The sequence below is a fragment of the Suncus etruscus genome, chromosome 11, assembly GCF_024139225.1.
Source record: "Suncus etruscus isolate mSunEtr1 chromosome 11, mSunEtr1.pri.cur, whole genome shotgun sequence".
Classification (NCBI taxonomy): Eukaryota; Metazoa; Chordata; class Mammalia; order Eulipotyphla; family Soricidae; genus Suncus; species Suncus etruscus.
In genome coordinates this window covers 17059303-17131391 of record NC_064858.1, presented here as the reverse complement: position 1 = coordinate 17131391, position 72089 = coordinate 17059303, and the positions used below count along the sequence as shown (strand labels likewise).

At 33.1% G+C, this 72089-nt stretch overlaps 1 protein-coding gene and 1 non-coding gene across 2 annotated transcripts; both read left to right on the top strand.

Moving 5' to 3' along the window:
* The first annotated feature begins 9134 nt into the window (after positions 1-9134).
* On the top strand, positions 9135-9241 carry LOC126023396 (U6 spliceosomal RNA). The gene has a single exon (XR_007500522.1). It is a non-coding gene; the product is annotated as a U6 spliceosomal RNA (small nuclear RNA).
* Positions 9242-16534: 7293 nt separating this feature from the next.
* SLC38A4 (solute carrier family 38 member 4) lies at positions 16535-64988 on the top strand. Its single transcript, XM_049783890.1, has 16 exons — positions 16535-16597; positions 33887-34116; positions 38003-38093; positions 38616-38731; positions 43985-44058; positions 44706-44798; positions 49010-49091; positions 49182-49264; positions 49365-49423; positions 50435-50710; positions 50819-50898; positions 52384-52484; positions 55095-55219; positions 61572-61716; positions 62592-62689; positions 64557-64988. Exons 2-16 carry the CDS (start codon positions 33998-34000, stop codon positions 64659-64661), a joined length of 1647 nt encoding a protein of 548 aa, XP_049639847.1. The 5' UTR covers positions 16535-16597; positions 33887-33997; the 3' UTR covers positions 64662-64988.
* Positions 64989-72089: the final 7101 nt, after the last annotated feature.

The following is a 72089-nucleotide window of genomic DNA, read 5'->3' as shown; positions in this document are numbered from 1 at the left end:
AGAACTTACTTTAGACTTCATACTTAGGAGATATTTCTGGTGGAATTTGAAAGGTCATATTTTGTGCCAGAAATTGATATGGAGTTGGCAGCACACAAGGCAAGTTTTAAGTGCTTAATCCCTATATTATTTCTCTGGCTCCATATGATTCATTGATAAAGAAATGACAAGCTACCATATTTTTGACTAACTTCTTTTCTTGTAATTTCTATGCATTCAAATACATTATGCCTAATGTTGTTCTGTGAAATATAAGTATTTCAATGGATATATAGATGTGTTTTTATAAAATCTTTATCCTACTCTGTATAGCTAGCATATTTTTGTATGTTGTATATTAAAAACTTACTGTAAAAACAGGTTAGTTTTGTGATGCTGTGGTTATCATGGCAAATATGTGTACTGTTTAATTTACCAGACTAGATTAAGTACATATTGTGAAAAGCAAGATAGTGCTGATGAATAATGACGGTGTCATTTCTTTATAATTTCTTTATCAAGAAAATGTGTCAAAGTTTCTGTTGTAAATACATGTTGGTGGTTTTTATCAGGAGTTCGTGTATGTGAAATGTGAATCCCATACAAGTTAACATTAGGCAATAAATATGAAGGTCCAAATAATAGATTATTTGAACAGGCTTTCAAATGTATGTCATTTCTTCTGGGAATATGTAGATCTTATAGTCAAAGCTATCAACAGTTTCTGAAATGTTTATCAGTAGTTCTTGATTTTAAACTTGTTAAAGAGTTTTTGCCAAGAATATAAAATCTTTTTTTAAACTGGTGTTTATTTCTATTTAAATTTATAAATATTTTTACATATATTTAACCATTATTTTTATGAGTTAAAAAATAAACAATTCAAGAGTAAGTTCTCATCAAGTATTTAGTATCATGACTATATTATATGAATCACTAATTAAAAAATATTCAACCAACAATAAGACCTGAAAGGTTTACTACACCTTCTAGAGAATATGCTCTATGTAAATGGGTTGGTGGAGGAGTACAGAATACCTTTAATATGGTGCCAAGGTGTTGACTCAAAACTAATAGCTTTCTAGACAATCCAAAAGAAATAAATCTGGAAGATCAAAAAAAAAAAAGAATGTTTATTTTGTTTTTCCTACATCTTAGGAAATGCTCTGAGTTTTAATTAATTAATTAATTTTGGTGTTGAGTTAAATCACGAGGGGCTCAGGGATTAATAATAATAAATATTAGTGTACTGTAAGTAAATATGAAAAATATTTAAGATTTATTTTAAGATTATCTTATTTAGATCCCACTTCATAGGATCCAAAATATGGCCATAAAATCTTTTATAAGGGTTTGGGCATCTTTAAGAACTCACGACATCCTCATCTTATCTTTTCCTTATATTGTTATTTTTTCTGTAGTTCCTCTTGATAAGAAATAATAATATTGTTTGTATGATAGTATCTCTAGGAAGTCTAGTTGAGATGATTACAATTTGAGTAATAAATAATTAGGTAATAAATTATAATTAATTTAGCAGATTTATTAGTCGTCTTACCACCAAAAAGCAAGACAGATATTTTTAAACAAGCTAAATGTATCTTAAATATTAATTAATTAATTAATTAACTGAAAGCATGAATCTCTATCATCTCTATGGGTACTAAACACAAAAAAAATCTTTATTTATATAACAAATGTTTCAGTATTGTTGTTTAGAAGAAAATATTAGGGACTTCATGCCAGGATATTTACATGTGAGTTTAAGGTCATAGCAAATGAAGAGAGAAAACAGAAAGAGTGGAATACTAACTTTGTTATTAGAAACACCACTAGCATTACATTTAATCCTATTTATTAGCCATTACTACACAACAGGTGAGCTAGAATGTCTCCCAAATTGTGTAATAGCTGACTCAGGAGGGACCTCATTTTTATCCCTGGCTTCTCATATGGTCCCCTAAGACAGGAGCGATTTTTGAGCGCAGAGTCAGGAGTAACCCCTGAGGGTCACCAGTAGTGGCCCCAAAACAAAACAAAAACGAAACAAGTGAACAAAAACAAAAAGTCCCCATTAAAGTCTAACATTTGTTGCTTTAAATTTAGATAGGACTTCCTGTTTGAAATTACTTGCAAATATATTTACTAATTTCTAACTCTCAAAGAAAGAACTAAGCATGAGTAATAAAGTATTTGACATCATAGATTTTTAAACTTAGATTCTAAGAAAACATCTACTGTTGTATCTTCACTACATAAGTAACATACATACGTCTTGTACTAATACCCTCTATTTAGAGGTAAAGATGGAAGTTTTAGTAAGAAGTTTCTTTAGTAAGAAACTTCAGATGTAAAATTTTAGTAAGAAGCTGCTTCTCAAAGCAAATCCATCCATACACTATCAGGGGTCCTCAAAGCAAATCTATCCATACACTATCAGGGGTCCTCAAAGCAAATCCATCAATACACTATCAGGGGTCCTCAAACCTTTTAAACAGGGGGCCAGTTCACTGTCCCTCAGACCATTGGAGGGTCTGACTATAGTAAAAATAAAACTTATGAACGAATTCTTATGCACACTGCATATATCTTATTTTGCAATGAATAAACAAAACAGATACAAATACAATATGTGGCCCGCGGGCCATAGTTTGAGGACCACTGCATCATAATGATTAAAATTATTATGTATTAAAATGAACTCATTATTATTAGATTAAAACTATGTGACTGGTCAATGGGAAAATTAAAGTTGACATATTAGTGACTTCAAATCCTAGAATTTAAGCAAAATATAAAACTTTTACTTTGGCACTTAAAAATTTTTTATTGAATCTCCATGAATTATAAAATTACAACTATATTTATGATTAAATTTCAGCCATACAATGTTCCAACACGTTTCCTTTCACCAGTACCTATAACCCTCCACCAAAGTCCCCAGTTTTCCTTCCATACACCCCCTTCACCTGCCTCTGTGACAGGCACATTTCCCCTCAACTATAGTCCTGATGTCCTTTCCCCATTCTAGTAGCAAGCTTTCTACTAGACACCAATTAGAAAACTTGTCTTGCACCAATCCTTTCATATATTGTCAATATATGAAAAGAAAAAGAAAAAAAAGAAAAAAAGATAGCAAAGCCAAATCAACTCTCCCCAATCTCTCAGTATATTTGGATGTTTAAACACTGACTCTAAGGACAGGTTCAGGAGTTAATATGAACCATGGTACTGTTGAGCTTCACAGGTTGATCAATGTTAAACAAACACATATTGCAAACTGAGTCTTATTACGAGTTTGTTTTCTGAAATTCCATGGGTCAGGGTCAAAATGTGCTGTTTTCTAGCTTTTCAGTGGTGCTGATGTACTTTAACAATGAAGAATGTGATAAAACACTTTCTGAAAACATATCAAAACGAACACCCAATGCTATTAAAATTTATTTAATTTCATGATAAAATTATTCTGTCAGACTTATAAGTAACAGTAATAAAAATATAATTTTATATTGCATAATTATTTTGTTGAATCCTTACAGTAGCCTCAATTTTTTTCCTATAGAGAAAATTGAGTTCTAGAATATTTATATGTCTTTTGTTTGTTTAATAGAAAACTTTAAAAGTTTTTTAAACCGCTAAAATATAACAAAACTTAAAAATTTGCTATTTTATTCAAACACTGTGGTTTACAAAATTGCTCAGAATAGAGTTGTTTCTGGCATTTAGTGTTCCAACACCTCTCATAATACAAAATTGTTAATAATACAAAAATTGTTTCTGGCACTTAGTGTAACATTCACTCCACCATTATTTCCCACCATTCCCTAAGCCCACATTCTTGGCAGGTATGAATGTTTATTTAATATTGCTTGTTGAAAGTAAATGGTAACGGACTTATTAGAAAATATTTCACTAAAAGAAAAATTGTAAAAAAATTGTCATATCTCACAATAGGACATTAAGTCACTGAAGGTTGGCTAAGCTATTTGTTGCAAGTTGAACATTCTGTGTGTGTTATTAGTTTATTGAGTTTAGGTGACTTCTATGATAGTTTGGTGCATTTCTACCAAGATGCCAGTTTTGAAAAATTTGGAGGTGTTGCATGGTTTGTGCTCCAGGAATTTCTAGATTTGTGGAGCTGGGTTGAGGAACTGACATGGTGGTGGCATGGATATTGGGCTTCTGAAAGTACAGCAGCATGGGAGGCAGACCAATCTGACTCCACAAATATTTCAGAATTCTCAGTCCCCAAACTGGCATACCCAGAGTTTGGGGCAATCAGTTGTTTCTTTAGAGGTCAGTGGAAAAGGGGTGAAGTTAAGCCATTGGCATGGTATGGTTGCGGTAAGTGTACACTCCTGAGACTTCAGTTCAGGGAAATTGCTCCATGCCCTTCCCCAAGGCACTCCAGAATTATCAGCTGTGAGACTGAAACCAGTCTATATAGGAGTTCAGACATTCTGGCTTGCCTCTCTTTCAAGAGTAAAAGAAGTCTATAGAACTGGAACAAGTTAGCTGACTTAGTGGTGGCTATGGGCTATGGATGGGTGTGGCTCAGTAGCAAATATTTCAATTTTACAAAAATTTCTAACAGTTTTGAAGTTAGAAACACTTCTTTAAATAGTCTTCCAATAGTCAGATGTATTTAACAAAAGTATAAAGATTTAATATTTGCCAGAAATAACCTGAATGCTAAATAGATAGATACACATAAAAACTTGTGATGTGAATAAGATTATTATCTTATTTTTATAGATAAGGAAACTGAGGCTCAAAAGTGGCAAGTGACTTGCCAAATTTACTGATAGGAATGAGATTTAAAATGAGACAATGATGCTCCACAACCTGTCCTCATTAGATAATGAATTAATCTGCATGCTGTTATGGTCTGTTCCAGAGAACTTTAGTCTAAACAGGGCAGACATACAGACAAATGGGTTAGTACATGGGTAAGCACAACAGTAACACTAGCAGCTAGCAGAGGTTGGAGGGAATAACTCTACCTTGTCTAAAGTTTCTCTGCTAATAGGCAGTAAAACAGGAATCAGATCTTAATTTTTAAATTTGGACTCAATTTTCCCCTGTTTCCAAATATAACTTTATATTTGACAAAAGAGTGATTTTTTTCCCTAGGAATATAGCCTACAAACTGAAGGATAAAAGCCGAGTTTCTTTGAATAGGAAGAAAAAGACTATGGCTTGTAATGATTTAGAATGTAAACATAGGGGCCGGAATGATAGCACAGTGGATAAGGTCTTTGCCTTGCATGTGATCAACCCGGGTATTTTCCCTGGCAACCCCCTGGTTCCCAGAGCCTGCCAGAAGTGATTTCTGAGCATAGAATCAGAAGTAACCCCTGAGCATGGCACATAATACTTAATTTATGATATAGTAGATTATGTGTCAAATAGAGGCACCGATGAGCCTACTCAGAGCATAAAATATTCAGTTACTACTCCTTGTTAGAATGATTGCTTGATGGAAAACTGGAAAAGGAAAGAAATGAAACTAAAAGGAATTTATTTCATTGTTCACGTCTTAACTTTGTGAATGTTTTGATAAACATAATTAGATAAAAATTTTAAACTTTTAAATTAAAATAATCAGAATAGGATTTATATTTAACTCATATTGGAACACAATTGCTGATTTCTTGAACCAATGTGTAAAGTGTAGCTATCTGTATTTCATTCCTAAGTTTTGTAGTACTAATAATGACTAAAGAGGAAGGAAGGAAGGAAGGAAGGAAGGAAGGAAGGAAGGAAGGAAGGAAGGAAGGAAGGAAGGAAGGAAGGAAGGAAGGAAGGAAGGAAGGAAGGAAGGAAGGAAGGAAGGAAGGAAAAAAGAGTAGGAACAAAGGAAAGATGGAAAGAAAATTTTAACCAGTTTCAAAGGTTAACTATACTTTAGATTATAATTTTTTAATTTTAGATTATTAAAATAGTGCCTGTTATATAGTAGATTATCAATGAATGAATGATTGAGTTAATTTCTCTTCTAAAGTGTCTAGTGTCATGTAACTCAAGGAAGTAAAACACTTCTTTTTGTTCTTTATGTGTATGTGATCTCATTTCTTTTTTCTTTCTTTTTTTGGGCCACACCCGTTTGACGCTCAGGGGTTACTCCTGGATATGTGCTCAGAAATCGCCCCTGGCTTGGGGGGACCATATGGGATGCCTGGGGATCGAACTGCTGTCTGTCCTACGCTAGCACTTGCAAGGCAGACACCTTACCTCTAGCGCCACCTTCCCGGCCCCAATTTCTTTTATTTTTTCACATTCACAAAGTTGTTCATCACTGAGTTTCAGTCATACAATATACAACACCCTTCATTAGTGCACGTTTCCCACCACCAATGTCCCCATTTTCCCTCCTGCCTTCCCCACTACCCTCTCCATGCCAGGCTCTTCAATGTACTTCCTATAAAGAAGTAAAGGCTCAGAGTTTACCTATTTCATAGTTCTACTGTTAGAATATTAAACCAGGTCTTTTGAATCAAAATCCTATGCTAACTGTTACCAATGTGCACAGTTCACATCCAACGACCGACCCAGTCTTCTTAGCAGGCAGATTTTTAGAATTAATATTGTATTTTGAGTCTAATGCTGCAGTACTGTTGGCTCTGTGGTACACACACACTTCACCTCACATCTATTTACTGATAGTTTCAAGTACTGATGCCCCTATTATTTTATACCTGCTTCTTCTTATCCTCCCCTCATTTACTAACCATTTTATCACTGTAACTTAGGACCAATTATGTACCTCTATATTGGTGCCTTATGTTCTCTTGACAAGTTTTCTTACATACTACTAAGTTTAATTCTTGACTTTCTTTTCCTACTTCTTACTTTACATACAACAGTATACTCCAATTCCATTTAAGTTGTTATAAGTTGCATGTTATTTAAGAAAGAAAGAAAAAGGGACTTCAGAAAATGCAAAAATATTACTTGTTCATCAAATGGAAGAATCAATATTGTCACAATGACTATCTTACCTGAATGATCTAGATTCAATGCAATCCCTTTCAACATTTCAGACATTTTTCAAATACTTAGAATTTGTATGTAACCATGAACTACTCTGATTAGTCAAGGAGATACTGAGAAATAAAACGAGAGGTATGCCATTATCACACCTGAAACTATGTTATAAAGTTATAGTAATCAAAACAGCATGATACAGCAAGGCTAGACTCTGTTAAATGGGTTATAATCATGAACCAAAAGACCATATCCATAACCAATTATTTTCGAACAAAAGAGCTGGGTACCTGAAGTGAATAAAGATAGTCTCTATGACAAACTATGTTAGAAAAATACCACAGCATTTCTAACCATAAGTAGATTTCTATCTGATACTTTGCACAAAAGACAATTCAAAGTGTATTAAAGACTTTGATATTAGATTAGGATCCATAAAATGTACTGTGAACGCATAGGTAGAATGGTCCAACATTGAGCTCTCAACTGTGTTGTAAATAGTAGAATTCCATTGGCAAAGATAGTAAAAACAATAATAAACAAATGGGACTACTTTAAGTTTAAAATATTTTTGCATGACAAAAGAAACACAGGTTATGAGGAGAAAAGTTTATATATCTTAATCAGATAAAGGGTTAGTAATGCTTTAAATTGTTTACATAGTGAAAGTAATAAATACACACATATATGTAAAAAATATATATATATATATTTGCTTTTGGGGGCCAAATCCTGTGATGCTCTCAGAAATTGTTCCTGGCTTAGGGAACCATATGATGAGATGTCAGGGATTGAATTGTGGTTCTTCCTAGGTCAGCTGTGTGCAAAGCAAACACCCTACCACTATCTCTCTGGCCCCAATAATACATACTTTTTATTGTTCTTGATTTAATGTCACACCTGGTAACACAAATAAATTCAGGACTTACTCCTGGCTTACTCAAGGCTTGCTCAGAGACAATGTGTTGCTAAGGATTGAATCAGACCAGTCACAACCAAGGCAAGCACTTTTACTCCTATACTGTCTCTCTTGATCTGATACATGACTTTTAAAAATTAGTTGACATATATAAATGGGAAAAATATTACATTTTACAAAATTTGAAAATAATTTATTCATATTTTTCTTTCACAACTTTTTCTTATCATTTGTGAATGTCTACATATGTGTGATTTTTAAAAATTAACTTATAAAATATGTACACATGATTGCACACATAAAACCAATCAGTCTATAAGAATAAGTAGCATTTACAGATGAAAAAAGAGAAGGTGTGTAGGAAAATTGGATAAACGGGGTCAAATCTATGATAATTAGTGGACGTTAAACTTTTGGTAATGAGGATAATTCAGTATGCAGATGCTAATATTTCAGTATGTACAACTGAAACCTATATTACATTAAAACCAAAGTAACTCAAATTTGATAAATAAAAACTAAAATAGGCTTTTTATCACAATTGGATATTTACTTTCTTTTAAAAAACATTTTAATTTTCTACACCCTTATTATTCTTTTACTATCTTTAAATATATGATTGTAAGCAATAGCCTAATATTCTATAAAGTCAGTTCTCTATAAAGGGACTAATGATTCCATGAAAATATTATTAACATTCACTATCATTTTACAATGACTGTCAGCCTAAGGAGTTATAAGGAGCTACTGCATTTTTAATATATTACAAAAATCCATCAATAGAAAAATTATTAGTATTACTAATTGCAACCTTATAAATAAGTTCTAAAGAAAGGTTCTGGTTACATATATTGAATAAATGTCTTTCAGAAATATTTTAGTTTATTAAAAATTTTTATTATATGAACTATAAGCCAGGAATTATCTAATAGTAGTCATGAAGTAAAAATAAAACAAAAATAGGTACTGGAGAGATGTGTTTATGTGCATGGCCAACTCAGGTTTGTTCCCCAACCTTCCAATAGGTCCTGAGCCCCTCAAAGAGTGACTCGCTAACTGCAGAGCCAGAAATATGATCTGAGCAATGCTGGGTGTGGTCCAAAAACAAGCACAAACAAAACAAAAACAGGAAAAAATACTTACAATTTGTCTCAATTGAAGGGGTCTAACCATGTATCCTCAAAACTAAATACCTGCCCAAATGTCCTTAATCTTCTGTTGTCCTTAATAAGTTAAGAATAGTTATTCTGTGCTCGCTTCGGCAGCACATATACTAAAATTGGAACGATACAGAGAAGATTAGCATGGCCCCTGCGCAAGGATGACACTCAAATTCGTGAAGCGTTCCATATTTTTAAATTGGTGGTGGGAATGTTGCACCGCTGAAGGGGGGTGTTCTTTACATGACTGTAATCATACAACTATAATCATGTTTGTAATCACGGTGTTTAAATAAAGATAAAAAAAAAAGCATTTTCAAGTATGAAACACCACTGATGAAGCAAGTGAAAGCAAAGATGAACACATGAGAGTACATTAAATTAAAAAGCTTCTGCACCTCAAATGAAATAATGACTGGAATACAAATACTGTCCACAGAATGGGAAAAATTATTCAGCAAATGCCCATCTGAAAAAAAAAAAAGAATAGTTATTCTTTTTTTCTGCTAGTGTTCTTACATTTAATGAAAACCTGGCAGGCCAAAGTAGGGCATTTGCCTTGCATGCTTCTGACCCAGGACAGACCCGGGTTTGATTTCAGTATGGTCCTCTGAGTCTGCCAGGAGCAATTTCTGAGCTCAGTGCCAGGAGTAACCCCTGAGTGCAGCTGGGTGTGCCCCCCCCAAAAGAAAGAAAGAACAAGAAAGAAAGAAGAAAGCAAGGAAGGAAGGAAGGAAGGAAGAAAGAACGAAAGAAAGAAAGAGAGAGAAAGAAGAAAAAAGAGAAAGGAGGAAGAAATAGAAAGAAGAAAGAAATAAGAAAGAAAGAAGAAAGAAAGGAAGAAATAGAAGAAAGAAATAAAGAGAAGAGAAAGAAAGAAAAAGAAAAGGAAAGAAAGAAAGAAAGAAAGAAAGAAAGAAAGAAAGAAAGAAAGAAAGAAAGAAAGAAAGAAAGAAAGAAAGAAAGAAAGAAAGAAAGAAAGAAAAAGAAAGGAAGAAAGGAAGAAAGAGAAAGGAAGAAAGAGGAAGAAAGAGAAAGGAAGGAAGGAAGGAAGGAAGGAAAGAAAGAAGGAAGGAAGGAGTGAGGGAAGGAAGGAAGGAAGGAAGGAAGGAAGGAAGGAAAGAAGGAAGGAAGGAAGGAAGGAAGGAAGGAAGGAAGGAAGGAAGGAAGGAAGGAAGGAAGGAAGGAAGGAAGGAAGGAAGGAAAATTGGTGCTATCAACATTATATTCAACATTTCAGGGACTGTAATTCCTAACTCAAAGAACCAATTAAATATAAAAAGCTCAGTTAATCTTGCTGTGTTTGGTCTGGCTAACTTTTACAAAGACCAGGTCATCAGTTATTGATAATCCCAGATTATTCTATGGCCATTTCTAGTGTTTTCAAGCAGAAATCTTCTGTCTCAATAACTGAGGAGACTAATTCTGGAAATCCTTCCCTACACTTACTGATAAGTACATTAGGAAACGTTAGCATTTGTACTATGCATTTCCTTCTATTCAACTTTCTATGAAGTAGACTTTATTTCCTTTGTTGTTGTTTTTGTTTTTGTTTTTGGATCACACCCTGTGATGTGCGAGGGTTACTCCTGGCTCTGCGCTCAGAAATAGCTCCTGGCTTGGGGGACTGTATGGGATGCCAGGGGATCGAATCACTGTCCTTCTTAAATCAGCCACATGCAAGGCAAATGCCCTACTGCTGCGCCACTGCTCCGGACCCCTAGACTTGTATTTCTATTTCAACTTTCTGTACAGGATACTGAAAAGGCCTAGGTGTTATCCAGCACAGAATTTTTTATAGCATAATTTGACCTATCTACTTTTTTATTTTTAAATTTTTGTAAATAATCTTTGTCTCCTTTGACCTCTGTCTCTTCCCAGTCTAGCCACAGGGCCTATTGAGTCACAGTATGAGAAGCAACTGGGAGTCCAAATTCAAGCTTGATGACACCAGAATTACAAAGTCCAATCATTGATCAAATTGCAAAATCAAAATGCATAGAAAATATTCTGGAAAAGGAATTTGCTTTTAAAGGATATAAAAAAAGAATAATGAAATTTAATATTAATAAATATTAAATTAATATAATGCTATTAATGTGCTATAATAAAAATTAATGTTTTAAATCAACATATGCTATTCATTAAAAAGGCAGCCGACTCAGCCTAGCAATATATTCATATTGTATTTTGTATGAATAGCTTCAAGAAAATTATTTAATTAAGAAGTGTTCCAGTAATTATCATTACAATTGTATAACTCCCAATAGTGCTGTTTTCCCAAGCTGGCATAAGGATAGAAAATCATTTTTCCCCTTTATTTATATTTATTTTGGTGATGGACCTAATGGTGCTATTTTCCCAAGCTGAAGTGACAAGGATAAAAATTATTCTCTTTCTTTTCTTTATTTGTTTTTATTTTGGTCACTGACCTGGCAGTATCAGGACATTTTTCTGGTTTTGCACTTAAGGATCACTCTTGGGGACTTTCAGGGACCATATGGATTGCAGTAATCTAACCCAGTTGGCTGCATGCAAGGCAAATGACAACTTTACTCAACTCCCACTCTGGTTACTTTTTCTTATTTGTTGGGGGTGGGCAGATTCAGAAATACTCAGGGGTTACTTCTGGCTCTGCCTTAAGGAATTTCTCCTGGCAGTGGTTCAGGGATGCCAATAATCAAACCAGGGTTGGTCGGCCTCATGCAAGACACTCACTTTGTCCCCTGTACTATCTCTTTAGCCACAAAAGGTTTCGGCTGAGTTTTTGGTTTATTTGTTTTGTTCTTGGCTTTGGTCTCAGTAATCACCCTTGGCAAGCTGGGGTGACCATATGGAACACAGGGGATCATACCTGGGTTAGCTCTGTGCAAGGCAAGTGCCCTCCCCATGTACTAGCACTATGGCCCCGAGGATAAAAATTATTCTTTAAATTAAGTCCTAAAAACCTCTAATTTAATATTGAATATTTTAAAACATTAAAACATTATTTAGGGCCCGGAGAGATAGCACAGCAGCGTTTGCCTTGCAAGCAGCCGATCCAGAACCAAAGGTGGTTGATTCGAATCCCGGTGTCCCATATGGTCCCCCGTGCCTGCCAGGAGCTATTTCTGAGCAGACAGCCAGGAGAAACCCCTGAGCAATGCCGGGTGTGGCCCAACCCCCCCCCAATTATTTAATTTTCAGCAGTTATTAGCTTCACAGACATGTTTCTTTGCATGATATGTTTGTTTAGGCAGAAGCAAAAAATAAATTTGTGATGCCCTCTCTTCTGTAGCATTTTATTTTTGGATCAAGATGAAAATGTGTCCAAAAGGATTTGATTTGCTTGAAAGGTTAAAGGCAGAGATCAGAATGAGCTTTTTCTAACTAGTTGTAGTTTTTTTTTTTAACTGAGGCTGAAAGAATTTTTAAATTTAGTTATATGACTATGTTAGTAAATATGTCAGTTTGTACTAAATTTGTTTGTTCATTGTGCAACGTGACATTTAACTATTTAAACATTTCCAAAATTGTCATTGTATAACTATGAAAGTGATTTAGCCTGGATTGAAACAATTTCTTAAGAAGACGAGTCATAGCTTTTCTTCTGGTCAGGGACATTTATGCAACAAAAAAGAAAGTCTGGGAAGTCCTTTCATAGACTCATTTTGAGAAGGGTCCTCAATATTGGGGGGGTCCCAAATTTAGATTTTTTTGAAGGTATCATCAGATTAGACTGTTCGTAATATGTTGCATGTGTTAAAGAGCTAACCAAAAACAGTGGCAAAACTACTACAATTTCATAATCTTGCCATGGATTATGGAAATGTAGGTACTTGGAAGATTGGACACTGATTGTGGAATGGGAACAATGCATGGTTTGAGAACTTTGTCTATGTTATTAGGTTTTACATTTATCTATCTGGAAATGTCAAAAGGCAACTATTTTCTTGGAAAAGAGACACACACAAAAGGTAGGATACAAAATGCAAAAGAAACAACAACAAAAAAAAGTAAGACAGGTGACCAAAAAGAAAAAGAAATGGCAGCAAAGAGAAACAAGTGAATACTGATGAAAAGACACAAAATGGTTAAGAACTAGGTAATATTGGCTTTGAACTTACAGTTGAAGGTAAAAGCTTTAAGCAAGATAACAGTTTAAAAGGATATTAGATCAAAACATAGGTACTATCTGAGGTTTTTCTCCCCTGACTGTTTGTTTGTTTTATGGGGGGGGGGGGCATTGACTAGGATTTACTCCTGGATCTGAGCCAGGGAAAATTCCTGGCAGGGGTCAGGGAATCATATGGGGTAAACCCTTGAATTGGGGTTGGCCATTCATGCAAGGCAAAGCACATTACCTGCTGTAATATCTCTCCAGACATTGCTTTTTGTTGCATCATGTTAAATCACAATTTTGTGTTTTCAGCAGATAACAATGTACATGTATATGTGTGTATATATATATTTAACTGTATATGTTTATATTTAGGAACTTCAATGTACTAGTTGAAAGTAGTAGCTACAAATTGATGTAAGGGCATTTATATGAATAAATTATCAACTCATATTCATTTCCTCTATGTAAAGAATAATAAAGATTTTATTGCAAATTTCTAGTTCCAAATATATACAGGATTTATAGCATGCATTATGAATTAATGACTGATAAATAGAATCAATGATATAAAATTATTAGTATTGCATTGACCCCAATTTAAATGTTTCCTTCTATCATTCATTTTACCATAATGCTCAGACAGGCAAACACTGCCAGTCAAATTATTATTCAGCCGCTTCACTACTCCTCTTGTATTTATTTCAACTTTACTAGATCATCCCACTTGCATTTATTTCTTGCTGAATTTATCATTAACTTATAAACTGTTAAGAGATTATCAATTAAATACTGAGCTCTCCAAGTTCCTGAATTAAGACTCTGATTATTATTTTTAAGATTGTTTTTTCAAATCACACCTGATGGTTATTATAATTATTCCTGACTTTGTGCCCATCAATCACTCCTAGTGGAGTTTGGAGAACAATATTGCATGTAAGAGGCCTAAATGATGTTAGTATGTATGAGATAAATAGCTCTATGCACTATATAACTGCACACACCCCCCCCCCCGCTGCATTTATATCCTGGACTATCTAATTTTCTGTTTTGCTTGATAAAATCTCCTCTACAACGTAAATGGTTTTCACTGTCATTATAGTGCAGAATTTAGCATGTCTACATTTTTCATCCAAGATGTGTTTCCCTTTTTTCTCTTGAAATTCTACCTGTACCTAAATGTTCTACTAATCTCCTCATAATCTATTTGCTTTCCTGACACCTTCTTTGATTGCCTCAGACCTTAGAGACTCTTCAGCTAGAGTTTGGGAGGATATTGTGCATTAATCACTCTATTTACTATTCAATAATCTGGCTATCCCATTATGTAGGTATATTTTATATTCATCACACACAGCAAAGACTATATATATCATAAATTTATTGGTGACACATACATGAATTATTATGTGAATATGTTGCATTTTTTAAGAACAGAAGAGCAGACATGTTAGCTAATGTATATGAAGTTATAACATAGTATGGTTTTCATAAATAATGAAAACAATGAAGTACAATACTTATGTTTTCTTATGAAAGAAAAGTTACCAGACTAATCATTTTCCATGAACATGGTATGCCTAAACATGTCAAATATTTAGAAAAAATAAAAATTTCCTATCTCAATTCATTTAGTTTTTGTAAAATTAGATTTTATGTGAACATTTTTTGGTCTTTGAATACTTTCTTGAAAATGTTTTTAGTGTCTTTCTAAGCAGAGATCAAAGATCCAGGAGCTCATTTTCCAAATCATTTCACTAACTAGGTTTGATGTTAGGGCCTGAGGGCAAAGCTGCTCCACAGGAAAAGAATGGCTGACCCTTGTGTTAGCTCCTTGGTTCCAATCTAAGGAAAGTTTTGTGAGAAAATTTTTGTAGTTTGAATAAGTTCCAAAGAAATATGATGAGACACTTCATAGAAGTCTTTTATATGTGCTTTCTATTTTAATAACACATGCTATTTTTTGAAATTGCTTAATATACATGAATCAATTAGAATTATAGGAAAGTCAAAGCTGAAAATATTAATGGAACCGAAGCTCCAGGCACTTGTAAATGTAGCTCAACCGTATTTTGAAATGTCAGATAACATTTATACGCTAAGTATGTTTCGTGTCAGTTTACTTTTAATTGAGAAATTTACTAGAGAATAGGTGTTTAATTTCTAATAATTGTTGGAGATTTTGCTTGCTTGGTCTTATATGCATGTGTTAACTTTACAAACAGAAAGTTATCTTAAATTGGATATATAAAATTAAATCATGAAACTAATTTGAAAATATTCAAACCTCTAAAATTGAAACACGCTATTTATTATCACTTTTCCTATATCCTAATGATTTTCATCTAATGAAAGACAAAATAATAGGGATTTGAAGAATAGGGATAACCAAAGATCAGTACAATCAGTATCCCATATTAATATTGTTAAACAAATGGGAACATTTAAAAGAGAAACAAGAAATGAATAACTGCACTTTTTGTTTAATGTCTTGCATCAACATAAGAGCTTCTTACTCAAGAGCAATGGTTAGTTGCTGGTTTTTTATTTAATCCAGAATTGACACACTGTTGTAATCAGGCACATCTGATTGGTTATCAGAGTGTTAATTGAAGTTATAAATATTTAAAAGAATCATTAAGTATGAAATGATTTTAATCTGTTTTCCTCATCTCATTTTTGGGATGATAAGCCTAGTGATACATATTTATAACTAAATAAATTACTTGCAGTGCATTTTAATTCTTTTTCTAATGTGTGAAAAGTTAAGTCCATTTTTTTTGGATGGTAGAAAATGTCTATTTAGACAGCACATTGAGCTACATGCCTTTGGATTAATAGCAGCAAGTACTACTGAATGTGCTCTCCAAACTTAAAGCGCATTTTAAGGAACCTGAGGCATTTGAATGTCTGTCATTTGTAATATTTTCTCTGAAGAACTCACCAATTCAAAGAAAAAAAACAATTTTTCACTACATTGCTCAGTTGATTTCTATAATATTTTACTAAACAGTTTCTCTCATTTTCCTGTACAATTTTGCATTTACTTCTGTTCATAAACCCTTTGAAAAATTAATGTTTCGATTAATCAACTTCAGAATCTTCATGCAAAATAACACCAATCAAGGTAAGACTTTTAGTGAGTATTTTGTTGTATGAAAGCCAAAATTCTAAAAGCAAATAGAAATTGGTGTAACTGACTTTTAATCCAACTCCACAACAGTAAACTGATTTAGCTTTTCTCTCTTTTTTTGAAAAAAGCTTACGCAAGTTGGAAAGAGGGAGGTGTTGGGGTAAGGTGGTAGTGGTGATTGGCTTGTCCCGTTCACTCCCACCAGTCTTTAAATAATTGTCTAGATCCCCAAAGGTTCAGATATAAGTCAGCTCTGTTACAGGGTCCTGCTATTCCAAACAATTCTGGAAAGATTGCACAGGACTGGGTAAACAACTAAGGTAAAACTGTTTATATTTGTAGTGTTCAAATAATGCTTCCTTTCTTATTATGCTTTTGGCTGTTCATTCAGTATCAATTAAAATATTTGGGTAATTTTTTTCTAATTTTTAAAAATGTTTAATTCATATAATGTAAGACATTGAATTAACCAGATCTTGCCTGCAATTTTCCTTTGTAGATAATTTTAGATGTGGTGATAAAATTAGAACAATGAATAATAAAAAGGGAAATATGGCAAAACCAGAGTAGCAAATATTTATTTATTTACACTTGCTTAACATATAGTAAAAGAGTTGACATGGTTGTTTAGGAAAATATTTTTTTAAATTTAAAATCACATTGTTGGTGTTTTAATGTTAAAAGATTTTCTTCATCTAAGAAAATATTGACAACAAAACTTAGAATAACAAACAAACAAAAAATTTCATGTAATTGCCACAGATGTCAAAGTAAGGGGCTTGGGCTACACAAATGTTAATGTAGCTTCATGTGATCATTTTGATGGATTACTTTCAATTTTCTTAGAAAATTGAATAGGATATAAACATAGTTTTAGGTTTTTAATCTAAAATCCTAGTCAAATAAAAGAGATCTTAAATTTATTATTCAGGCAAAATAAAATTCTAAATTTAGCTATCTCCATATTTGGGGAAATCTTACAGAGAATTTGGTGATGATTTTACTTAAATTCCCAAGTGACAGGTCTTAAACTCTTTATCAGCTCTTTTTATCCAGTGATGCCAATGCTCAGAATAGTTTCCCAGGCCTTAGAACTTACAAAATAAAATAGATAAATAAATAAAATTCCAAAGTAATAGCAAAATTAAGTTGTTTTGCAACTAAGCCAAAAATTTTAAATTACTTAAATTGATGTTTATTAGTGAATGTTTGCTGAAAGAAATTATAATTTTACAAATTACACCAAATTGGTTGCTTTATTTTTTAAGAAAGCTATTTTATGGCCCAATATCTTCCTGTATTTTAAATGTATAAGTAAATATTGTTTTGAAAATGTACTTGAAAGTCTTATATTACTACATTTTAGTAGTACTTAAATGCTGTGAAATGTAGTTGTTTTTTGTTTTGTTGTTGTTGTTGTTGCTGTTTTTGGGTCAGGCCTGGCTTTGCTCAGGAGTTACTCCTGGCTCTGTGCTCAGAAATCGCTCCTGGCAGGCATGGGGGAACATATGGGATGTCGGGATTTGAACCACCATACACCTTGGATTGGCTGCGTGCAAGGCAAACACCCTACGGCTGTGCTATCTCTCCAGCCCCTGAAATGTAGTTTTGAGGGTTAAATTTGAGTTTTATTTAAATTTGTGTGTAGTGTAAGCTAAATATATATATTTTTAACATATATGTTATTTTAGAAAAGAGAAATAACATTTTCAGAAGAAAAATACTTCTACGGTCACCTAATATCTATTATAAATAATGTAAATATTAGAATTCTATTTCATTGAATTCAAGATATGTATAAAGGTACAGATAGTATATATACCTATATATTTACTATGCATCTATAGCTATGAATATTTTTGGTTTGGAAACCACACCAAGCTGTGTTCAAGGCTTACTCCTGACTGTGCACTCAGGAATTATTTCCTGCCAATGATAGGGCAACTTATGGGATACAGGGATCAAACCTGGGACAGTTGTGTACAAGGCAAGTATCTTATCTTCTTATATCTCTCCAACTCCTCAAGACATGTTATTAAATGTGAGCATTAGCAAGACATGCCTAGCATGAAGAATTCACTGTGTTAATACATGTATGCTATATTTCATATTCCTCTCTGAGAATTACATTTGAAAAATAAAAAACTAACATTTTTGATAAAAAAAATATAAGATATTCTTTCTGTTTGTTGTTTTGGGCCACACCCAGCAGCAAATTGGGGTTACTCCAGGCTCTTCTGACAGAAATCACTCCTGGCAGGCTTAGTGGACCATATGGGATTCCGGGATCTAACCTAGATCAGCTGCATATAAGGCAAACAAGAGCAAATGCCCTACCAGCTGTGCCCCATAATGCTTAAAATAGTCTATGTTTAAAAGAATTCTAAGAGTTGAACTAAAATGTTTGTAATCAAAATAATATATTTTTATTTTATGAATAGTTCTTTATACTTTAAATGACTAACACATATCAGCAAGCATGCAATACCTTAAGCATAGGCTTTATATGAATATTTTTGATGCTTGCTACATATTATATCTAAGTTATATGGGAGCAGAAGAAAGGAATGGAAATACTAAAATATTAGTAACTTCAGTAAAAAATAATCAAGTCAATATGGAAATTTTGAAGGTATAGCTCAAATGATATGAAAATGAATGTTTTTGTGGGAATTAATTTCTGTGACAAATGTCATTGTTGGGGAAATTGTTTAGGAGAGTTCATATGAAAAATGATAAATTATTTTCAAAGCTTTGTTTATCTATAAAAGATATATTTTAGATGTAGATTTAAATAATATCTTAAAATAACTTTCAGAGGTCTGAAACCAGCAATCTTCGACCAACCAAGGGAAGTTTAATGCTCAAGTCTAATTGGTTCTGGGGACCATCTGTGTAATGGCTAAAATTTGGTTATCAAGAATAAGCTATTATTAAGATGTAGAAATCTTTTAATAAATGTGGTGATGGCTCCAAAATATTATAATATTCTATATATAATTGTTTCAAATCTTGATTTTCCTTTTTATTAAAAAAGAAAATTGAAATAATAATAATCTGTGAATCATTGAAAAGATTTGACCTTAAAATTTTCTGTTAGGGCCAGAGTGATAGCATAGCAGTAGGGTGTTTGGCTTGCATACAGTTGACCCAGGATGAATGATGGTTCAATTCCTGGTGGTTCGATTCCAAGCATTCCCCGAAGCCTCCCAGGAGAAATCTCTGAGTGCAGAGGCAGCAGTAATCTCTGAGCGCTGCCAGGTGTGACCCCCCCCAAAACAAAAACAAAAACAAAAACAACCAAAAAGTTCTGTTAAACTAAAATTAACCTTTCCTTTAGAAGAATTTTGAACATTACTATTATATATTCTTTTTCTTACATGTATATAAGAATTACAATCTTTTTTATATATTCATATATTCCTTTTTTCTCACTAACCAGAGAGGAATATTTCTCTTACATTTTGGAATATTACTCCATTAGACAGAAATGCACATATATCTATAAGGATATATATATATATATATATATATATAAAATACTGTATTGGTATTAGTAGACTATAGTAGTATATTCCATGTTGGATAATAAAAGTATGAATTATCTGGAAACCCACTACTTTTCTTATCTTCCGGAAAATTTCTTAATAGAAGAGTGTTATTAAAATAATAACACAACTAAAAGTGGAAATAGCATGAATAAATATATTCAATAAATCTGTAGAAATTTGGTTTAAAAACTAAAGAGATCTATCTAGATTTACATGCAGAGCCCACAATATTTGCGGAAACTTGACTTTATTTTTGAAAAGTAATTAAAAATAATTTAGGACCTTTAGCACTCATTCCTTTGAATATTAGTGCACAAAAAAAGATAAAGGGATAAATTTAAGTAAGTGTTGAAAGAAGAGTTCACAGTCTTGGAAACATTAGATTTGGGTAGGAGGTGTAAGACAAAAGGTAAGAGGTGCCAATGTACTAGTGGATGCTCTTACCTGCAATTGGATGAAAGGACTATGATAGGGAACAATAATCTGGCTCAATAAAAATCATATTATTGCCTGAGAGATAGCATGGAGGTAAGGTGTTTGCCTTTCATGCAGAAGGACGGTGGTTCAAATCCCGGCATCCCATATGGTCCACTGAGCCTGCCAGGGGCAATTTCTGAGCATAGAGCAGGAGTAACCTCTGAGCACTGCTGGGTGTGAACCAAACCCCCCCCAAATGTAAATATATATTATAGTATATGTTATACTACAATATTTTAATAAGTGTTATCTAGCTTTATTCTTTACTAACCTAGTCTTAAAATAATTCACTGATTAGTTAAATGTACATTTACTGAGTGCAAAAGGTAAAAAATATGTAAGCTCTGCTATACTACAATGGTTTCTTTTATAGTAATTATCTAGTAAATAGATTTCATTAGGTGCAGGGATTTTGCATTATTCATGCCTTAGCCTTCAAAGCTTATGACTCATTTTATTTTCAATATGTGTTGAATAAATAAATAGCATCAGCAAAGTACTTCCACACAAGTATAGTCATTTGAATAATCATGTGATTAAATTTTTCATTATGAGGCAAATGCTTCCAAATGTGTGCTTTGTACTGCAGGCAAATAATTTAGAATATTACTTATCAAAATAATCAAAATATACTAATTCTTTTTAAATTATGCTTTTAGCTGTTTTCTTACAAAGAGCAGTAATAGAATTTCAAGATCTATAAATACATGAAGTCTGAAAATACATTTTAGCTTTTATAAGATGTTTCTTAGATAAAGCCAAAATTAAAATAAGGGATTGAAAAATATTAAATTGGATCTATATCCAGTGGTTCTACAGGAGTTGGAAGTTGATCCCAGAAATGCTTAAGTCTGTAGTCTGGTGGTTCTCTAGAGCCACTAAGACCATATCCAGTGATGCTTTCAGGACCTGTGATGCTAGGCATAGAACTCAGTGTCTCACAGATGCTTCGCATGTACTCTCACCACTTGAACTATATTCTTGGAAGGGTTGATATCGTGTGTGTGATAAAATATTTTATTTAGGAAATATGGAAAGAGAAACTACATACTCCAATTCCCCAATGTACTGTACTAAGTTACTCCACAATGAATAGTCCTGTGCAGGAACTTCTTGTTTCAGGACTCATAGAATAGATCATATAACCTCTAAAGAGAATGGAAGGTTGGAGAGATAGTAGGGATTACGTACTTTCTTTGAATGTGGCTGATCCCAATTCGATCCCTGGTTCATATGGTACCTTAATCATGCTCTGGGTAGCAAAACATCCTTTGGACAGCATATCATCCTTGGGTCTTTGCATCAAATCTACTGTATCACAGGATGGTTTGGTTGAGGTTTTACAAAAGAGCTTATGATAATTACCACTTTGAATTACTTCCTCAAAAATATGTAATATATGTTTTATACAATGTAAAAATAGCATAAGGTCATATTTCAGTTTCCTCACTTTTGAAGGGTTGTGGGAGTTTTGAAAAAATGTGAAGTCCTTTTATAACTGACTATGATAAATTATACCCTAACATATATAGATATACTTAAGGCACAAATAGTTTAGCATATAGATTAGGACAGAAATTAAATTGATTATAGGAAGAAAGAAATTAAATTGATTACAGGAAGAAAGAGAAAGAATTTATATTTTATTAAAAACCTAACACTCGCTGAGCTTTTATACCCAGATCTTTTGTAACACTATTGCTTTGTGTTACTCAGGATTTGTATAGAAAGGAAAAAGTGTCAGAAGTTAATTTGGTCAGATTTATACCCCGTTATATTAACAAAGACAAAATAAGTACCTATGAGTTTTTTTTAAATTTTGTGTTTAGTATCACTTAATATGAATGAAATCAATATGGTTTCAGAAAATAAGAAAATATGGTTTCAGAAATGGAAAATATGTTTTTTAAAGTATCAGAATTCTTCACATCCATGTTTTTACAATGCTGAAAGGTGGAGGGTTGACTAAAGAAAGCTTGGGAATAGCAGGAGGAAAAGAGAACTTTATGCATTGAGATACAAATGTATAAATTTTGGAGGTGGTAGGAAATTTATTGTTGCTGAGTTTAACCATGGAAACATGGTTAAAATACCAAGATGGGGATAATATGCAAATAGTAAACTGAAGAGTGAATGGATTATATAAAACTTTGTGACCATGTTGATGATTTTCCAAGAGTAAAGACATTAAATCGTTCTGAGATTTATTATTATGTGTTTCTTTATTATTTCTTTATTTAGCACCAGAGTTACAAACATGTTCATAGCTGGATTTCAGTCATAAAATGTACAACCCCTTTCACCAATGCAACTTTCCTACTACCAATGTCTCCCATTTCCCTCCTCTCCCATCCCCTGCCTGTTCAGGACAGGCATTCTATTTTTCTCTCTCACTATCAATGTCATGATAGTTGTTAGTGTAGTTATTTCTCTAACTCTGCTCACCATTCTTTGTGGTAAGCTTCATATCATGGACTGGTCCTTTCAACCTACATCTCTATTACCTCTGAGTATAATTACCATACTGTATTGTATTTTTCTTAAAACCCACAGATTAGTGACATGATTTAGTGTTTATCTCTTTCCCTCTGACTCATTTCACTCAGCATGATAGTCTCCATGTCTGTACATATCTAGGCAAAAGATGTGGAAAATGTCTGTGCATCTTATGGAGTGAATGCCGCCTAGAGCTGAAGCCTGAGTGCAGGAGAGGAGAGTATATAGTAACCACTTGACATCTGCAGTGTTATGCTCCCTTTATTGCACAATATTGTGGTATTGTACAGACCACATAGTATGAGCAATCAGGTTAATGCACTTTCACCGTCACATATAAAGCTTTCATTTAAGACTATTTGATCACTGCTGTGACTGTTAATTTTTTAACAAAAAAGTATTTTAAATTTTTTTTAATTTTCTGATGTAAAAATAAAAGTTAGGTAAAGGTGTTTAACCAGCTGTAGACTGGCATATTGTAAATATTCTTCAGACTTGCAGGCTGGTTGTTCCCAATCACCGTCTCCTAACAGCGTCACTCGTTGCACCTTTAGTTTTTTTTTTCTTGTTTTTCCTCGTTTAAAAATCTCCCCCTTTTCATTTCTAATTTGGTTTATTAAGTTTATCTTTCTGGGACCAGAGAGATAGCACAGTGGTGTTTGCCTTGCAAGCAGTCGATCCAGGACCAAAGGTGGTTGGTTCGAATCCCGGTATCCCATATGGTCCCCTGTGCCTGCCAGGAGCTATTTGTGAACAGACAGCCAGGAGTAACCCCTGAGCAATGCCGGGTGTGGCCCAAAAACCAAAAAAAAAAAAAAAAAGTTTATCTTTCCTTTTTTTGTGGTTTTGTTAGTGGTTTATCAATCTTGTTTATTTTATTAAGAACTCTTGCTTTCATTAATCTTTCTGATTGCTTTTTAAATGTTCAATTCATTAATTTCTGTTCTAAGCTTCATTATTTCCTCTGTCTGCTTATTTTTCATTCACTTTGTTGATCACTCTTTAATTTTATGTTTTATGGTCAGGTGCATCTTATAGAGTGAAAAATACAGTACTTGGTCATGGTGTATGACTTTCTTGATGAGGCATTGAATCCTATTTTTGAGGAATTTGCATCTTTGTTCATCAGAGACATTTGCCTATAGTTCTATTTTTTGTGACATCTCTGTTTTTGGTATCAAGATGATGTTAGTTTCATAAAAACTATTTGACCGTGTCTCTGTTTCTTCAATTTCATGAAAGAGCCTGAAAAGGATTGGTAGTAGTTTCTCTTGAAAGTTTTAAAAGAACTCGTTAGTTATTCTATCTGGGCCTGAGCTTTTGTTTCTGAGAAGACTTTTGGTTATCATTTTCGTTTCCTTTATAATGATGAGACTGTTCAGATATGCTAGTTCAACTTATTTCAACCTTGGGATTGATTCCAAAAATCTATCCATTTCTTCCCAGTTTTCTTTTTTCTTGGCATTGAGTTTTTCAAAGTAGTCTCTGTTTACACTAACAATTTCGTTAGTATCTGTAATAATCTCCCCCTTTTCATTTCTAATTTGGTTTATTAAGTTTCTCTCTCCTTTTTTTGTGTGGTTTTGTTAGTGGTTTATCAATCTTGTTTATTTTTGTAAGAACCAACTCTTGCTTCATTAATCTTTAGATTGCTTTTTGGATTTTCAATTCATTAATTTCTGTTCTAAGCTTCATTATTTCCTCTATTTGCCTATTTTTCATTCATTTTGCTGATCACTGCTCAATTCTATAATCTGTGCCATTATGTAGGCTCCTTCTTCCTTCCCGGTGATTGCTTGCAAAGCTATAAATTTTTCTCCTTGTACCACTTTTGCATCCCACAAATTCTGAAAATGTGTGTCTTTGTTCTCATTTGTTTCTAGGGATCATTTGATAACCTCTTTGATTTTGTCTTTATTCCACTGATTGATTAGTAGTAAGCTGTTTAATTTTTAAGTGTTAAAAATTTCCGCTGTGTTGTAATTCACTTCTAATTTCAGTTTGTTATGATCTGAGAAGATAGTTTGTACAATTTCTATTCTCTTGATTTTATGGGCCAACATGTGGTTTATTCTGGAGAATGACCCATATACATCGAAGAAGAATATTTATTCCATTTTCTGGGGATAGAGACCCCATCCATATCTACTAAGCCATTCTCTTTTATTTCTCCCTTCAGAGTCAATGTATTCTGGTTAGGTATTAGCCTTGTTGACCCATCAAAGGGTGATAGGACAGTGTGAAAGTCTCCTATTATTATTGTTACTATTGATGTTTTCCTGCTAATTTGAAGGAGTTATGCTGAGGAGTGAATGAATGATATTAAATCTTGTGAGTATTTTGATGATAATATAGGAGTAAAAACATTAAAGAGTTTTAAGTAAATATTATGTGTAATATTGGTTTTTCTTTCTAAAGTTTTTTGAGTAAATGGGGCCAGAGTAATAGCACAGTGTTAGGGTGTTTGCCTCGCATGTAACCAACTCTAGACTGACCTGGGTTCAATCTCCTGCATTGCATATAGTCCCCCGAGCCTGCCAGAAGCAATTTCTGAGTGCAGAGTCAAGAGTAATCTCTGAGTGCTACAAAGGGTGGCCCCAAATCTAGAGAAAAAAAAATTCTGATTGTTATGTGGCAAACAAGTCTAAGAGAGTGAAGACAAGAGAGAAAATCAGTTAAGAATGTTGCATTTGACAACATCAGAAATGATGATTTCTAGGACAGGATTCATGGTTAAAAAATGAAACAAAGATCACTTTAAAATATTAATCAATTTTAAAAAGTAAACCAGTTTTTTTGTAAGGTGAAAAACTCTAAAATGGACTGTTTATGAGGACAGTGTTTACAAATAATTTATGATATATTACTGATGTACTCTGAGTTTAAGTAGTTGTATAAAGGTGGATCATATTCTTTAGGAGACATTGGAAGGAGAGGAGTCTGACACAAGTTAGATTTTGGACAGATTTGAATTTAAACTTGATCATATATATGAAAATATTAAATATGCACCAGATATCTTACTAAATATGTGAGATTGAAGTCAGAAAATTCTTGACCAATGATGTTATTTGAGAAGTCCTTGAAATATGAATCTTGGAAATAAATAAAATAATGAGATAGAGAGGAGGACTTAACTTTGAATAGTTCAAGTAATAAATCTCAAACAAGATCATGCCTTTTATAATAACATGAAAAAGTTTAAAAAATAATAGCATTGCAAAATCAGGAAGATAATTCAGGGGATTTACCTATAAATACAACATCCCAAGTTCAATCACCACATCAAGAACACTTGAATACCACAAAATGTGGTACTGATGGCTTCTGAGGACTCTTTTCCCAGTGTACAAGATATGAGCATTGTACTGCCCTTCTTAGTTGGTGAAGTCCTCTTAATAGACTAAAGAGAAAAATAAGTAGCAGAAGTTCCACTAAGAAAAAAATTACATTACAGAAATTTACTGCTCCGGTCTTGTAAATGGATTTTTAAAAATTTCCATAGGAATCAAACAGATAGTGTAGTGGATAGGGTGCTTATTCCACACATAAAAATTCAGGTTAAATTCCTGTTACCACATAAGAACCTCTGTGCTGCTCCAGAAGTGATTTCTGATGGCAGAGTTAGGAGTAATCCTTGAGCATTTCCAGATGTGACCCAAACTTCCAACCAATTAATTTTTAAAATACAAACTTGAATCAATACCTTTAGGAAAGAATATATTGCATCTATAAAACAAAAGATGATATGAAAAGAGGTAAGAAGATATTCTAAGAAATTAAAACATGATAGTGAAAAAATATAATTGACAGATTGATAATAAAATGGTGATAGCTTAAGAGTACCAATCCCACAAGAGTATATTTCTTTGCAATACCTCACTCCCCCACATACATGCTAGATGAAATCACAAGTTCAGACCACCTGTACTTCTGGCTGTAAGTCAAAGATTTCACAATTTCCTCTATGATTCAACAGTTTGCTAGCATGCTTACAAAACTTAGGAAAAACTCAGGAAAATGTTTACTTACTAACTTACTGGTTTGTTAACAGGCTACAACTCAGGGACAGCCAGATGGCAAGTATATTAAGAGCAAGAATTGGATAAAGAGTGTTTATGTTTTTCACTCTTGGTGATTATCCAGACAAATACCTAATTTCTCTAATCTAGAAGCTTTTCTAGTCTCTGACTAATGTGTTTAATGGAGGCATCATTACCAATGATTGTTATATACCATGCTTTTTTAGCTCATTGGTCAATAGTAATGAATTCAGCCTCCCTCCCTCTCCAGGGACGCTGGAGTGTGGGACTGAACTTTCTAGCACTCTAAGCACTATAGTTGATTACCCTGTCAATGAGCTATCAATACTTAGGGACTTTCTAAAGTCACATCATGTTTTTGTGTTAAAAAAAAAAACCTCATGAGATCATGTAAACTCAGGTGATATCAAGTTACAAAATTTGACTTTTTATCCTTATCAGTCAAAGTACTTTAGGAATTGAAGACAAAATTCTGGAATAATATTAACTTATTGCGTTATTTCAGAAGTTTTATGCTAAGAGCCAGGAGGAAACTAAATATTTATTAATATATAATGTAGTTGATGAAAAAAATTTTATTTTGAACATAAATTTATAGAGTAACCTTAATCTTAATAATGTTAAGATCAAGATGCGAATAATGAAAGGAAAAGTTACAATGTAGAGGAAGAGGTCTAATAGCCAATTAATAAAATTTTTAGGAAAAGTATGCACAGTGTTGGAAACCATTTGGGGAGTATTGGGCTACATCTGACAGTCCTCAAGGTTTACTCTAGGCTTTATGCCCAGGAACCTCTTATGGTGGTGCCCATTGTACCATATGTGATGGTGATGAAGAAGGGTCTGTCTATATAAGGCAAAGGTCTCGGGTCTGTCTATGTAAGGCAAAAGGTCTTATCAACTACTATCTTTCCAGCCTGATAAATATTTTTTAAGTAGAGAACAAGTTTTCTTGGAATTTTTCTTATAAGAAGAATCTTATACAAGATTTCTTATATGCTTATCAAGATAAAAACTTCAAATTATTTACATCAGGTTGCATCCTGGAGAAATTTCAAAGAAAGAAAAAATTGTTAAAATTATTTATAAGAAAAACTTTCCAAGGAAGGAGACTCAGATCACTGGAGGAAGGTCAAAGTCAAAGAAGTCTTAATTATTAGATTATTTTTTATCTGTCATTTCTATAATTAACAAATTAGACGGTAAAATAAAAGCATTTATATACACAAAGCACCTAAGAAATATTATTTACAAACATGAAAATACAAAAAAACTTACTGTGTGATATTTTAAAATAGTAGGAGCAGAGAATTTTCCTATTTCCATTAAGTACTTCTGAGGTTAATGTAGCATTTTAATTAACATCAGGCAGATTAATAGGAGAAAAAAAAACTTAATTATATGCCTGGTGATAATCTACATGGAAGCAAGATATTCAGTAGTTATTAGGACCATTATTTTGAGCAAAAATATGATAATGGTTTTAAGGAAGGAACTGGGAAACTTACATTTAAACTCATAACACATCCAAGGTACTCTATAATTAAAATGTTTGTTGTTATTGTTGTATTGTTTTGGGGGCCAAATCCAGTGGTGTTTAGGGCTTACTCCTGGCTTTTTGCTCAGGAATCTTTTCTGGCAGGCTTGGGGAAGCATATGAGATACTGGGTTTTGAACCCAGGTTTGCCATGTGAAAGGCAAGCACTGTATCCTTTGTATTATCACCCTGGCCCCTGTAATTAAAGTTTGCCTTTCCATGTAGATAGACATACCTAAATAGATAATTTATGATAAAAATCCTAATTTTGGACAATACCCCTGATTTTCATTCTTCTAGGTAGTTAAGGAACTGGTAAAAGTTTCTCCTGAACCTGCAGGGCCTCAATTGACCTTAACTCGAGATAATAATCTACATGCTCAAGGGACCTGTCCTGGGGAGGCCTATCCTGGACATCTTGAGGAGGCCTATCCTTCACAAAATGCAAAATGAATTGAAGACAGAAGATGGAATGTCACTCAAGAACCTTTTGACAGCTGAGTGAGAACAAGAAGAGGGAGCAGAGAGCCATTTTGAAAGTAAAAAGTGAAAATTTTAGTACTTTAGGATTGTATTTCAATTATTATATATTAGTAATATTTTACTTAGTTCACTGGGGATATACTGCTCATACAATCACCATGTATTCCTGTTGACTTTTAGTATTTTAGACAACATAGAGATAGAGAGAGCTTTCATTACTTAACAGAATGCAATAAAAAAAATCTATGAATCTCAGCATTGTAAAAGTTGTCATTAGCATATTAATGATGTACAAGAAAAAAGGTATAAAAAACATACTTATTTCCTTACTTTTCATTGTTCCTTAAATAAAGTTGATAAACCAAGTCAGTGGACTCAGTGATTAAGAAGTCAGTGGACTCAGTGATTAAGTTCAGAATGAATGAGTTGAAATAAATTTTATAAACATAGGTGCCATAAGTGGTTTCTGCTGGGAAGTGAAAATGGTGGTGTGTGATGAATATGAGAAGTATGTAATATGCATTTCTATTATTTCTTTTAATCATGAACAAATCTCACTTCTTCCTGATGCCAAGATTTTTGTGTGTTTTATAAACTTATACAACTTTGTATTAATTAAAATACTTAATTTTTCTTGCTTTGAGAAGCATCGTGTACTGTTTTTTATTAATCTTGAGAACTTTATTTTTAGTTCTGAACTATTTTCTGCCTTTTATATTTATATATGTTTCTTTCTAATTTTATAATTTTCCCATATAACAATAATTATCAGAGTATTTTTAAGCACTGTAGTCTTTCTTTTGCTCTTAACTTTTCATTATTTTTCTTTATCTCTTTGTAATATTGTTTGATTTCCAAAGATCTTTCTTCCAATTCCTTTATACATCCTTTACTGAATTTTCTTTAATAATTTTAATTTTGTTTGTAGGGTGCCTTTTTAGTTCTTTTCAGAGCAGATTGATCACATTTAACTATTTTTTATTTTATGTATATTATTTGTTTTATAATATTTTTATTACTTTATATTATACTTCATTGAAAATAACTTTTGAATCACGTTATTTATTGTAAGCAAGAGCATACCTGATCATTTGCATAACTGCTGACATTTATTCTAATGAATTTTCTCATATGATTAGTAACTTCTTTAAAATCTCAAGTGAGAGTTGCCTTCTACACATATTCTACTATGGCTTCAAATTGGGACCACAATATCATGCAGTTGTTCTATATCAGTAGTCTCAAACTCGCGGCCAGCGGGTCGTTTGTGGTCCTCGCACATTTTGTGGCCTGCGGCCGGCCTTCAAATATCGTAGTATTCGTGATTATTCGCTTACTGAATAATCGCAATAAAAATCGCATTATTAAGAAAAAAATAGAATTAAACATTTGCATACTCCGAGCAGTTCCTTTTGGGGTATGCAAATGTTTAATGCAATTTTTTTCTTACTAATGCGATTTTTTTATTGCGAATATTTGGTAATAAAATGAATAATTGTGAATACTTTGCGCCTAGTGCAGACGTCATTTCCACTGCTCCTGCCTGCTGTCCCTTGCATTATCGAAGGCCAAAGGGAGAGAAGGGAGAGAAGTCTATTACAGAATTAGATTTTGTCATACCTTCATCATGACTTCATCAAAGCCTGCAGTGAAGAGAAAGATTGATGAGGAGCACAGACAATTTCAGGAAAAGTGGGAGATGCAGTATTTCTTTGCTGAGCACAGGGGCATCCCCACATGTTTTATTTGCTCAGAGAAAGTTGCAGTGCATAAGGAATACAACTTGAAACGCCATTATTCAACTAAACATGCTGAGGAATGTGCAAAATATCAAGGAAATGAGAGAGCCAAGCGGGTTGCCAGTCTTAAAGCATGTCTAATGAGGCAACAAGATTTCTTCAAAAAAGCAACCAAAGAGAATGTTGCATTAGTTGAAGCTAGTTACATGGTTAGTGAGATGATTGCTAAGGCTGGGAAACAATTCACAGAAGGAGAGTTTGTTAAAAAATGCATGTTACGGCCGGGTAGGTGGCGCTGGAGGTAAGGTGTCTGCCTTGCAAGCGCTAGCCAAGGAAGGACCGCGGTTCGATCCCCCGGCGTCCCATATGGTCCCCCCAAGCCAGGGGCGATTTCTGAGCACATAGCCAGGAGTAACCCCTGAGCATCAAACGGGTGTGGCCCAAAAACCAAAAAAAAAAAAAAAATGCATGTTACAGGCTGCAAGTATTATCTGTCTGGAAAAGAAAGGTCAGTTTAGCAAAATCAGCCTTTCTGCCAACACTGTGGCAGAGCACATTTCTGACATGTCAAGTGACATTTATCATCAACTGTGTGAGAAAGCCAAATGTTTTGATGCATACTCAGTTGCTCTTGACGAGGCCACAGATATAACAGACACTGCGCAGCTCACAATTTATGTCCATGGTGTTGATTGCAATTTTGAATTGACAGAGGAGCTGCTCACAATAATTCCAATGCATGGCCAGACCACCGCTAATGAGATATTTTGGCATCTGTGTGATGCCATTGAGAATGCAGGTTTGCTATGGAAGAGGTTTGTTGGAATAATAACCAATGGAGTGCCATCGATGACAGGGAAGAAAAATGGACTGGTGGCACTTGTTCAAAAAAACTTGAAGAGGAGGGTGTAGAGAAGGCCATTGCTCTTCATTGCATTATCCATCAGCAGGCCCTTTGCAGTAAATGCCTGCCTGCCGTGTGACAATGTGATGTCTGTTGTTGTGAAATGCATCAACCAAATCAGATCCAGGGGCTTAAAGCACAGGAGGTCTCATATATTTTTAGAGAAAATAGAGTCAGAATATGGAGATGTGCCCTATTTCACCGAGGTACATTGGCTCAGCAGGGGAAATGTCTTGAAAAGATTTTTTGAGTTGAAGGATGGGAATGTGGTTTCTGAGTTGAGTGATCACAAATGGCTCATGGACTTAGCTTTTCTTGTTGACATCACACATAAGCTGAATGTACTAAACAAGATGTTACAAAGCCCGGGGCAGCTTCTCAGTGCTGCCTATGACAACGTGAGAGCATTCTCCACAAAACTTGTGTTATGGAAATCCCAGCTCTCTCAGACAAACCTTTGCCATTTTCCAGAATACAAGGAACTTGTAGATGCAGGCATACCATTCAGTGGTGAGAAATATGCTGATGCTATTTTTAAACTAGAGAAGGAATTTGATCACAGATTTGCAGACTTCAAAAAGCACAGAGCCACTTTCCAAATTTTTGTGGACCCCTTTTCCTATGATGTGCAAGATGCCCCTACTGTCCTTCAAATGGAGCTTATTGACCTGCAATACAACTCTGATCTCAAAACCATGTTCAGGGAGATTAATGGAAAAACAGACATGCATGGGCAATTTTTGAGAGAATTGCCTCCCAGCTTCCCTGAGCTTTCCCGAATATTCAAGTGCACCATGTGCCTTCTTGGGAGCACATATTTGTGTGAAAAGTTATTCTCCACATTGAACTTCAATAAGTCAAAGTACAGGTCTAGACTTAATGATGATCATCTTCAAGCCATACTGAGGGTCTCAACTGCTTTCACTCTAAAGCCAAATGTGATTCAGATTTGTGAGAAGAAGCATTGTCAAGTCTCTGGCAGCAAGGAATAGGCAAAAGATGCCATGTTCAGAAGAACTGTTCATGATCTTTACTCAATGTTTTATTCATGTTCAGAAGAAATAATTAAAACTGTTAATAATGACGTTTGAGGCCCTTTTTTTGTGTGTGTGAAATCCCTTATGCAGCCTTGCCTCACCCTGATTTTGCCTCCTGCGGCCCCCAGGTAAATTGAGTTTAAGACCCCTGTTCTATATATTTTAGAGGAAGTATAGATTTTGAAGCAATTTTTTCATATTAGTTTTTCTGTTCAAAATTTTCTTACCAAATTGTTAGTGCACATTGTTAAACATCTCTTCAAAGAGTGGCTATTTTTCTCCCAATATAATGGCACAATACAAATTATATAGGTAAAGTACACTTTATCTTAATATAAATGGGGATTAGTACTTATTCTAAGCCAAAACTGTACTTTTTGGCTCAATTCTTCAAGTACCTGAAAAATGACTCCCTAAGTCTGATTGTAACTTGTGTTGGATTACTGATCCTACCCTAATCAATAATTGTACTTTGCCCTAGGGTGTGACCTGATGATAGTATATTGGATTATTCTTTACTTGGTATTCTGCTCCCACCCTAGGGTGGTACCTGATTCTTGTCAACAAAAGCAAGGATCTAAGGAAGGCTGGGGCTCATTCTTCAGTCTTCTTTCACTGGGCTGCCCTCCATCTTAGGGGCAGAAAGCTTTTGTGGTTTGAATTCCTTGCTTGATCACTAGATTTCCTAAACCCATTCTTGTACCTTTACACTCTGTGAATTATTTCCTGCAGATCTCTACAACTGGAACTGTTCCCCCTGACCTAATTGAACAGGGGAATGGGAATTGCTTTCCTGTTTGGGAGCTCAGTGGGAATCAAACCTTAACCAATCTCCTAGAGAACATGACACTTCAAACTTGTATACATGTTATTAAGCATGTTGTTGGTATTATTTTTTCCTACTCAAATTACATAATAGCCTAAGTTCACAATAATGTTTCTATTACTACTAGAAGTTGCTTTGATATATCTTCACTTGTCAACTATTTCCTTCAAATTATTCTTCAATTTTGTCTATCTGCTAAAGCACGTAATTGTTTTTAAAGACTTCTATGACATTTTAATTATTTTCTAAGTAGCTACTAGTATAATAGTGTTTTTGTTCATATTTATAAACTTATACATTCTAGAAATAAGAACTTTTGGGAAAATTATTAATAATTTTACTTCTTTTATGTTTTCACTTTTTTATTTAGCAAAGGAAACTTCTAGACATAATTATGTGATTTTCTCAAGAGTTTATTTCACTTCCATTTTTTTTCCAGAGGACATACAGAGTATGTGATTCATATTCATTAATTTGACTAAAATTTTAATGAAGTATTTTATATTATTATTACAGAAGAGAGTGTTCTGAACAGCAACACAAAGTGGAAGAAACTTAAGCTGAAGGTAAATATATTGTTTACACTGAAGAAGATTGTAAGTGGACTCAAAAGTGCTGACAGCTCAAATGGATCCCGTGGAACTGAGAAATGTCAATATTGAACCTGATGATGAGAGCATCAGTGGAGAATGTATTCAGGATAACTATACAAGACTGGGAAATTCCGAAAAAGCAGCAATGAACAGGTATGGAAAAAATACCAGAATTCTTGGGGGGAAAAATGAGAGGTCTATTAACATGAAAAGGAATGATTAGATTATCTCTTTCATATGATGGTGGAACTGATGCTAATTCATCAATTTCCTAGACCAAAAGTATATATTATATCATTATCATGTGCCAATCAATTGGGTAACTAATGAGAATTGAGGCCATTATGTTCAATGTTCCATTTATAATGTTACATGATTTAAATTATACATTAAATTTCTTTAAATTTATTCTATTCTTTCTCAAATTCCTTTTGCCTTGCCTTTTAAATGTTGCTTCATTTCTAGAGTTTGACTGAGTTGTGTCTAAGAACAAACTACAACTATTGTTATCTCATCTGTTGGACATATGCTGTAGCTTTCAAGCAAATTTCAGATCATTGTATTCCCTGGTTTGCTAGATGTCTCTGCTGGGTAACTGTCTGAATTGCTTCATTCATAAAGTCAATTTACAATATTTAATATGAACTTGGTAATTCCCTAAAAAAATCTTTCTTCAACAATTCTCATCAAGGTGAAAGTCTCTATACACATTCAGAAACTCAATAAAAAGACTAATATTGAGTGCAAGTTTTGAATCATTCCCTTCCCTGAAGTACATGCTCTGATCATATACATTTCAAAGTTCCTGCTTTTGCTATATTTCTATAGCTATATTCTAGTGCTATCTTACTTTGGACTTTATCATCTTTCACCTGCATATTACAAGAGCCTGGTGATGTCTATTATCAAGAGCCCATGATGTCTTATATCATTCCAACTACCACTACACATTACTTAAACAGTGATCTTAACAACTACAAAGTGATGCAGGGCTTATTAATAAATTAATACTTTTATAATTCTGTTTTACTTTTAAGATGAAGATTAGAACATATATTGTTTGGCCAGAAAGGTCCTTAAACTATTCCTCTTGTTCTTGTTCTTGTTGTTGTTGTTCTTAGTCTTGTTTTCCTGTTGTTGCTGTTCTTTGTCTTGTTCCTCTTGTTCTTTTTTCTTGTTGTTGTTGTTGTTCTCCTCCTCTTCTTCCTCTTCTTCCTCTTCTTCTTCCTCTTCTTTTTCTTCTTTCTTCTTCTTCTTCTTCTTCTTCTTCTTCTTCTTCTTCTTCTTCTTCTTCTTCTTCTTCTTCTTCTTCTTCTTCTTCTTCTTCTTCTTCTTCTTCTTCTTCTTTGACTACGTTATTCTACATCTTCTGGTATTTGTGGTGGTGGAGTGTATTGGGCCATACACCACTGTTCTCAGGGTTTACTCTTGGCTCTCTGCTCAGGTATCACCTGGGTGTGCTCAGAAGACTATATGAATTGTCAGCCTTTGAACCTAAGTCAACCACATGCAAGGCAAGCATTTTTTCCACTTTACCATCTCCCCAGCCCCACTTGCCTTGTTCCATTTTTGCATCCTCTTCTCCAGGTTTTTAGACACTTAAACAGCTTCTATTATTTCTTCTATGCTCTGGAAGATTCTAATATAGCCCGTTTAGATCATTCCCAACTTATCCTTTTTTTTCTGTTTTGAACCTTTCAAGAGGAAATTCAAATTCAAATCTTTATGAGGTTTATTTCCTGTGGAAGTGATAACACCTGTTTTTGTGTACTCTCTCTATATTCACATTTTCAACACACTAATAATTCAAGCTAATGACATCTTCTGTCCCATTACATATCACATTTCCTGGCACATTGAGGTGAACAATAGCTATTTACTAAATAAATAAATTTACCATAATTTGCAGTATGACATATTATATATGGCAAAGGATACACAAAAGTGAACTACACGTTTTAATTTTGGGATGTTTCTTATAAAATTGAAAACTTTTGGAATGCTTAGGACTAAAATTTATCTCATGTAAATTAATAACATGCAAATAAATTTACTTTCACATTCCTGCTGTTACAAATTCTTGAGCTTAAAAATAGAATGCTAGACACTGAATAATTTAAATCTAGAGAAGTGTCTTTACTTCATCTTACTGGCTGATTTTAATGATATGCATCATGTATCAGTATCTGTATAGCAAGCATATAACTAAAGAACTTTAAAACAAAAATCAAAAAGGGAATGGAAATCACAGATAGAAAATAATTCATCAGAGAACGATATTTTTTCTGGAAGATACATGAGAACAATAGCAGAAATGTCTAATTATCTCTGCGGATCTCCACTCTTTGGGCTGGAGAAAAGTACAGCAAACTATGAGATTTTCCTGCTGCTTCTACCTATACTTTACATTGTTGTTGAGTTTCAGAAAGTAATCTTGTTATCCCTCTTTCTCAAAAAATCATATTCTCATGGGACTTAAGAGATAGTACTATGGGTAAAGTGCTTTCCTTGTGTGTAGATGACTGGGTTTAATACTTAGTATATCTTGTAGTCCCAACAGCTCAGCAGGAGGACTTATAACTGAGGATAGAGGAAAGAATAAGCCCTGAGCATCACTGACTATGGTCACAAAATAAAAAGTATATTTTTCAGAATTAGATCCTACTAACATTTTTACAGAACTCATTTATTTTTATTTCTAAGAATTCTTTTAATCTTATTTTATCATGAAATACATTTTCTAAAATTTCAATCTAATTAGAATTACTTTTGAGAAGCATGCATCTTTAAAAGCACTTAAGATTTTATAGAACAAAACTTTTGCAATGTTTTAATGTCAAAATACAATAGTGGCAGTACAACTCAGTAGTCACACCTTTTGGATATGTTGCTGATACTATATTATAGTCCTAACGCTCTCAGTAACTGATTGTTGGAGCCCACAAAAAATGAGAAGAAAATGTATAGTTTGTATCTAAGCTACATAGATCCTAATCAAAATTTGTCATGTGTTATGGATTTTGTTTGTTTGGGGGCCACACCCAGTAATTCTCAGGGGTTACCCTTGGCTCCACAGTCAGGAATTACTTCCAACAGTTCTCAGAGAGATCATTTTGGTGTCAGGGATGGCATCCAGACAGATAAGCCACATACAAATCAGACACCCTATCCCTGCTATACATCCAAACCTACTATACTATGACTACAGCCCTCGTATAATGACATTTTAAAATGCTATTTTCCTCCTGACTTTTCTACTAATTCACTGGGTTTTTAAACAGTTTTGGCCATTCACTGTTTTATAACTCAGGTATAGTGAATGAAATATATATCTGCATACAAAAACAACCAAATAAACTCAGAGCTGCCATTGTACTATTCCCAGGAAGGGAAGTATGCATAAATAGAAACAAAACAGAAGAAAATGCCAGTTTTGGGTTGCTGCCTAGGACTTCATGGTGCTTTAGTTGACCTAAATTTAAAGGCTGGTGAATATGAGCACTGTACTTCACTGTACTGAACCATTTGAATCATTATCTCTTGGTTGGAGATACGAAAGTCACTCTCATGAGAAAGATAAGATACACAGTCCCTGCCACATAATAAATAGTTGCTGAATTAATAAAAATCATTTATTCATGATTGAGAAAACTCAACCAGGACCCTGCATACTTTTATTTGGAAGTGCTCTGAATGAGAAAAAAAATCAATATTGCATCATTTTATTTCTTTTTGATATCTCCTTCATTCATCATTTTATTTCTTACATGGAGTGAAGAGAAAAAATGGGGCATTATGAAAATCCAACTACAATATTTTATTCCTTTAGAACTTCCTCTATAACTACCAAAATATAGTCAGAAATGTAGTTACGTTGTTGGTTTAGAATTGATGCTAGAAAGGGGGAAAGGGGAATGACATGTTTGGGGCATGTTGTTTTTTCCTTCTCTAATTTAGTTTCTCTAAAACATAAACATAATCCAGGGCATTTATTTCACTGTTTTTGCTTTCTTGTTTTCCTTTTTGTATGTGTATTCAGTCAATTTGCCAATGATGATGCTGAAAGTCAGAAATTCCTGACAAATGGATTTTTGGGGGAAAAGAAGCTGGCAGATTATGAGGATGAACATGTAAGTGAGTCTCCTGAGTCTCTTCCAGGTAGTAAACAGGACTTGAGGGTGTCTGATCTACCTCAGTCTCTCTGGGAAAACAATGTGACTGAAATTTTCCAAGCGTTGATCAGCACATTCTCTGTTTATTCAGTCCCTTACGGGAATAAGGGCTTGTTTTTCCTGTTCGCCATATGGCTGCATAAATCATTTATAAAATTATTTGGGTTATTTTTTGAGAAATCATCTAACCCAAATGTAATCTGTAACCATAATGCTTTCTCTTCTTTAACTTATTTGACCTGTATTTCTCATTGATAACTGAGATTACTGCTGATACCAATCACACATTCCATTAAAAATTACATGTTTTTATTAAGGCTAGCTAAGAGTTTTTATTTACCTTAATCCTACCTTAATATTTTTTAAAGTTTTAGATTGGAGTCCCCTTTAAATTTAACATATTCAAGAGTAATCAAAATATGCTCATTATTTTCAAATATTTACTTACATTGCCACTGTTTTTTGTTTTTATTTTTTAAGCATCCCGGACACACCTCCTTTGGAATGTCTTCATTCAATTTGAGCAACGCCATCATGGGGAGTGGAATCTTGGGTTTGTCCTATGCCATGGCAAACACGGGAATCATACTTTTTGTGTAAGTGAATGAACAAATCTATCTACATTTAGTTGGAAGCCTTGTGTAGCTTGTTTTCTTTCGGGTATAAATATGATGTGGTACTTTGTAAACAGAAATATCGTGAATGATTAGTCAATTTCTCTTACTGTTAGATGCAGCAGAAACTTCAATAACAATAAGAGTTGTCCGTGTAGTCATGGTGCTTTCTCAATTAAACATTCTCAACACACATGGCAGAAAGTTTAGATGTTCAATGACCTAAAATGTCACCAGTCCATAAGAACCATTTTTATTTTCTTGTTTTGAAGTCCATGTCTTTATTGAGATACTTTGATGTATAATATTGTTAACGATAATTTTATGTGTATAACATTTCAACACCATACACACTACAAACTACCTATTCCTTTCACCAAGATCTCAAGTGCTCTTTCCTTATGATCTTTCCCGATTTCTACTTTTGCTAACTCAGTTCTGTAAATTCTGTAGAGTAACTCTCTAGTTCTTTTGCTATTGGCCCTTTGTGTATATCTAATTCTGACGTTGAAATTAGATTCTTTTGTGTCTATCTATTTATAAATTACTCAACTCAACGTGATACCTTCTAGTTTCATCTATACCATAATAAACTTCATGGTTTTTGTCCTTTTTAGAATTGTAAATGTAGAATAGTATTCCATTCATCCATTGTTAAGTTGTTTCTATATCTTCACTACTGTATTAAATTCTGTGATGTACATAAATATACATTTATCTTTTCAGCTCAGTGTTTTGTATTTAGGAAGTAACTGCAATGAAGTGTAACATGGGTCATACATTTATTTGGTCATAGGAACCAAATAAATTATTGACCTATGGGTGTTTAAAATAATTGAGCACTTATTCATCAAAAAGCTTTTCCAGGGGCCAGAGAGATAGCATGGGGGTAGTGTATTTGCCTTGCATGCAGAAAGATGGTGGTTCAAATCCTGGCATCCCATATGGTCCCCCGAGCCTGCCAGGAGTGATTTCTGAGCGTATAGCCAGGAGGAACTGCTGCTGGGTGTCATCAACCCCCCCACCCCAAATGAAAAGCTTTTCCAAAAGCAAATAAGATTGTATCACATGCTTAGAAAAAAGAATCCATCCATCTCAAACAAGTTCTATCTCTTACCCAACCACTTGTCACTCTGACCATAAAAACTGGACAATTTCTTTTTTTTTATGTTAATACTGATAGAAGATAAATTTTTATTTAAAAGTGGGAGTTTAACTAATGAGGAAAATCTGGAAGCTTAAAATAGTGCCAAGAATTTAGAAGCATTCAGGGCAATGGGTAAAAGAAATAATGGTTACTTAGAAAATGTTCTAGAATTTGATAGTGAATATTTGCAAATTGCAAAATTCTTCCTTGGAAATATGGCGAAAACTCCAAACTGTAACAAGAAAAATGATTGGCTGAATATACAAGTAAAATAGATTTACTTCATATCTATTACTTTTTTTATTAACTTCTATGTATTGTGATTTATCGTTTCTGATAGTTGAGTTTAGACATATAATGTTTGATTATTTTATTTTTAATAAATAATAAATATAATAAAAAAAACTGGACAATTCTGGCTTGCTCTCTATCCCATGAAGGCACCATTCTTTATCACTATAGCATATTTACCAATGGTTGTCAGGATTCTTTTTTTTTTCTTTATTTACTTAACTTCTTTTTTTTTCTTTATTTAAACATCTTGATTACACATATGATTGTGACTAGGTTTCAGTCATGTAAAGAACACCCCCTTCACCAGTGCAACATTCCCACCACCAATGTCCCAAATCTCCCGCCATCCCACCCTACCCCCACCTGTACTTCAGACAGGCTTTCCAGTTTCCTCATTCATTCACATGATCATGGTAGTTCTCTTATAGCTCATTTCAGTCTCTCCTCATTGCTACTCAAGTCTCTTCTTCAACCTCTATGACTGGTAAAAATTAACTTATTTGCAATTATCATAGGTTTAATACTTTATTACACTTGTCTGTTTTATTTACTTTATTGCTGCCTACCTTGTTAGGCTATAATATACAAAGTATGTTATAAATTTCTAAATATATGTCTAAATCTCTAAAACTATCAGGATGCCTGAAATATGAAATATTAATGTAATATCTGTAGCTTAATCTAAACTTAGGATTTTAAACCAACCTGCCAAGTGCAATCTAAGGAGAGTAGTGTAACATAGCTGACACTGACAGATACTGCTATGTCTGTGACAGATAACAACAAATGTCTATTTGCATCATGTATCCTGGTATCTTCCAAGACAAAGTTGGCAGCAATGGAATTCTTCACTGAAATCAAGTCTAATATTAGTTAGATATCAATCTTTTTTTACATGTCAAACTCTAATGCAGTAGAGTAGAAGACTTAATTAGGAATGTAACAATTGTATTACAAACACAACTATTTATATCCTGACCATTTACAATTAGATAATCACACAGCTCTTTGAGTGTGAAGGTTCAAGCAGGATTAGATATAGCTTTATTGGGTTAGTATTTTGATTATTTTGAGCATAACATTTTCCAGACAAATGGGTTTTTTAATCAAATTAAATTGTGTTTGTTTGAGATAAACTTAGTTTTAAATTCTAAGGTATAATTACTAAGAAATTTTTGAATATCTGCCATCTCTAAGACAAAAATATTGACTTACTAATTACTATATCATTAAAATTAGTTAGAAATTATCAGAGATCACTGATAAATAGAAATGAACACTCCTCCCAGACAACAAATAGATAATTTTTGCGGAAGGAAAATATCCCACTTTGAAACCAAAGATCTCATCAGTTCAAATTAATAGCAGATTAATTTTTATAGGTGAATTAATTTTCTGTACATTCTGTACATTATGTGGTACATTTTGTGTTTCCAGTATCACAGTTTCACAGTATCACAGACTGAATTCAGCTATCTCTACAAATTCACAGCAAGGGACACTATTCTTCCTGGCTTTCCTTTAATAATTAAGCCCAAAGAAAATATATATTTAGAATACAGAGAATGCTTATAATTTTTCAGTGTGCAGAATTAACTTGAATTATGTAATTTTTAAACTCAAGAAAACCACAAACTTATGGAAAATATGTTAAGTAAGTAATTAATCAGGCAAATCTGGTAAATATACTTTGTGGAAAATAAGGGCATAATATCATTAGCATAAAATTATAGCTCATCCTCAAAATACACAGCTCAATTCTTTATATAGGAATAGCCAAAGAATTTGGTAATTGTGGGAGAAAATTTTGCTAAATCTAGTAAATTTGCTTTTATAAAAAAAAAAACTTCAGGTAAATTTAATATTGTTCTTTATTTTGTACCCCAATTTTGCTCTCTAGTTCTTGATTTTGGAGAAACACCTATCACGTTCTACATAAAGAAATAATAAATGTATGTAGATATGTGGGGGGTTTTGAACTATAAATGCTTTGTTTTTAAATTTTTATTTAAACCATTGTTATTTACAAAGTTATTCATAGTTGGGTTTCAGACAGACAATGTTTCATGACCAATCCCACCAGTAGTGTTAACCTCCCTCCACCACTGTTGAGAGGGTCCATCCCCTGCCACCACACCCTGTACCCCAGCCTGTAGCATAACTGGTTGTTGAACTTTGTGTCCCATAATTTCATTGTTGTTGACTCTGGCTTGGATATTTAGTTCTTTCCTTTCTTAACACAAACAGTGCACCTGAGACCACTTGGTCTCTGGTCCACATCCTTTCATATTCATGTTTCTCCTCCTTCACTCAATTTCTTTTCTTCTCCTTGCTGTACTTTGGGGCCTAGAGTGTTCTAGACAATTCCATGAAAACCATTACATTTCTTTCTTCAGTTATTTTAAATACCACATATATTATTCTGATTTAGCCTTTTTCTGGCTTTCTTCACCTAACATTGTATCTTCCATCCATTTTGCAGCAAATTGCATGATTGCATGATTCCTTAAAGTTATGTACATACATATGTAACACATATTCATGATCCACTCATCTATTGCTTGATGTCTAGGATGCGTCCAACTCTTAACTATTGTACTAAGTGCTGCAATTAATAGAAGTGTGCATACATCCTTTTGGATCAGTATTTTTCTGTCCTGGGTATAAATACCCAAATGCGGAATGTATGGGTCAATGATAGATAGATTCTTAATTTACTGAGAACCTCCATACATGCACCAGTTGGCCATCTGTTGGTCTTCTTCAGAGAAGTGTCTGTTCCTTTTCCCACTTTTTTATGGAGCATTTAGGTTTTGTGAGATTCACCTTTATTAGTACTTTGTATATCCTAGACATCAACTTTATTTGATGTGTTGTATGCAAATATTTTCTCCCACTCAGTTAGCTGACTTTCAGTTTTAGCTCATCTTTCTTTGGCCATACGAAAGCTTTTTAGTTTGATATAGTCCCATTTATACAGATTTGATTCTATGGCCCTTGCCTATCATTAAAGACTCCTTTAAGATCTAAGACTTGAAGTGTTCTGCCAATATTTTCCTCAGTGAACTATATGGATTCAGGTCTAATCTCAAGGTCTTTTGATCCACTTTGAATTGACTTTTGTATTAGGTGTGAGATATGGATTAATCTTTAATTTTTATACATGGCTATCTAATTTTTTCAACATCATTTGTTGAAGAGACTGTCTTTATTCCATTTAATGTTCTTGGCTTTTTTGTCAGAGATTAATTAACATATATATACTTGGGGGGTTATAACTGGATATGGAAGATACCCTTTCTGCACCCTATTCTTATCTTTTTAAATACAATATGTGAATAATTGCCTGACCCTCTTGTCTGAAAAATATTTTATTTTCTAATGTGCTGACTCAGTAGTAGTGGCGCTTTCTAAATTTCATTTAGGCTTAGTCAAGGTATTGAATAGCATTGATGTGATTGATGTGATTATCATGGTAATATGGTGTACTCATATGCTGAATAAGTAGACAAAAGATTTTATGATTTTTAATGTGTTTGGCTTCTAAGTTATGAATTCTATTACTTGGTAACATGTTATAATTCAGGTATGTCCAATTCAGCACATCAAATTCCAGCACTCTGACTTTGCTAGATATATGTAATTTTCAAGTAAATTTCTTAGTTTTATCAACATTCATATAGTTTTGGCATTATTGTCTAAGAAGAACATATAATAATTTATTATAACATCTAGAATTGTCTTATTTAATATATTATACTAACTTTATTTTCTAATCTCTACTCTATTCACAGAATCATGCTGCTCACAGTGGCAATATTATCACTCTATTCAGTTCACCTTTTGTTGAAGACTGCCAAGGAAGGAGGTATGATATTTCATGGACTCGACATTCTATTTTGAATTTTTCAAAGTGCCTTTGTTCTTTTTTTTTTTTGTTTTTTTTTTGGGCCACACCCTGTGACACTCAGGGGTTACTCCTGGCTATGTGCTCAGAAGTTGCTCCTGGCTTGGGGGACCATATGGGACACCGGGGGATTGAACCGCGGTCCGTCCAAGGCTAGTGCAGGCAAGGCAGGCACCTTACCTTTAGCGCCACTGCCCGGCCCCAGTGCCTTTATTCTTTAGTTTATCACTATATGATGGTTTTAGTCAATTCCATGCCTCATTTTTTCTGACCCAAATGACACAGTCTCTCAGTGTTTTTAGTTTTGTGGGTAATTGAGAGGTGTGTAATTTAACTGGCTCAATTTCAAGCCAAATAGAAAAAGATTTTTGGTAGATGATGTAAATCCCAGTTATGACTTTCTACATGGAACTAAGATGAATGGAGCTATTGTCTGTTGTTTGGGGAACACTTTAACATATTTGTATTGGTTTTTGTGATTACATTACTAGTTCTTATAATTTTGACATAGTGTTATTTAAATGTTTGAGGATCCAGTGTAGAATTATATAAAAAATATTTTACTCATAATATAGCTCTTTTTACAGTTATCTTTTCTTTGGCTCTAGGATCTTTAATTTATGAAAAGTTAGGGGAAAAAGCATTTGGATGGCCTGGGAAAATTGGAGCTTTTGCTTCCATTATAATGCAGAATATTGGAGGTAAGGAGATAAAACTTTCAATAAACTAAACTTTTCTAAAATATAATCAACACATTTTAAAAGACCAAAAAAGGAAAACACCAGTTCTATTTCTTTTATTTTCAGAATAGTTGGTGTTTTATATGCATGCACTAACTTTAATTTATGAGATTAAAAATTAGAAGTTTGAGGGTTAATAGAAAATTTTGTGGTTCTTGAGGCACAGGTCAGTCTATTGAAGAGTATTTCTAAAGTTGTGTTAATGCGAAGAAGTGACTAAGCATAAGAAACATAATTTACAGATTCTTTGGTTCTATAAATTTGTAAGTCCTATTGCATTACCATTTTTAGAGTAGAGCTAGAAATATGAGTGTCACAGGTGATATGTTTGTCCACCAGTCTCCCAATGATCCTGTTCAACTGTTGACTCTCATTAGGCATCTAGACTCATATTGCCAATGCCCTACTGGGTATGTCATTGCATAACAACTATATCTTCGTATAGTGGCACTTATTCTTTCTCCTCCTAGTTAATTCCAAAATTTGCTCTTCTTTTCTCTCAAGGAATAGCACCAGAAAAAAATTTTAAACCATAAAAGTGGGTACCAATCTAAACTTTTCTTTTCCTCGATAACCTTGGACATCTTAGTCATATACTAACTTCTATCCATTTGATTTTTGACATACTTCTTGAATCACAGCACTGTCGGGTGATTACTATTTCTACCTCAGAATGTAGTAGCCTTCTACGTATTGTTACCACTGCTCACTTGACTAATTCAACTTCCAGGTTAAAGTTCTCAACTTCAAATCTATTCATGATTTTTCCAGTTATAAAATTGTTCACCTTACTTTCAAGCTAGATTATAAGCTTTTTACTTGGATATATAAAGGTCATCCTCAAAGTTCTTACAATCACTTTTCAGATAATTTTATACTGTCTTTCATATATATAGCTAACTTTTTTCTAACTCCTCTGCAAATTCTAGGTAACACCATGACAAACTATATTGTTTTCTTATTTTTGTTCTCAATAAAACATATACATACTTTCTCATCATTTTCTCTTCTTCTCATGCCCTGTACACTATGATTTATTTGTTGTTGTTGTTGTTATTGTTGCTTGTTTGTTTGTATTTGCTTCCATTATCTATTTTTATGCTGTTATAGCTAGTTACTCTTGGGTTTTCTTGGCCCTATGTATGCATATTTTTTCTTTTTTTTTTTTTTTTTTTTTTTGGTTTTTTGGGCCACACCCTGTGATGCTCAGGGGTTACTCCTGGCTATGCGCTCAGAAGTTGCTCCTGGCTTCTTGGGGGACCATATGGGACGCCGGGGGATCGAACCGTGGTCCGTCCTAGGCTAGCACAGGCATCTTACCTCCAGCGCCACCGCCCGGCCCCGTATATTTTTTCATGTTTTAAAAGTGTAAAAGTTGTTGAGTAGAGACTGTCTTCTGAATCTAGTGTATCTGAATTTACCATCTGTAACTTCAGAAACTATCTCTACTGCTGAATCTAATTTTTCTGTCGCAATGAAAGTTATTGTCACTATCCATCCTCATATGATCATTTGGAACATGAAATAAAATATGGCATATAATAAGGATTAGGTATATATATATGTTACTTTTTTTTAGCAATTCTTACAATTAATAGAAATGTCTTTGGAGCTGTCTTATTTTTTACATTGGATTTTTTAAAATAATTATGAGGCAAATACATGCTAATTCTGAAAACTAAAACATATACATAGATTTTTATATATTAAATATATTCTTAAATATTTATTTTGTTATATAGAAATAATTACTAAAGCCAGAGCTATAGTACTATAGTATAGTAGGTAGAGTGCTTGTCTTTCATACAGCTGACCTAAATTCAATCTCAGACACTATAAATGTTCAATCTCTACCACCTGAACCCCACCAAAAGTGATCCCCAACCCAGGAGTAATCCCTAAGTAACACCAGAGATTCTCTATGTCTAATTTAACAAGTATATTGTAACTCTAACAATTATATCATCTTATAAAACAATTTATAGAATGTCTTAAAAATATACACATATTATTCCCTTTATTGGTTTTCAAATTTACATTGTAAAAATGTATGATAATTCATTTAGTGACAGCCTTTATAAAAAATTTTAATTATTTTGATTTTTGCTATTACAAGTAACAAGCAATAAAAATTCTACACAGTGATCTTGCAAAAATAACCAATTTCAGATGAGATTGCTAGAGTTACTAAGGAATTTTGGACTGTAGCAATTATTTTAATAACCTTTATTAAACCACAATTGATTCTGATAACTAATTAGTGATATTATATATAAAATTTAGCCATATTTTATTATCATTATATTTATAAAATAAGACTATAATCTTGAAAGAAACTCAAAGTAAATTAGGATTATTTTATTTTACTGGTGTAAACCACAAGAAAATAATCTCTTTATCCTTCACCAAATACACAGATTAATGTTTGGTTCCAATTTTTATCTTATCAATATTTAAGGTATTGAAAATGTTAGAGGAGTATATATTTTCGGCATAATATATTTGCTTTAACTAAGGAATTTGTAAACATACAAACATAGAGTTCTAAATCCTATAGACTGTTTAACTGTTTTTTAAAGTTCATTACTATTATGTTTTCACATATGAAATAAACAATGAAGTAGTCTTTCTATCAAGCTGTACATTCATTAGAAGTGGAGTATTGAGAATGGCAATTATGATACACTATCCCTGATTATTATACTAGTTCTTCTATATGATTAGTGGCTATTTTAGCTGAGGGAAGTCACTTGTAGTTCTGTATTTAGCAACTCCACATTTAGAACATGCATTTTTTTCCAAGCATTTATTAAACATTTGCCAGAGATATTTCAACATTAGCAAAATACTGTTGACATTTTGCAGACACGTCTGGATTCTGAATTTTCAAAGACCAAACACATTAACAGTGGTGACATCATTGAAGGCCAACAACTAATAGCTCTAACATCAAATAGCACCTCACTAAGCCAGTTAAACAGGAATATCTCCTCTATTTACACTCTGTAAGATTTAACTTTATCCAAGGTCTTTGTAAATATTAACCAAATAATGTTTACAGAAGACACACCAAGTATTATTAAAATCATTTCACTTCATAATCTAGAAGAAATACAAGCCCCAGATCAAGAAATATGTTTCAAATGTGGTCTGTCCTTTTCAGGTTCTGTGATCTTGGGCATTTAATTAAAGCTTGAAAAAAATGTATGTCCTTGGCTGAGAAATGAAGATAATAATGCACATCTTGCCATTAGATTGGATTGTAAGATGATCAAATAAAGTAATGTACAATAACATACAATGGCAGGAATTGTCATTCCTATTACATATGTTTATGGTTGAATATATAGTTCTATTGAGATATTGCAGAAATCCTTACAATTGTGAACAAAATTGATGTTATGCATTTTCCATGGAGTTTTTATACTTCAGGTTTTCAGAAGAGTATATAGCCATGTACATTCTATTTATTTATTTATTTATTTATTTATTTATTTATTTATTTATTTATTTATTTTTGGCCATGTACATTCTTCTTAGGAAGATACTAAAAGAAAATTGGCCACTGTTGAAAAGTTTTTACTTTGCCAAAGGCAATCTAGGATTTGGGAGTATGGGAGGAATTTTATTAACAGGGAGGAGGAAGATAGCTCTTTTGTTTTGTTAATATAGAGTACTCCTATATTTATTTATATATTTATATTTAGACTCCAATATTTAGACAGTTGGTGTCTGAGACTTTGTGTGCTCCTCGGATATCACAGAGAACAAGAATGGTACCCAAATTGGGGAAACCAGAGACATATATTCTAGTCAACTAGATGCTGCAATTCTACCCTCCTTTTGGACACTTGCCTTTTGTTTCTGAATCCCCATCCATGTATGAAAAGACCTATAGACGATGAAGATTTATAACTCATGAGGGAAATGTTTTGCTATTTCCACTTTATTAAAAAACCTCAGAGCTTTATTAAGCAAAAGGTCATATACAAGAGCAAAGGTTAATAATTCTATCTGTGAAAATAAATTGGAACTTCAGTAGAAAATGCACAGTGGTTGGTTGGTTGCTTTTGTCTCTTCTGTCTAAAAATTGAAGTTCCAAGTACTAGAATTTCTGATAACTTACCTGTGATTTTATGCATACCACTAAAGTATGGTGCTTTCCATTTCAGCAATGTCAAGCTACCTCTTTATCATTAAATATGAACTACCTGAAGTAATCAGAGCATTTATGGGACTTGAAGAAAATAGTGGGTAAGTTATTTGTTTTCTCTGCAATAATAAATGAGTTACTTAACTATATCCTCACTTATTTTTGTATTTTTCTCTCTCATTCTCTTCTAGAGAATGGTACCTCAATGGCAACTACCTCGTCATATTTGTGTCTGTTGGAGTCATCCTTCCACTTTCTCTTCTTAAAAGTTTAGGTAAAACCAATTTAAATTGTATTTTTTATTTCATATTATAATAGGTAGGCTGATTATACATACCATAGTCACCTTTCAGAATTTCTTTGCTAATTCCTAGGTTACCTTGGTTATACCAGTGGATTTTCTCTTACCTGCATGGTGTTTTTTGTCAGCGTGGTAAGTGATTTATTTACTTGATCTTTGTGGCTTGGTGATCATGAGTTGCTTTTATTGCCTAGATTAATGTTTCCCTTTCGTTCAAGTACTTCACTACCATGAAATGGCACTTACATCGCAAGCAACTTTTCTGTTTTCTAATCTGGAATGAGAAAAGAGGTGTCATGACTTTAAAAATAGTTGAGTTAGAATATCAAGGCAGTGTCAAAGAGTATATTCTAGGAACACAGGAGGCATATTTGAATTAAAGGATCACTTCAAGCCACAAGATGAAAATAGTCTGCTAGTTAATAAAGTGGGGAAGTAAAAAGATTTCTAGGATATTTGGGGATTGTTTTAATAAATATAAGTCCAGCTGGGTACAGAAAGAGAGTAAGGTACTTGTTTGACTAGTGGATAATTCCGATTCAGGTACCAACAATGCAAATGATCCCTTCAGTATCAATTGGGGGTGACACTTTAATATAAAATCAGGAATAGCCTTATCACCCTCTCCAAAAAAAAGGTTATGCAATTAATAGTTACTCCAAAAGATAAATAGACTACAGGATTTTTCATATTCATAAATTACCTTATATTTTATTCATAAAGGGAAGGTATCATGGTGGAAGAAAAGAAGAAATCTCATAATCCTCTACTCTTTGCCAAATAAATAATTTCTTGTACTACCATGGGTACAAAATTTTATAAGTCACTTCCTAATAAAAGCAAACAAGAAGGTATATTTTGGTGACAAATGCTATGATTATTTTGAATAAATTAAATATATGATCATTTTTTTCATAGAAAAGTACGAATGAACCTTGAGATAAATTCATGCAAAATACTGCTTTGTTGACTATTAATCATAAGATTATAAATCATACTCCTTTCCTTAAGATAGACTCCTATTTATTAATCTAAAGAAATTCTCTGCAATGACCCCTAAGACATTCCGCACAAACTACACATATGAATTTGTTTCTAAAATATTTTTTCTTTTGCTTTTTATAAAAAAATTATTAAATATAGGTTATATACAAGAAATTCCAAATACCCTGCCCTTTGCCTCTTTTGGATCACCATGCTGGAAATATGACGTTCAACAATACACTTCCAATGCACTTGGTCATGTTACCCAACAATTCCCAGAATAGCGGTGTGAATTTCATGATGGATTACACCCACAAAAATCCTACAGGACTAGAGGAAAATCAGGTCAAGAACTCTTTTCATGGCAGTGGAGTAGAGTTTGAAGCGAACAATGATGACAAGTGTCAACCCAAATACTTTATATTCAATTACCGGGTGAGTAAATAACCATGACAACTGAGTTTTTATGTCATACACTGAGGTGCACTAGAATTTACACCTTTGTTGGAATGCTTAATACATGGTATTGTCTTTATTTTTCAGACGGCTTACACAATTCCTATTCTTGCATTTGCTTTTGTATGCCACCCTGAAGTTCTTCCCATCTACAGTGAACTTAAAGAGTAAGGCAATCATCATTTCAGCATTATGATTTGTTTTGAAAATGTGTTCATATGTTCTAAGTCATTTCATACAGAAACACACTTCATAGCTTTCTATTTAGACAAAGTTTGTACAACTCGTGTGTAGGGTGCTTTCACCAAAAAGTTGTGGACCAACTCTACCACTTACAAAACTTCCTTCTTTTCTAATCCTATTTCCTCTTGGTCCAGGTGAGGTTAGGGCAGGTGGAGAGGAATCAGCAAATATAAGAACATGGGCAGTTAGGGAACTATGAATAATTTTTATCTCTTTGTTTTGTTTTGTTTTTTTGTTTTTTGGGCCACACCCATTTGATGCTCAGGGATTACTCCTGGCTAAGCGCTCAGAAATTGCCCCTGGCTTGAGGGGGCGACCATATGGGACGCCGGGGGATCGAACCGCAGTCCTTCCTTGGCTAGCGCTTGCAAGGCAGACACCTTACCTCTAGCGCCACTTCACCGGCCCCAATATTTTTTTATCTTAAACTGTTTCAAGAAATCTATTAAACTACAAATAATAACCCTCTTAAAGACCAAAAATTATTCTTCGGCTTGATTACACCACAGTTATTTACAGTTTGTGCCTAATATTTGTCCAGAATAAATTCATCCCAGGCTTGTTGCAATACCTGGCCTTCATTATTTGATGTTTACAAATATTCCTCCCAGCTTGTGTTCTGTGATTAATAATATTCTTTTCCCTTTGAAATTGTTGGCAGCTTCTGGTGGAAGAATTGTATCTGAGATTATCATGGCAGCTTTGTTCATAATTTTTAGGGTTATTGTAATATAATACTTCTCAGTCTATTTTTTAGCTCCTTTAAATCAAACCTTACTAATCTAAGTTCTAATTCTTATTAAATAGCAAGCTTTTCCTCATAAATTCTGTTCTATCTCATAATTTTTGAATAGTCATAATTATTTTTATGTCTTTGACTGGCACAGAAAACCCAAATTTACAAAATTCCTAATGATTGCTCAATACCCTCTAGAATGATTTCTAGAAGTTTCCTAGGTAATATTATTGAGCTTCCCAGCATTCTGAACTTCAGGAAGTAGTGATTTGACAATTCTAGTAGGTTCTTGTCAAATCCATATTTCATAAACTAAAATATCTTTGTATATTAGAAATCTTGGGAACCAATGTTATTTTTATGTAAATTACATTCTTAAATAGTCAGCAGAAAAGCTCACTTTATCAACACTAAATAACTTGCTCTTCTTCTAGGAAAATGGCTTTTACTAAGATTGAAGAGGTAATTTCTAAAGAAAAATTTCCATATTCCAATTTTATCACAACTCTCTAAGACAATTTTAAATAACTTCTATTTCTATATTAGAGATATGTCTTTTTAATAAGCAATATAGACATGTATAATTTTATCTTATAATATTTTAACTGTAAAAGTGGTAGGTTAGAAGAAAACAAGCTTGGGGTTCTTCTTAATATTTATAATTTTTTTTCAGCCGATCTCGGAAGAAGATGCAAACAGTGTCTAATGTTTCCATCACAGGAATGCTCATCATGTACCTGCTTGCTGGTCTTTTTGGTTACTTAACTTTCTATGGTAGGTTACTGTCAAATATAATTCTCTGTGCAAATTCTAGTTGGACTGATCATTAACCTAAGAGATAAAATTATTTTCATGGTCCTCCATGAGCTGTGCATGATCTATAGATGCATGTACTCAACTAATAATCCTCACCTAAGAAAATAGTAATTGAACCAGCCTATTACATTATATCACCTTGTGAATTCACACATATTATCTTTTTAAATAACTCAAACTGAAACAGTTTCCTGTCAAAATTGATGATAGTTCTTTTGTTCAACTCTCTAATCCATCTCAGGTTTTAACAATGTGAGAATTGGATCTTCTGGTGGAAGGGCATACTACCAAGCAAATGGCAGAAAAACATAGTCTTCTTTGCCAATAAAATGGAATTTTGGGGTTTGGAGCATTAGGCACATTTCTGGTCTAAGTTGTTTAATTCTGTAACAATGAAGAGTTTTGTAAGAAAAGAGAACTACAAGACAAAGAATGTACAGCTAAATAGATTATTGCCGTATTAGGTTATATTTTAAATAACTCTCTCTAGCATTTTTTTCCCTTTGGGCCACATCCAATGACTCAGGGGTTACTCCTGGTTATGCGCTCAGAAATCGCCCCTGACTTGGGGAACCAAATGGTACGCAGGGGAACCATGGTCCATCCATTTGTGCCACTGCTCTGGCCCCTCTCTCTAGCATCTTAATGGGACACAAAAAGAAAATAATTATCACCTTTTTCTATAAAATATACCTTATAAACTGAATTCAGAGAATAAATATGACCTAGTATTTTTTAAAATATTTTATTTAAACACCTTGATTACATACATGATTGTGTTTGGGTTTCAGTCTTATAAAGAACACCACCCATCACCAGTGCAACATTCTGATCACCAGTGTCTCAAAACTCTTTCCTCCCCATTCCACCCCTGCCTGTACTCTAGACAGGCTATTTCCCTCATACATTCTCCTTGTTAGGATAGTTCACAATGTAGTTATTTCTCTAACTAAACTCATCCCTCTTTGAGGTGAGCTTCATCAGGTGAGCTGTAACTTCCAGCCCTCCACTTTTTTGTCTCTGGAAATTATTATCGCAAGAATGTCTTTCATTTTTCTTAAAACCCATAGATGAGTGAGACCATTCTGCATCTTTCTCTCTCTTTATGACTTATTTCACTCAGTATAATAAATTCCATATACAACCATGTATAGAAAAATTTTATGACTTCATCTCTCCTGACATCTGCATAATATTTTTATTGTTCACAATAATCATATAACTATAAAGTATAAAGTATAAACTATAAAGTATAAACTATATACTTTATATATATATATATATAGTTTATATAAAGTATAAACTATAAAGTATAATATAAAGTATATATTATAATCATATAACTTATAAAGTATATTTATATATACTTTATATATAAAAGTATAAACTATATACTTTATATATATATATATATTTATATATATATATAGTTTATATAAAGTATAAACTATAAAGTATAATATAAAGTATATATTATAATCATATAACTTATAAAGTATATTTATATATACTTTATAAGTATAAATCATGCTAAATTTATCAATAAATCAGTATAAATTATAAGGTAATTATATACTTTTGAATAAATCTACCTTTGGATGATTTGGTCAATTAAAATACCTTTCCAAAAAGTTTGAGAGAAAATAGCTATGGTAGCACAATTTTCTTGTTTTATTTTTCTATATTTGAATAACATTTAGTTAGCATCTTAAATCTTAAAGCAATATTTATTGAGAAACTACAAAGTCATATTCATTTATACTAAATTTTATAAGACAAAAGGTATTTTTGAAGTCCAAATTGTATCTATCTGTATTATAAGGGGTCATAGGTGTTAAGCCTGACATATTAGTACAGTGCTAAGAAAACTTCAAAAGGCTAGAGCTATTTGTGCATGTTTTCCCCAATTCCTAGCTCTGCTAGATGAACCTCTGTGAACCCCTAAACATCTTGGTGATTCTTGTGATCTCTTGCACCAAGACCACCAGTCTTATAGCTGAGCCTTGCCCTGGGGTGAAATGAGAGATCCTCCAAAACTGTTGTACTTTATTCGTTTTAAAGTCATGATATTGAATTCCGAGAGACATTATAAAGGTTCATTGGGCAGATGAGAAGGGAGAGTGGACAGCAGAAAATAAAGAACAAACTGGAAGAGCTTGGACCTTTCATGCCACATCCTTCTGTGACTTGCTTTGTGATGTTTTTATAGGAGAGATTACTCTATAATAATAAAGTTTATTTCATATAAATCTGCTTGAGAAATGTCTGGGAAAAAATTTTTTTAGTTTCTTTAGGTTTATAAGCTTTATGCACCCTTTATTTATTTGAATACAGGTCACACAATTTGTAAGCTGAAAAATGGGATAATAGTAGAAGTGTCTAGAAAGAGAATAATAATAGCAAAAGTATCTGGATTTCCTGACCTTTTTTTTTTCCATTGTGTAATAAGTTCTCTTCACAAATTAGTCCAAAAGAAAATAGTAGCAAATAATCAATACTAAATGGACCTACCTCTTCTTTTCTTAATAGTCAATACTAAATGGACCCATTTCTTCTTTCCTTTTGTAGGAGAAGTGGAAGATGAGTTACTTCATGCTTATAGCAAAGTGTACACATTTGACACCCCTCTCCTGATGGTACGCCTGGCAGTCCTTGTTGCAGTAACACTAACAGTGCCCATTGTCTTGTTCCCAGTAAGTATATAAAATATAGACCACTATGACAATGATAACAGAAATTGATCACTCTGGATAAGAACTGGGTGCTGAAAGGAGGTAAAGTAATATGCATAATACATTTTCAGTAACAATATTGCAAACCACCAGGCCTAAAAGGAAGAGAGAGAAAGAGAAGGAAAAATGTTTGCATAAAGGCAGGCACCGGGATGAGATGAAAGAGAAACTGAGGAAATTGGTGGCGAAAAATATACACTGGTGAAATAATGGGTGTTGGAATATTGTAAGATAAACTCACTCCTGAACAAATTTGTAACTATCTCACAGTAATTCAATTAAAATTTATTAATGAAAGGAACTTAATGAAAGAATACTTCACAACCATAACAGGTTCTTGCTTAAATTCTGACTTGATTTGTAATTAATTAAAATCTTAGTTTATAATTACAATACGCATCAACATTACTATCCTGATATATTTGAAATCACTTAAAAATGAACACCTAACAAATTCTGTAACAGACATATTCAGCTGACTATAAAGTTTACAATTGTAAGAAAAAAGATTAAAACATTTTATAGGGGCTAGAGCTATAGGATAGTGGGGACGGTGTTTGTCTTGTACATGGAAGACCTAGGTTCAATACCTGGCTTCCTGAGACTTCCAGGAGTAATTTCTGAGTACAGAGCCAAAAGTAACCCCTGAGTTCTACCAAATGTGGCCCCAGAACCAATATATATATATATATATATATATATATATATATATATATATATATATATATATATATATATATATATATATATATATATATATACTTATTTTCCACTTATTGACCTCTACTGAGGTCAAAATTAATTGCTTTAGTTAATTAATTTTTTTGCATGTGATGATGGATCATACCTAGGGTCTCATACTATGAAAGGCAAATATTTTTTTCCCTAAAATTGCATTTCTAGCCAACAAATTTATTTCTAAATTCAAATCAAAATGCAGATATTGTATTTCTATTTTGCAGACTGGTAGAAATAAATAAAACTCATATAATTGGTGAAACTTGAAAGCCAAAATATACTAACTCTTAAACCACACTCCATCTTTATCACATTTTAAAATATTTTGATTTATCTCCCCTTTTTTCTTTATTAATCTGCCTCTTCGAAGTACAATTAGCAGAAAATCATGTTAAGAAAATTATGACAAATTTTATTTCTTTTTGGGTCGAGGGTTACACCTGGTGGTTCTGAGAGCTTACCTCTGCTCTATGCTCAGGGATCACCCCTGGAGGAATTTTGGGGTAAAGGGGTAACCCTATGTGTTGCTAGGGATTGAACCCAGGTCAGGTATGTGCAAGGCAAGTGCCCTACTTGCTATTCTCTCATTCTGATCCCTATACTCTAATAAACTTCTTGGGGAATAGTTAGACATCATGTCTCTTTCATTGCTACTCTTTCTGAAAAAAAAAAATAAAAGCTGATATATGCTAGGTTCAAAACCAGGTTACCTCATTTTGGCATTTTCCTTTTACATCAATCATTCTGACGCTCCAGAGTAGGGTTGGTGATTTGCATGAATTTAAACTACCTCCTATAGATAAACACTGGTCTGCATTCTCCTGCCAAGTTTTTCTTAAAAACTGCATTTAGCTACTCCAATGGCAAAAATAAGCAACACAGTAACCAAAACATGTTCAAAATGTTCCATCCAGGGCCACGAATGAGGACTATTCATCTAGTAACTGTGGTTTCTTTAAATGCAACTTGTGAGCTGAAAGATTATTGGAGCACATTCCTTTTTCATGAGAGCATGAAATCAGATCCCTTTTACGATGGAGATTATTTGACACTTAAATAATGTCTTGACTCGCATATATCTGAAAGTATTATGAATGATATGAACATAGTGTTAAATCTAAAAACAGTTTCCGTCTTGGTTACAAGGCAGAAAACAGCTGTAGAGAGAAAACTGTTTCACTAGAAAAGACTATTTATAGCCACCCTATTTTGATGTGTAAATACACCATAAACAAATTTCTGCACACAGTAGACATGTCATTATTGAAAGAACACATATTTAAAGTAAATCTGCCATATGCTTCTTTATTTCTTTAATATTACTTCCAGGTTGCCCCCCAAATTAAATGGAGGTAACTGTGGTCATATTTTGAGCCTGTTAAACTAATACAGTACAGTATGACCCTGATGACTGAGATCATGATGAGCACAGGGAGTTAGAGGTACTCACTCAGGAGTTTTTAAACCAGTTTACCTCAGCTTTACAAACTCACATCACGATATAAAAATTTATTCTCTTTGTGATTGTTAAGGCACTGGATATTTGCCAATAGATATCATTTGAACCAATATTTCCCAGAAGGTTTCAGGAAAAATTACTATTGTTTATTAAATACATGCACTCAATATCAGCATATTTTGCTGATAAGAGTTGTCTTCCCTCTATGTTACATTGACATGGTCCAAATTCCTACTTTTCCCTTCTGCAGGTATATAGAAGTAGGAATACTCATGTATGCACAATGACTGTCACAGGTGATGCTCAATAATTTTTACAAAGAAAAATGGTCATTTAAATAGTGCCTTTTGGGGCCCGGAGAGATAGCACAGCGGCGTTTGCCTTGCAAGCAGCCGATCCAGGACCAAAGGTGGTTGGTTCGAATCCCGGTGTCCCATATGGTCCCCCGTGCCTGCCAGGAGCTATTTCTGAGCAGACAGCCAGGAGTAACCCCTGAGCACCGCTGGGTGTGACCCAAAAACCAATAAATAAATAAATAAATAAATAAATAAATAAATAAATAAACAGTGCCTTTTGGGAAAGATATATTAACTGCCTTTTCCAGCAAAAGCAAGGATTGTTCTCCTTGCTGACATTTACCATGAACTTCAATTTGAGTGAGAATTTGGCTAAAATAACCAAGCTTCTATAGATATAGCTCTGTCTGAAAGACTAAATCAGGAACTTCTCTCTATTGATCAAAGTTGTCAGCACATAGTTTTTCTTTTTTTTTTTTTCTTTTTTACAATGACCCAGTAATTTTAGTGTCAAATCATGACTTTGTTATGACTCTTCTGACAGGTTTCTTTTAATTAATTAATCCTTGACAGATAAGAAGAGTGTTTCTTTTGCCTTAATATCCACACATATAATTAAATTAAAACTGATATCAATTAAAGGCCAGTTTTATATTCTCATGCTCATAAAATGATAACTGAGTTATTATAGGAGCAATAGAAGAGATGAGAAGGACTTTGTTAATGCATGTTGATTAGTTTTCCTTTAATTAATACACTTATTATCATTTTTAACATGTTTGGAGTTTTCACTCATAATTAAAAGAACACAACTGCTTGAAATGTTTTCTAAAAAAATTATGTGAATAAACAAATTTTTCACTAGTCACTGGGTGGTACAAAATGAAATTCACATCTTCCCACAAACTCTTACTTTGATTTCAACTTGTGTTCCCTATACACATATCATCATTAAAAACAGAAAATCAAAAATCCTAGTGGATGAATTAAAAATTTTAGGTTGAAATTTTACCTACCACACCTTTAAAAATATAATCTCTCATGTTCTCTAGTTTCTACTATTTACCATGGTAATATAATATATTTCTTTTATGTTGTCTTCAGATCTTTTGTTCTGAAGGATATTGATATAGATATAGACATTGGCATATGTTGCTATGAACTAAACTACAATAGTGGTTTGTAGATATCTCCCATAAGTTTGTTAAGAGCAGCCATATAAAATAAAATTGATTCACTTCTACAGGATAGACTAATTAATATATTTTTCCTTTAAATTTCAAAATTTAAGTTTTCACTCTGCCTCCATAATCTGATTTTCACAGATGGTCCCACATCAGAACACAGCAACTCCTAATGGCTCTGACTCAAAACATGATCTCTGGAAACAGTAAATACTTTCTTTAGAGCTAAACAAAAAATTTTGGGAGATATTCTGTGTTATAAATGTTGTTAAGGACTGTTCCCACCCATAACAACCTACCATATTTCCAGATTATCAGTATGAAGATATTTCCCACTTCTGGTGGGAAATAAGACATTGTTGCTTCTTTCCTGACATAGGTAAATAGTACTGTAGAGGACCTTTGAATCTCAGGTGCATCCCCTATAGAACATTTTTAATGTGGAATGACCAGAAATTTTCCTTTGAAATCACTTCCACCATCACTAATACCACCAGCTTACTCTCTCCAGTTCATCTTCACTAATTTACTGGCAAAACTTTATGTCTTCAATTCTGTTTGGATTTTGTTGTTTGTTGCAAGGAACGAACACTAGCCATTTGTACCAGTCCTTATTACTAGAAAACTTCTGAATTCTTACACCATTAGAATAAATTTTAGTTTCTTTGGAAGCTTTTCATTTAGAATTTCTATCGGTAGAAGATTACCTATTGTTAAGCATATTAAATTAAGTGAATTATTTTAATAAAAAATATCTCCCTTTGCCCAAAACTAACCTGACTCATTTTTTATTCTACTTTATCCTATAAATTTAACATGGCCAGATATACAAATTCATAAGCATTGTTATGTCACAGAAGGCTAATTTTAAATCTATTAATTCAAAATTTTAATAATGTTAAATTATCAATATTTCTTAGTCAGAACGCATACTTTATATGCTGCTAAGGAAAATAAAATCTAACAATTTACTTTTCTATTTTTTAGTATAAATTTCGTACTTTTTTACTATTGCAATTCTTAAAGTATTTTTATAGTCATTCTTAAACCATTTCTAGAGAGTATCTTATTTGAAATTTTGGATATGAAACTGCATTTAAACCTAGACAGATGGCTTTAATTTTTAGTGGAGTGGTATGAAAGGAATGTCACATTAGAAACTGCAAGCAATTTAACTCAGAGCTTTTGCTATTCCTGTGTCTTAAAACATATTGTATATTTTCTTTTAAATGAATTCCCTCTATATACTATCAAGAGACTTTAGATGTAAAAAGTTAAAGTGAAAGTCAATCCCAGTGTTTCTAAAAATTTGAAGTTCTGACTTAGCTGAAGTGTTCACCTCAAATAGACTAATCTCACTAAGTTAAAAGGTGTCCTCCAAAAGATTCTAGAGATAAGAGTATTTTCAACTTGGTTAAGCTGTTCAAATATAAACAATACTTCCCTCTACCCAGAAAGATCTTTTTATCCAGTTACATCAGAGTAACTTGAGCAGCTGCTGTAAATGGAGCCTCTCTTGACCTTTCACCAACTTAGTTTTAACTGCTGAAGCAGCTGAAATCTCCTAAAGATCCGAAGGGGAGAGAAAGGACTTAGTCTGTTGAATTGAATTCAACAGAAAACGAAATGATAACACAGCCTGTAGGACATTTACCTTGCACCTGGCTAACCCGATCTGATCCCCAACGCCACATTTGTTCTCCCTAGCCAGAGAGGAGTGATCCCCGAGCATAAATCTAGCATTAATCCTTGAGTATAACCAAGTGGGGCACAGACCCAAAATAACAATAATTTTTATTATTATTTATATTATATTTAAGTATGATTCACATATATATAATTTATATTTATATAATTTATAGTTTATATAATTTAATTAAGAATATTATCATTCAACATTTGAGTTACTTCACTCTGTAAAAAAAAAACACTAAACCAGAAACTGAGAAATGTTAAGATTTAGGTTTTGTTCTTCAGTCCTTAATCATTAATAATTGTTTTGGGGTGGGGTGAAAAAGTATAAAAGACGGAAAAAAATATTCTTTTTCTTAAATAATGGGTATTAAGTGTAAATAAGTTTAAACTTTGTCCTTATGAGTTAACCTAGTTTGATTAGACAATTAGAAATTAACAGTGGTTTGTGGCTTGAGCAGTAGCGCAAGCAGTAAGGCGTCGTCTGCCTTGCCTGCGCTAGCCTAGGACGAACAGTGGTTTGATGCCCCATCAGCCCATATGGTTCCCCCAACCAGGAGCGATTTCTGAGCACATAGCCAGGAGTAACCCTAAAGCATCACAGGGTGTGCCCCCCCATAAAACAACAACAAAAGCCAAAAAAAAAAAAGAAATTAACAGTGGAAAGTACGTCTAAAATTATTCCAATGTAAAATTGGTTAATAGAAAACCCTAATCCCCATCAAGGTTATACAATGTGAATATAATTATATTAAACTGTTCACTTATAATGGTTAACATGATCAATTTTATGGCATTGTGTTGTTACAACAATAAAACATTTTAAAAATTAACACCATAACCTTTCTGGGTGAAAACTAGAAAGATAAATTGTAAGAATCTTAAAATAACAGATAAAGAAAAATAAAAAAAAATGACCTTGCTTTTGAACTTCCTTGTTACAGATTCGGACATCGGTGATCACATTGTTATTTCCAAAAAGACCTTTTAGCTGGGTACGACATTTTCTAATTGCAGTCATAATCATTGCAGTTAATAATGTTTTGGTCATCCTTGTGCCAACTATAAAATACATCTTTGGATTCATAGGTAAGTTACAGAAAGGCTTTGGCTTATTAAACATAGTAAATCTATCCTTAACCCAGTATTTGAAGTTCAAGGAGCATTGGTCCTTCTCAAACACATATCATTTTTTATTAGACTAATTGGAATTCAGTTGGTCACTGTTTTTCTCACCTCGGAAACTGGAAGATGAGAAATATCTCTCAAAGCTATCTTTTTAAAGGCTGCCTTATCTAACCAATGAGAAAAGTAAGCACCACAGAAATCAATTGTATACATTGGAACGTATCCAAGATTTAAACTTAGATCTTAGGTAGGGTAAAGTGCACCTTACCCATGGGTTTTATCCCTTGGCAATCTGTACAGTTCCCTGAGCATACCAGGAGAGATCTCTGAGCATAGTCAGGAGTAAGCCTTGAGCATAGCTGTGTGTGGCTCAAAAACAAAAACAATTGTTTGTATGACTAATTTCCAGTAAACTTGTTATGCTTTATTTTGTTTCGGGGCCACAGCAGGCAGTGCTTAAAGGTTACTTCCTGGCTCTGCATTCATGAATCTCTACTAACAGCCTCAAGGGACTATGTGGGTTGGCAATGTACAAGGCAGGTAACTAGCCAGGTGCAAGAGCCACTGTTCTCTGTCTTTGACCCTTCCTCTAAACTTTAATGTTAGTCTTTATTTTTTTAATTTGCCTTATACATGCCTAGTAGGTACTATTATTTCAGGCACATTTTAAAGTTATTTATATACATATGCTCTTTGAATTAGCAGCCAATATGAGTTTATAGTGCTCTTAGTGCTAAGAGTAGGATGCCTTCATAATTGGCTTCTCTAGAGTTGCTGCCCTGAATTGTTAGAACTACTATGTAAGACATCTACTTGTCCTTTGGTTCTCTCCCCAGGAGCATCTTCTGCTACAATGTTGATTTTCATACTTCCAGCAGCTTTTTATATTAAAATTGTCAAGAAAGAACCTTTTAGGTCACCCCAAAAGATTGGGGTAAGTAAGACTTTCAATTTCCTCCATTATTAGTTTGCTATTTTTTTGTTGTTGTTGTTATTAGTAGGTGTCACAGAGGTAGGAGTTAACCTTTATCACAACTGAGTGTATCACTCTTGGTAGTACTTAGGGGACCAGAGGGCCTTATGTGGTACCAGAGATCAAACTGAGATTGTTCGCATGCAAGACAACACATTAGCTTATATACTATCTTGTGAAGTTGATCTTTGGATACTGTAAATTAGAAAATTAAAAAATTAGAAAATACTTATATACAAGAAAGATGATGAATAAGAACCCAAACTAAAAATAGAAAAGGAGTTGAATTTCTGATACTCACATGATACTCACATATTGCTTCCTTTCAAACACTTGGATTGAGTCCTTCCTACCTAATAGAGTTTGATTGTTAATTTCCAGTACCAAAGTATTTTGTGTGATTTATTGGACACTGAAGAATGGAATAAACAGTATTATGGAAAAAATTAAACATATTTGTCTTATAAGTTTGGCAAGATCAAAAGAATAGTATGTTTTCCTGTCCATTTTTTTTGATGTACCCTGGCTTGGATTGAGATATTGAATAAAACCATTTAATATTAAGTTAAACTCTTTAGACATAAATATAATTTTGTTAAGCTACATACTGTGTTTTTCATAATTAAAACACATACATAAAATAAAATGCATATACTAAAAATAAGCATTTTCCTATTCTATATATTATCAATGACTATTTAACTAAAATTTTATACTAAGACTTGAATAGATTGCTTCTGACTGAATTAATTTCAATATTGGCCTGGAAGTCATTTGCCTCCTGTTATTATTCAGAAACTTCAAAACAGTTTAGTATCAAAACCTCCTCTAATTATCTTGCCCCAATTTTACATAATATGCAACTCATTGTTTTTGATGTTTTATGGCACCACAAGTTTGGCAAATCACTTGTCATGTTTGTGACCCATTTCACTTCAACCAGATGAAAAATAACTAAAATCATCTGCTGTTTTATAATAAAAATTATTATAACTGCAACACCTCATAAATAGAAAAAGATTGTTTTGTGTGATAATATAAATTATTCTAATGTTATAAGATTGGAATATTATGTGAAACATTTTATGTATACAACACATACATAAATATACAAGGTTGATGTTCTTATTGACAAAAATTCTTTTTCCCTTCTGCAGTTGGCTGGTGTTCTTATTAAGGGACATGGAACATATATTTAGCTTTTATTTCTGGTTCCTTTTTAATATTTAATATCAGTTATATTATTCGTGGCATGCTTTTTCTCCTAGAATATTTTGAGCATTTTATTGACGATTATACTTTTCTTGTCATCTATTTTGTGGGAGGAAGATGGTCTCCAAAGTGATGCTCAGGAGGCTTTGGGGATTTTAGTTTAATATGAGGGCTAAAGATGTGGTCCTGCTTGGGCCAGCAGTATCAGGGATGGCCCCTAGGTTACCCCAGTGGTCCACATATTCTGTACCATGTGGTACTCGAGGAATGATGTGTTGCCCAGGTAAAACTAGTACCATCTACTTCAAGGCATATGCCTTAACCCTGTCTATTTCATGGCCCTCTTTTTGTATTATTTTTAATGACCACATGACATCTATCATTTTGGTGTGCAAAAATAAATTAATCATCACTGTGCTTTGACCATTTTCAATGTCTCTTCATATAAACTTTTTATTCCTGCTAGAGTTCTCAATTGACTGAACGTTTTAGACATGGAGCTTTAAAAATCATGCAATTTAGTCAGATACAATTTCTTCCTCAGATAAACATGAAAACAAACTGTATTGATAAGTTTGGTTCCTGCATTCCCTAACAAGTTCTATCTGAATTTCAGGCTTTCATTTTTCTTGTGGTTGGAATCATCTTCATGATTGGAAGCATGGGACTCATTATAATGGACTGGATTTATGATCCTCCAAGTTCCAACAAGCATCACTAACCAAGGAAAAATAGTTTTTTCTATTGAAAATGATTGGAATTTATGCTGTGAAAGACATTTGAGTTTTCTTGGGTAGAATATTTTTCAGAAGAAATAACAAGAAGATCCCAAAGGCATTTGTTTATTAATAAGATCATCAGCCAACTGCAGAAGGGAAAAAGAATTTTTGTCAAGAACTACTATTCATGAGTTTAAAATATGTGGTGCATATTTCTACCCAGGTTTTACTAGACTAGTATGAGATGATGTATTTTTGTTCTGTATAGTAGAAAATGGATAACTTCATTTTATAATCATCAGATAATACCCTTCCCCACCACATCCCCCTAACCCCCCAAAATACAAGGTGAATATTGGTAATCTCAGGATTTCAAGCACAAATGCCCTGGTGGCAAAACAATCACCATTTTATGCCTTCTAAACTCACACCAGACATCCTCGGTCTATTTAATAACAGAAACAAAACACATCTTATAAACTGTCTATGAAAGGTTCATAAGCAATCAGGCTAGGGTATTTAATAGTAAAGGAATAATTTGCCCATTTTGCTTGTGACACTGAATTGGTTACTTCATTAAAATTTTTATAAATGTTTAAATATTTTCTTAAACATAGAGAGGGTCTTTATTTAAATTACAGAGAAACAAAGAAAGTAATATTTCTAAACCGTTTTTGAAGCATTTGCTTTTTATTATTTTTAGTTCTTTTGTCATAATTTCTGTCATTGAACAATGTTCTCCCTCTCGTCTTCCATTATCACTTAGAATTTTTAGAAAACCACAATTCACATGAAAATTTACTTCCCAGTATTCTTTGATACATTTTTGATAAATATTCAGTGCAGGAAACTGTGATTTACTATATGTTTATGTATATAATCTTATTATGCAGGCATCTGAATTTTAAAGTATGGTACTCTGAATTTTGTGTGTGCGTGTGTGAAGTTTCTTCACAGTCAAAACATTTATTTTATTGGTATTAGGGACAGGGAGTTAAGTTGGTGAACTAAAACAATTCATTTCCATGTATTTGTCTATTGGAGATATCTAAATTTAAAATGGAAGTTATAATGAGTTCAGTGATGCTCTTCTTCAATGTTTACAATAATATGATCATTTTTAAGAAAAGTAGAACTCATTTCCTTATTAGAAAATAATTCTCAATACTATGTTTTTTTTTCTAAATTTAGTATGTCTAAGAGGATTTTTAAACTTGCATAGTTTATGTTTGCTGATATTCATTTGCTAGAACTATACAATATTGACTGGATCCACATGATAATAAATAGTGCCAACCCTACCAAGAAATGGAAACCCATTCATGCTCATCTCTGTGTCATAGAAAAAAAAGATTTTTAAACCAGTTATTGCTTAAAATTCCTGGATTTTGCTACCTTTTCAAAATAAGTTGCAAGGGCTGGAGAGTTTATATGTGGGCAAAGCTTAACACATTGCCAATCAGAATTTGATTCCTTGCATCCCCTATGAACTCTGGAACACCACCAGGAGTCATCCTTGAGTAGAGACAGGAGCAAGCCTTGAGCATTTCCAGGTGTGGCCCCAAATTTTTATATAGCAGAAATAATTTTGTTGTATAGTTAATATTTATCAAAACTAGTATGATGCAACAGCATATAGTAAGATAAATACTAATATTGTAATAGCTTCTCTGCAATGTGCCTTAGGAAAATATGTGTTTTATGTATTATTTTCTAGAGACATAATACTGTAAGATGGTGCACTTTGTTATAGAAATTGAGCTTTACTAGAAAAATCTAATGACTTCTGAGTTACTATTTACTAGTAAATAGACAATTAGCGTATTTAAGCTATTTTTTTCAATTTCAATCATTGAAGGTATATCAAAGTATGAAGTGGAAAAGGTAACTTCTGAAAATTAAAATATTTCATCTAAATGTATTTAAGTGTAAATATAAAACTTTAATAAAAATGGAAAACTGTAAGATCTGTATATATTTTGAATGACTAACTGAAAATATCAAGTGTGTAATAATATTCAATATCCAAGAGCAATACTAAGTGCCAATTAAGAAAGTATCATTTTTTCTCATTGCATTTTCAAGACTGGAGTACACACAGACTGCAGGGCGGACATACATATGGTATCTTGTGCTGGTTAATTTAACCCCATTTGTAAACAGATGAAAATTTTATTTTCTTATTTCATTTGTAAGATGGTTCAATGTATTGGAAGGCTTTTTTTTATTACAGAAAGTGTATATTCATATATAATAAATGAATTTTTCAAATTAAAGATGTTTTATAAAGAGGTGTGAATTACTTTCCTCTGTAATTTTAGATCTAACTACTGTTTTTCTATAGTGGTACTTGTTCCATTTTTCAGTAATTTCCATGACATTTAACATATTTGTTGCTACAAACAATATAGTTCTTTATTATTTTTGGCAAATTAAATAATCTTAAATTATTTTTCGTTCATACTAAATTAATTTTACTTCATGTCACAGATAGTTCCTCATATGAATATAGAATAAGTCGGTCTCTATAGAAAATACTATATAGAAAAATATAGTAAAATATAGTTTATTTTAGTATATAATAAAAATCTTAGATGAATATAGTCAAATAATCAGACTTTTTAAAGAATAAAACAGAAGATCAAGTAAAATTTTTATCATTTCATTTTTATATTATATAATAAAATGAGGTGGTTGAAAATGAAGTGTATGTAAGTATATATACAGGTATACTTTGTATAGAGACAATATAGTAAAGTGTTATTTAGATAAATACTATATAGAAAAATATAGTAAAATATAGTTTATTTTAGTATATAATAAAAATCTTAGATGAATATAGTCAAATAATCAGACTTTTTAAAGAATAAAACAGAAGATCAAGTAAAATTTTTATCATTTCATTTTTATATTATATAATAAAATGAGGTGGTTGAAAATGAAGTGTATGTAAGTATATATACAGGTATACTTTGTAATTAAATATAATGAAGCATATATAGTAAAATATTAGATAGATGAAGTCAATAAAGTAAAAACATGGAAAATTTGGAGAAAGGGAAAACATGGCAGTGGTGAGGACCAAATTAAGAGGTTCTACTTCTTTATTTTTACCTGGAAAATATGGCTTTCAGTTGCTTCACATTCTTGAAAACTTTTGAAATTGTCATTTGTCTTAAAACATTTTTTCTTTTCTTATCCCCATAATAATTTTAAGCATTTTCTTTGAAATAATGCATAATGTGCAAATACTCCAAATTATTTTGTGCAAATACTAACCAAGATAGCCCCAAGCCATTTTCTTTTCAAAACCATTTATATTTACAGGGAAAACATACTGCTGATTATGGCCAAAGAATATTTGCAAAGTAAGGAACACCATTGGAGTCCAGATCTTTCAGGAAATTTTTCACATTTTCCAGCTTGTCTCTGAGTTAAATGCAGAAGTTTCAGATTAGAATTCGATAGCTTTAGAATGCAATGGCTTGTGATCCCACTGTATTTAGACCTGCAGAATTTTAATAAGTCTTTTAATGGGTGTAAAAATATCTCATTTTTATTTTTGAAAACTAGTGACAGAACTTTCATCTTTTCAGTGGGCCATTAATAAATCTATTTTGTGAAGTGTCTATTCAAATCCTTTGCTACAATGTTTAAAAATAATTTTTATTGACTAACCATGAGATAAAGTTAAAAAGTTGTTGATAGCTATTTAGGTTATTCAATATTGGTTCCAACACTAATTTCCCACCACCAATTTCCCCAGATTTTCTCCTATTTCCACCTCCCAGCTCTAATTTTTTTAATTATTTTCTCTTCATTATAGATTCCTCAGAGTTCTTTACATATTCTGTATATATGTCAATTTATAGACTAGGGACATATTTTCCCTAGTTATGGAAAGTACCTATTTTCAAAAAGGTGTCTTAAATCCATTGTATTTATATGACTTAATCTTACTTTTACTTAATCTTTCAGAGCATATCTTGAAATTTTGTGATTTATGACTTACTAGGGTAAGATTAATTGGAATGGCTTCATATAATGCTTAGGTTTCTAATTTGGGTGGTGTGCATGTTTTTTTTTTCTTTGTAGTTAGCTTTTTAGATTGAGTTAGTTGTTTTTATAAATCTATTTGATTCAAAATATCATTTTCTAAGTTTATTTAAATATTGTTTATATGATCTAGTAGTAATTAATCTCAGGATATTATAACTTCTTTATAACCTGTAATAAAAGTGTATCGGAAAATAAAGAAGAAAAGAAAAGGAACTCGCCATGTGGAGAGAGACTTTGAAAATTAAATTAGAACTTTTCTTTATCTTTCTAACCCCTTATTTTAGGCTTATAAAAGTGAGGCAAGATAAATTAATTCCTTTGTTTTATATTTACCAGCATGAATCCATTTTCTCTGAGCTTCATTTCCCTTCATCTGCAGAAAACAGTTTGCAAGATTTGCTTTGTAGCATTTAGTCTGGTGATTGTCTTCCCAAGCAAAAACATTTAATTATTCTAAACATGACGATAAACCAAAAAGATAAATATTGATCTCTTTTGCATAGCACATACTCAAAGGACAAAATGTAATACAAAAAACCAAGAGGACCGTTTTCAGAGGGCTTAATGACATCTGCATGTGTTAAACACAAAAGGATAAATTAACACATAACTACACATTTGTGGAAAATAATCTTGTTCCTTAAAAACTAGATATTTTTGCATAGAGACTAATATGACTATGATATAAGTAGATAATGCAATAAGGAAAATGCTAAGCTAAACATAAAAAAATGGAAATGAACTTGATAACACAGATGAAAATGAAAGTCTACAAGTTTGACTCCATCAGTCAAAGACGTACAAAGAAAAGCACCAAGGAACATTACAACTGCTCTTTACAAATTTAAACAAATTTTTACAAAATCCTTACAATTTCTTTTACTTTTTTTTTATTAATTACAACTCAGATCACTAAATTAAAGAAAATGTTCTGTGTAGTTTTTGTGTGGTGAGTTTAACATTCCAATTCAAAACTTGTGGCAGAAAGCATGGTTCAGCTTGTCTGAACATGCCCTCCCACAATAGAGGCAATGGCAGTGAAGAGGGCAATCACACAAAGCTTCAAAAATTGCAGAAAGCAGCAGTAGCATCTATCATTGCAGCACCACTGGGAGCAAGGAGATACTGAAAGCAGCTCATCCCTTCTCAAGCATGAAATCCTCAAAGGCCTGGGCTAGACAATAGGGTGCTGTATGAAACAGCAGCCATTACCAGATTGAAAATCAGCCCCTTTGGAGATTGAGGGAGAAAAACCTGATAGCAGTGATACAGTGAGTGCAGGCACCTGACTCGAGGACATGGATATAATGTGTATGGACATCCATTGCCTCTGAACCATTAAGTAATATACCTGAGCAAAGCTAATCCCATAATATATGACCTTTCTGGCAGATGCAGCACAGGCTGTGAGACTTACTACAATTGACCAGTGGTGGAGAGAGGCTTGAGAACCACTCTCCTTGCCAGCATCCTTTTTCCCATCCTAGCCCAGCTTCTCCTCCTCAGACCCAGTCTGCATTCTGAACTAAAGTTACTGCACCCATAAAAAAGCATGGCCTTGAGAAAGTCAAGAGATGAAACCACCAGCTACAGTGATGGTGGTAGCTTTGAGGATCAAAAGGAGCATTATGAATTCAGGATAGTCACCTATAAAAGAGCACAGCAACTCTGCCTCGTTACATGGATGCACATTTTTTTTAGCCTTGGAGCCTTACCACAACACAAAAAACAACACCACACTGAAAATGTCAAATTGTAAGGCAACACAGACCCCACAACACTTAGAGAATGAGATAGTACTACTGACAACTCAACTAGCATCAGCCACAGACACCTGTATATATGTATATATACATATCTGTATATGCATATATATACACTCTCTGTTAAGGGCTTTAGAGAGGAATGTAAAGGATGTTCAAAGAACTCAAAGGAACCTAGGAAGAGACAACCAATAAAATTCAAGAAGATATGATAGTAGAAATGAGAAAACTTCAAACAGAAATGGCAGAGATGAAAAACTTGATAAGCAAAATTAAAAAACTCACTGGAAGGCTTCGAGCGCAGTAACAAATTCTGAGGACAGAATTAGTGAGCAGGAAGATGAGCTGCATAACACCTATATAAAACAAAAGAACTAGAAAAAACCTTAAAATAAATTAATGGAAGATGAAAAAATCCTTAAAATAAGCAAACAGTTGACAATAGACCTTTGTGATAAAATTTAAAAGGAACTACATTAAGAATCAAAGAAGTTTCAGACAGACAGGAAGAAAACACCTATAAAAAAGCAACATTCAAAGACATACATCATTGCTGAGAACTTCCACGTCCTGAATGCCAGAGTGTACTAGCCAGAAGAGACCTAAAACAAAGGATCCAAAGACACATCTAGTCACAATTATGGAACCATAGTTAGAGATAGAATACTGAAATCAGTAAGATCAAAATGGGAAATTACATATGAAATAAAACTTAAGATTTACAGAGTATCTATCACAAGTAAATCTCCAAGCCAGAAGGAAGTTGTGTGATACTGTGAAAAAACTCAATCTGATGAATGCCTCACCACTAAATTTTCATCTAGTGAGACTTTTAGTCAGGTCTGCAGGAAAGATACAGAGAAACAACAGATTCAAAACAACCATAAAAGAACTTAAAGGTCTACTTTAAGGCAAGAGAGACTCCACAAACCCATCAAACTTCTATAAGAAGTTACTAAGTTAATACTAAGATGATCATCTCTCAACTTTAACAGAAAAAAATTCACTAAGTAAGAGGTATAGAATGGCAAAGAATATAGAAAATATAATCCAACATTGTGCTGCCTGTAAGAAACACATTTGAACAATCAGACCAACAAAGACTCAAAGTCAAAGGTTGGAGGACAATCCTTCAAGTAAACAACCACCAAATAAAGGCTGGCATTGCCAGCACAGACTTCAGGCCTAAAAAGGTTTATGGGATATTTCTTGATAATCAAGTAATATGTACATCAGATTGAAATTATACTCTTAATTATATATACACTCAATGAGAGGCCAGAAAAATGCTAATATATATATATGTAGGGCTCTATATCCACATAAACCTGAATACACATTCTTTTTTTAATACAAATGGGACTTTCTCCAAGGTAGAACACATGCTGGCTCATAAAACATACCACCATAAATCAAGAGAACAGAAATTGCATCAATTATCTTCTAAGATCATGATTCACTGAAAACTGAAGTGAATTACAAATGGAAACAAATAACTTTAACACCTGGAAATTAAATAGCTCACTGCTAAAAAAAAAAAAAAACCAGTTGTTTACAGAGAAATTAAAAAGGAAATTAAAAGATTATTGAAAACAAATGACAAAGAAG

Bases quoted from the DNA above. Each gene is read 5' to 3' on its own strand.
- SLC38A4 (XM_049783890.1), top strand. From the start codon at position 33,998: ATGGATCCCGTGGAACTGAGAAATGTCAATATTGAACCTGATGATGAG. The intron at 44,799-49,009 runs GTAAGGAGATAA...TTTCCATTTCAG, and splicing joins TATAATGCAGAATATTGGAG to CAATGTCAAGCTACCTCTTT. The intron at 61,717-62,591 runs GTAAGTTACAGA...TTCTCTCCCCAG, and splicing joins ATACATCTTTGGATTCATAG to GAGCATCTTCTGCTACAATG.